Below are 72,089 nucleotides of genomic sequence, written 5' to 3'. Positions count from 1 at the left end.
GGAAAAATCTGGCTAGAAATCTGGCATGCCATGAGAAGGCAGCAAATCACCAGAGAGCATTCCATTAGGTGGAAAGAGCTTGAGATGAGACTAAGGTTAAAGGCCACCAGAGATGATCAGCATCAAGAGAAGATTGCATCAGAGTCTCTTTACTGGCAAAATGTTCTGAAAAGGCTCATTGCCATTGTGAGAATGCTTGCTACCCAGAACCTAGCACTGCATGGCACTTCAGATCAGCGGTATGTGCCAAACAATGGAAACTTCCTTAAAATTGTGGAGCTGATGGCTGAGTTTGATGCTGTACTCCAGGAGCATCTAAGAAGAGTCACCACCCAAGAAATGTACACACCCCACTACCTTGGAAAAACAATTCAAAATGAGATCATGCAGTTACTGGCAACAAAAGTCAAACAGAAGATTGTGGCAGATCTGAAGTCAGCAAGATATTACTCTGTTATTCTGGACTGCACACCTGACATCAGCCATACGGAGCAAATGACTTTAATGGTGCGTTCTGTAACAACAACAGAACCCAGTGAAAATGTCCCTGCAATGGTGACTGTCAGAGAGCATTTTCTAGACTTTAGTGACATTGATGATACTACAGGAGCTGGTATAACAAATGTGCTCCTTAAAAAGCTGGAAGATACGGGAATTGCGATAGCTGACATGAGAGGTCAGGGTTACGATAATGGTGCCAACATGAGAGGAAAGAACAGAGGAGTGCAGACATGGATCCGAGAGTTAAACCCTTGAGCTTTTTTTGTCCCATGCAGTTCTCATTCATTCAACTTGGTGGTCACTGATACAGCATCAGCTTCTAGTGAGGCTGCTGAATTTTTTAATATAATTCAAAGCATCTATCTATTTTTCTCTGCATCCACTCATTGATGGCAAAGTTTGAAGCAACATCTGGGAACATCCTCTCTGACACTGAAACCACTGAGTGCCACACAATGGGAAAGTCGAGTGGAGGTGATAAAGCCTATCAAACACCAAACTGGGAAGATAGATGATGCCATAGTTGCCATTATGGAGGATAATGCTATGACAGGAACTGTTCGTGAGAGAACAGTGGCAGTGGGAAATGGAATCACCAGAAACATACGTAACTTCGAATTTCTGCGTGGCTTAGTATTGTGGCATGACATACTGTTTGAAATAAATGTTGTAAGCGAGAGACTCCAAGGTGTTGACCTTGATATATCTGGAGCAATGGAACAACTGGACAAAGCAAAGTCATACCTACAGTCTTACCGGTCAGATGAGGGATTTCAAAATGTTCTGAAGAGTGCACAGAAGTTGGCAGAGGAACTTTACACTGAAGCTATTTTCCCATCCATTCAGGAATACAAGAGTCACCCAAGAAGAAAACATTTTGATTACGAGGCACAGGATAATCCCATAAGAGACCCCAAACAACAATTCAAAGTTGAATTCTTTAACCAGGTGCTAGATTGTGCGTTACAGTCAGTTGAAGGATGTTTCATGCAGCTCAAGGAACAAAGTAGTATATTTGGGATGTTGTATGATATTCCCAAACTCCTCACTATTCCTGAAGAAGACCTACACCAGCAATGCAGGAACTAGAGACAGTGTTGACACATGATGACATGCGCGATATTGATGCGAGTGAGTTAGGTGATGAACTGAAAGCCATTTCAAGATACATTTCAGCAGGATCAACTCCAAAGGCTGTTCTGGAATATATGTGCACAAATAAGATGACCACCCTCTTCCCAAATGCTTTTGTTGCTCTGCGTGTACTTCTAACACTTCTTGTAACAGTTGCCAGTGGAGAATGCAGATTCTCCAAGCTGAAGTAAATAAAAACACATCTACGCTCCACAATGACACAGGAGAGGCTGGTCAGCCTTGCAACCATCTCAATAGATGGCCCAGACTGTGGACCTTCAGCAGGAAGCAGTTCAAATCTTTGCAACCAAGAAGGCACGGAAAGCACCACTTTGATTATTCAAACAGATAAAAATGCCAGTGTTTACTATGCAGACAAGAAAAGTTACATTTGCTGTACAGGTGTTTGAAAGTTAAGTGTTACTTAAAATTTTTGAACAAGGCATTTTAAGTTGTTAGTTCTCCTTTATTGGGGTAGGTAGCAGAGCAGTACCATGAGAGGAGTAGAACAGGAAGAAGGCAGCATTGAGACCTTTCAGAGTTTTGTCCCAAGCGAGAGGGCCTGGGGGTGACATTTGAGCTTCCCACCTCAGGTGCCAAAATGTTGTGGGCCGGCCCTGTTCGCAGAGACTCTTGCTCTCTCTGCCCTAGCATGGAAGCAGCTTGCCTAGCATACTGTCTGTGACAGTGACATGAGAACAATAATTTAAGTTATTAACTTCCAAGTGCAGTTCCTCATTATTAATGCAGGCAGTTCTGAAGGCAAAAAGTAAACTGCATTTGGCAGCAAGACTTTTTAATGAGAATGTAATTAAGCAATTCAGTCTGCAAACCACAAAATGATTTGTAGTGCACCCGACTGATTTCTCTGTCTGTTTCTGCCCTGTGCATTAAACATAAAAATGTCATTTTGGATACATTTCCTAAATTATGGATCTTACTGATATCACACCCCAACTTTAGCAGAAGGCTGGTGTTGGCTTCTGGCCAACTGGCAGCAAGGAAAGAGGATCACTGTTCAAATGATGTGGAAGCACAGCAGAAATGGAGCAGACAAATGCAGGCTAGAAATACTGAGCTACTGTAGGTGGTTTCCAGGGTAGACTAGGGGAGGAGGTATATAAGAAGATGCAGCTCAGTTGGATTTGTGAGACAGTATTGGAGGACTAACAGCACACAGGCTTGATTAGCCTGTATTATCACTGCAAAGTAGGCAGGTTGCCAGTCTGGGCTTAAGTGAAACTTGAGCTCAAGCCTATGCCCTCAGCCACACCTCCTAGCCTGGATTTAAAGCACCCTGTGTGGATAGAAGAGGGGCGGAGAGTAACACACAGGCTAGAGCCCAGGCTAACCCTGCTGTGAAGACATACCCTTAATTGTCAGCCTTTGGGGTAATGCCCTATTTCCAGTGCACAGTGGTCTATTCTGTGCTGTTAATCAAGTTACAGAGATTGGAGGGGTGGGTGGGAAAGAGGGTAAATTTAAAGGGTAGGAATAGCTATAAACAATAGCTATAATATAATAGCTGAAAGACATAGAAAGCTGAAGAGTCCAAGAATCAAATTTCCTGATCCCCCCAAAGGTGTCCAGTATAGTTTTCACCACAAATTGGAAACTGTACATTTGTCTGTCTTATGACTCAGCTATACTGCTATCTATATGTGAATAATTTTTTGTTCCTTCAAGACAAAGTCTCTTGTAAGCCCTAAAGTGAAGTGAAAGGTATTAGCTATACTCAGAGAATGTACAGCATATGTCCACAACATTTGGAAGAATTGAGGATTATGTTTGTTTTCCCTCAGAATGAATGTTGCACCCTAGAAATGATATGAATTGCATGGAAGAAGAAGAAAAAGGATTATTGGAAGGTATGACATTGAAATATTAAATTAAATTGCTTACAAGGGGGAAATTCCAGTTATTAGTCTGGGTGAATATAGAAATACAATTGCTGAAATGAATAAAACATAAAAAGACCCTGATAAAAGGATAAAGAAATTTGTTATACACTGTTGCCATCTACTGGATATAGATGGACATAGCGGAGAAACTGAAGGCAAAAATGAGAGCCCATTGGCAAATATCAGAGGGGAATCCGTGTTAGTCTGTATCCACGAAAACAATGAGGAGTCTGGTGGCACCTTAAAGACTAACAGATTTATTTGGGCATGAGCTTTTGTGGGTAAAAAAACCCCACTTCTTCAGATGCATGGAGTGAATATTACAGATGTAGGCATAAATATACTGACATGTGAAGAGAAGGGAGTTACCTTACAAGTGGAGAACCAGTGTTAACAAGGCCAGTTCAGTCAGGGTGGATGTGGTCCATTCTGAATAATTGATGAGGAGGTGTCAATACCAAGAGAGGGAAAATTGCTTTTGTAGTGAGGCAGCCGCTCCTAGTCCCTATTCAAGCCCAAATTAATGGTATTAAATTTGCAAATGAATTGTAGCTCTGCAGTTTCTCTTTGAAGTCTGTTTTTGAAGTTTTTTTTGTTTAAGGATGGCTACTTTTAAATCTGTTATTGAATGTCCAGGGTGATTGAGGTGTTTTCCTACTGGCTTTTGTATGTTACCATTCCTGATGTCTGATTTGTGTCCATTTATTCTTTTACATAGAGACTGTCTGGTTTGGCCAATGTACCTGGCAGAGGGGCATTGCTGGCACATGATGGCATATACCACATTAGTAGATGTGCAGTTGAATGAGCCCCTGATGGTGTGACTGATATGGTTGGGTCCTGTGATGGTGTTGCTCTGATGGTGATACAGGGATTGGTTCCTGGGTTATGTTTCTGTGGTATGGTGTGTAGTTGCTAGTGAGTATTTGCTTCAGGTTGGGGGGGCTGTCTGTAAGCAAAGACTGGCCTGCCTCCCAAGGCCTGTGAGAGTGGGGATCATTTTCCAGGATAGGTTGTAGATCACTGATGATGTGCTGGAGAGGTTTTAGTTGGGGGCTGTACGTGATGGCCAGTGGTGTTCTGTTATTTTCCTTGTTGGGCCTGTCCTGTGGTAGGTGACTTCTGGGTACCCATCTCACTCTGTCAATTTATTTCCTCACTTCCCCAGGTGGGTATTGTAGTTTTAAGAATGCTTGATAAAGATCTTGTAGGTGTTTGTCTCTGTCTGAGGGATTGGAGCAAATGCGGTTGTATCTTAGAGCTTGGCTGTAGACAATGGATCATGTGAGGTGTCCTGGATGGGAACTGGAAGCATGTAGGTAGGCATAGCAGTCAGTAGGTTTCCAGTATAGGGTGGTGTTTAGGTGACCATCACTTATTTGCACTGTAGTGTCCAGGAAGTGGATCTCTTGTGTGGACTGGTCCAGGCTGAGGTTGATGGTGGGGTGGAAATTGTTGAAATCTAGATGGAATTATTCAAGGGCCTTCTTCCCTTGGGTCCATATGATGAAGTTGTCATCAATATAGTGCAAGTAGAGGAGGGGCACTAGAGGATGAAACCTGAGGAAGCGTTAGTCAGCCATAAAAATGTTGGCATACTGTGGGGCCATGTGGGTACCCATAGCAGTGCCGCTTACTTGAAGGTATAAGTTTTCCACAAATCTGAAATGGCTGTGGGTGAGGACAAAGTCACAAAGCTCAGCCAGCAGGTGTGCTGTGGACTCATCAGGGATACTGTTTCTGACAGCTTGTAGTCCATCCTCATGTGGAATATTGGTGTAAAGAGCTTCTACATCCATGGTGGCTAGTGGTGTTTTCAGGAAGATCACCAATGCATTATAGTTTCCTCAGAAAGTCAGTGGTGTCTCGAAGACAGCCAGGAGTGCAGGTAGCGTAGGGTCTGAGAAGAAAGTCCAAATAGCCAGATAATCCTGCTGTAAGAGATGCCTGAGATGATGGGGCGTCCAGGAAATCCAGGTTTATGGATCTTGGGTAGCAGATAGAATACCCCGGTCAGGGATCTAGGAGTGTGTCTGTGTAGATTTGTTCCTGTGCTGTAGCAGAGAGTTTCTTTAGCAGATGGTGTAGTTTCTTTTAGTACTCCTCAGTGGAATTGGAGGATAGTGGCCTGTAGAACGTGGTGTTGGAGAATTGTCTGGCAGCCTCCTGTTCATAATCTGACCTGTTCATGATGACTATAGCACCTCCTTTGTCAGCCCCTTTGATTAATAATGTCAGAGTTGTTTCTGAGGCTGTGGATGGTGTTGCGTTCTGTATGGCTGAGGTTATGGGGCAAGTGATGCTGTTTGTCCACAATTTCAGCCTGTGCACGTCTACGGACGCGCTCTATGTAGAAGTCCAGTCTGTCATTTCGACTGTCAGGAGGGAAAAAAAAAAGCAATTTTCCCTCTCTTGGTATTGACACCTCTGCATCAATTATTGGGAGTGGACCACATCCACCCTGAGTGAATGGGCCTTGTTAACACTGGTTCTCCACTTGTAAGGTAACTCCCTTCTTTTCATGTGTCAGTGTATTTATGCCTGTATCTGTAATTTTCACTCCATGAATCTGAAGAACTGGGTATTTTTACCCTTGAAAGCTTATGCCCAAATAAATCTGTTAGTCTTTAAGGTGCCACTAGCCCATTGGCAAGTATCTGATAAGAAATATGAGGATTGTCCTCTTCCAACAAATTCCTGAAACAAGGTATAAAACCCAAGGCCATCATGTGGAACCTCAGAGTTTGCCGAACCCACCAAAGAAGCTGCAGAACCCAGAAGTGTATCCGATGAAGTGAGCTGTAGCTCACGAAAGCTCATGCTCAAATAAATTGGTTAGTCTCTAAGGTGCCACAAGTCCTCCTTTTCTTTTTGCGAATACAGACTAACACGGCTGCTACTCTGAAACCAGATACATGAACCAGTGATGTGGACAGGCTGTCCCTTCACAGGATTACCAGAAGTCAGAAGAAGTGGTGAGACTTCATTGCCTCTCTCTTTGTGTTCTTTAATATAAGTACTGAATGTTACCTTCTTGAGTCTACACTCTTTCTAGTGAGACATCGAGGAACTGCATTTTTGGATTCTAACTAAGCAATGCTCTATGCTTGTATCTCATTTGCAAGTCCAAGTAAATTGATCTAAGAGAATCTAGTCCATTGCAGACCAAACACTAGACCTATCAGGATCACATTAAGATAAAGTACAACATTACATCTTAGAGAATTACTTGAAGTGTGATAAATGCATTAGAGATACTAAAGAACTGATTATATTCTTACATGATTCTTGGTGACTTAATACACTTATTGGTTAGTTAAGAATAACTAAGTATTCTAATCTGTGAAGTACTGCCCAATGTAAGAGTTGACCTGAGACGAACATAGCATAAAAATTGGTAATCTAATGATCCCTGGACTCAATAAAAAAGGGTTATTATTAAATTCAATTCAGATATTGGCTATAATTAAATTGAAATATCTAGTTTGTTACATTTCAGCTTTAAAAACTAACTGGTACCTCAACAAATTCATAAATTTAACCCCATTCACACTTACATAACCTACATTAACATTATTAATAAATGTAGTATCCAGTGCTTAATTTGTAATGAAAGAGGTGCTGGGGCTCAAGCAATTTTTTTACTTTCATAAGCGATTCAGCAAGCCCAGTGGTGCCGGGGCTCAGCCCTGGCACAAATTAAGCACTAGTAGTGTAGAACCCAGTGGGGTGGGAGGGTTCCAGATCTTGGGCTCCCACCTGAGCGTAGAAGTCTACACAGCAACGAAACAGTCCTGCGAGCCTGAGTTGGCTGGCACCAGCCGGCTATGGGTTTTTCTTTGCTCTGTAGACATATCCTTTGACTTTGAAATTCACTCAGCTCAGTCCAAAATGACCTGAATCCGTTGGCTTCTAGTGCATACAGCAAGACCCATCTGTTTCTCAGACCTTTGGAAGTTGATTAGGATAAAGCAAATGGGATGCTGAAGTTTGCTGAAGATTATTTGATCGTAGCTGGTTCTGAAAGTGCGAGAGGCTGATTGGAGATTTTATTGTATAATTTTGTAAGTGATTTTAAGGAATGGCAGGGCAGAGAGAGCTTTTAGGGTGTTCTATAAATGGAAACAAATGGTGGCTAATAAATTTTGCCTGCACCTCCCCAGTGTTCTCCTGAATACAGTGCCCCCTGACCTTCTGGCTATGGGCCTGGGTGGCTAGCCCAAACCACTTCATGTGCCACTATGGCAACACGGCTATTTTTAGGCACTAGCCTGAGCGGAGCTAGTGAGTGTACAGATACCTGAGTGCGAATTACACCTTCCAGGGGTTGTGTAGATATACCCTTAAAGGGCCAGCATGCTCTGTTAAACACATACCAAGTTATTTTTGTAATTGTAAGATTCCAAAAATTCACTGTCACATATGTTGTCAGATTATGTGAAGGAATGTGAAGAGCACAGGGCAATATTTGAAAAAAGGAGCTTTTTAAAATGTTCCTTCTGCAAAAATTGATAAATATGATTCAGCATGAGAAATGTCAAGGCAGTTAGTATCTTGTTAGGGGAGTACTTGTCTGTTGATTTTTTTTTTTTTACCTCAGGCTCATAATGGGAAACTAACTTTAAGCTTGATTAGGCAGCAGCTACCACTCCATAAAAATGTGTATACTCTCTCTTGTTCCAGTATCTTTTATTGAATGATATATGCCCCCTCTTTCAAATCTTCAGATAATGCATTATTCAAAATCTTACACAATCTTGGGAATCAGCATTGTCAATAGTTTTTCTCCATAGATAAGATGGTATTGATATTTGCACTTAGAGCTGGACTAAAATCCCATTGTGTCACTTATGCATGATTTAGTGTAATCTCCAAATTCAGCACAATAACTCTTCACAGGACAAGTGAATGTTGTGTGTAATTTCTTTAAAATATATTTTACTAAATTAAAATGACTAAAATTACATAGAAGACTCAATTGCTCTATGAAGAGTATTGTGCTAAATCTTGAAGATTTAATTAAATCACTATCACTAGAATGTGACACAGACGCATTTAGTTTGACCTTAAATGCAAATTTCAATGCAACTTAACTACGGACTCACTCCCGATGCTTCCGTAGTAACTTGGAATGAGAAAATAAATGTTGATTGCCAAAAGGGTGGCATATTTTAGATTTCTAAGAATCTAGGAAAGGGAAATACATATAATTATGTGAAAATACTGCAAAAAGAGCTAGGGTATTAGTTTCTTATGAAGGAGTAGTAGTAGCCACGTAATAATTAAGATTGAAGCTAGCTTCCCATTGTGGGCTAAATAAAAGAGTCTCTGATCTAGCTACATCCTGACTGTCCAGCAGCCTGAGGAAAGAGTGGCCTCTACTGACAGGCTGGAGACAAAACTGTTTATAATAATCACACACACACACACACACAATATTGTTAAGGTTGCAGAATCAAACACATTATTCAAACCTTGCTCTGAAGATAGAATTATTAATTTCCTCATGGGATTTTGTGTAGTGCTAATCACTAGAGTATCTGAGAGCTTCACAAAACTTAATGTATTTATTTTCACAATATCTCCTATTATATCCCCATTTGGCAGATGAGAACTGAGGCAGAGAGAGATTAGGGTCAAAAGTTTCCACTAATTTCAAGTGCCCAATTTGAGACATCTAGGACCTAATTTTTCAGAGTACTTGGCATTATATAGCACTGCATATGGTCAAAACATTTTACACTGAGTTGCAACTCTGGCTGCTCAGCACTTTTGCAAATCAGGCCATGGAGTTCAAGTCAAACATCCAGAAAACGAGGAACACACACTTAAGCACAGCAACCTTAATTCTGGTATATCTTGACTTGAGTGCTTGACTTTGCACCCTTAGTAGTGTTCTTTTAACAATGTTTTGGGTGTGTCAAAGATTTATTCCCTCTGTAGCACCTCATTGGGGTGTGACAGGATCTCATACTTGGGTTCCAATTATCCAGGTTGGGGTAGTTAACATCACCAGACTGAGGACAGAAACTTGGCCCTCTGGCTGACTTCCTCTGGAGTCTGCCCTTCTGAGATTCCAAGAAAACAAAAAGAAAGAAGTCAAGGGGTGGGGGAGGGGAAGGAAAAAAAAAAAAAGGGACAACCTACCAGCCCCAAACAAGCCATTGGCCACTCTGCCTTCAAGATGCTCTTGGGGCAAGCTGCAATCCAACTCAATACTCTCTGGTCAACCAGCAGAAAATGCCCTAAGACAAGTAATTGTCTATAGTCTGTCCCACCTTTCTCTCAAGGTACTCAGACATTCTATAGATATGGGAACAGGTACTGCTCTACATCGGGCTTCTCCCTGGGAGCTGTGTGGGCTGTAGAAGTCTATCCTCCTCCCAAAGCTGCCTCCTACTTAGCTGGGCTCCCCCCCACACTTCTGGGGGGAGAACTTTTCCTCCAGTCCTGACATGCCTTGCAGGCATAGGAATAGCTTCAGTTGCAGCCCAAAGCAACTCCTTAACGCATTCCTGTCTGGTGTGGACATCCATCACAGTATGTAATAATACACACACACACATACACGCTCACTCTAGTTATGTTAAGATAAACACTAGTTAACTGTATTTCTCTGGAAAATATATCAGCCACCATTAGCTATTGAAATCTCTCTTCCACAGTCACAAAGGTTCAAACGTTGTATTTAATCAAGGGAATAAATATGGTAACTAATTGCTGCCATCTATACTTTAAAGTATTTCTTGAATTGTAGTGTTTATGAAAAGTGCCAGAACACCATTAGAACTGAATGTTCAGTACTTTTGTGTTTTGTATAACTTGTACAGTAAGGCAAGTAGCAGTGTAAACTTTCCCATGCTGCCCCACTGGTATATTTCAAAACTTTTGGTCAAGAACCACTAGGGATGTGAGGGTAGGTTAGCTTCCATGCCCATTAAATCTTTACAGATAACCCCAGCTAAAAGAGTAATGGGGCTAATTGTGATACCCATTCACGAAGGAATGAAGGCAGAGAACACTAACTGAAATTTCATTGGCTGCAATGGAAGTTATGCTTGGTAGCTGAAGAGAGAGAATTTGCCCCTATCTAGTGACAGAATGAAGAAAGAACAGCTTGTACTAAAAATATTGATTAACATGGACAACTAGCAAGAAGAAATACAACATCTTGAAACATGTTAAGTGTCATGTAGAAAGCAACTTAACTACTGAAGTCAAAAACCTGAAATACTAAATCGTATTTCCACAAATTGTTACATGTGAATTTCAGTTTGCTGGTATTTGATATCTTCAATGCATTTGGTTCCAGTCTCTTCTCTTCTGACCTCTGAAATAATCTGGGTTGTTGAAGAGCCCAAGGTGCTGTGCAAGGAGGAATATCATGTTTGCAGATAGAAAGCTGAGGAGAACACACTGCATTTCTGGTTAGTTTTGAAAATTATAAAATCCTTTCACCACTAATTCTAATGAGCAACAATAGATAAATAATAAATGTGTACACACATAGTGCTTTATGTCTCCTAGTCTGTGTAATCTTCACAAGCAAATTTCCCATTCTCATTTTACAGATAAGGAAACTGAAGCAGAGGGGTTAAGAGTATGCCTGGAAGAGACATAATTGCACTAGCTGTCATTGACCTGGCATGCTAAAAACAGAATGTAGCCATAGTGGCATGAGTGGCGGGAAAGGCTGACTGCCACAACTATATGCCAATAGTCTCAGAAGGGTCTGTACTTGGGGGACTACCATGGCTAGATTCTATTATTAGTGCTCTAGCTCGATCGGAGCTAGTGCGAGTCTGCCTCCTCGAGCTGGGAATCATACTCCCAGTCGAAGTGCAGACATACTGTAAGTGACTTGGCCAAGAGTACAGAGTTAGTCAGTAGCAAAAGCAGGTTTAGAACTTATATAACATGTAAATATTTCCAGAAAGGTACCCAGTTTTGATTTGAAGACTTCAAGGTATGTCTACACTGCAATAAAAAAAACAGGGCACCGAATCTCAAAGCCCTGGTCAGCTGACTTGGGGTGGCGGGGCTTGGGCTTCGAGGTGTGAAAGTAGAATGAATTATATTGAAATTATAATTCATTAAAGAAATGCTACTTGAAGGGTTTGTTGAAATATAGTTGTCAGGAAGAGAAACGTTAAGGTGTGTGAGACAATGGGTCCTCAAACTAATGAACTTAGAGCTCCTACTGAGCTAGGAGATTGGCAAACGTTAGTATGCAAATAAGATATGTATGTATATTTGTCAGTTTCTGCTTCCTTTTGTCTCTTATGTTAAATTGGCTTTGGCTTAGCTGTATAAATAAGTTATCTTGAGCCGCAGAGAGGGGCTCACATCTGGGTGCATTGGCAAAGCGCTTTGCTAATAAACAGAGGGGTCTGACAAATTATGTGAGTCCTGAATCTGACTTTGACAATTTGGAGGTCCCACCGAGATGGCAACCGTCTTCACTGGGGCCGTATGACTCCTGACTGTTCTTACGACGGCCGTGTGACTCCTGACTGTTCTTAGGACGGCCGTGGCAAGCCGGCACCTGGGCATTTGGCCCGAGCGGTCCTCTGCCAGAACAGAAGGGTGCATGACCACAGTGAAGTCTACGCCATCGAACCTGTTGGTTCCCACTCTGTTCTGGTAGGGATCCTGGGATCTGACATCAGGAATCTGGTCAGGTAATTATTTCTGTGTTTTGTCCGGACTGTCTTGTCTCTGTGTCTATCCGTCCTCCCTGTGGTGTGTTTGAGTCTGGGCACCGTCTCCATCCGGGGATTGGCTGACCAAAGGGTTCCTGTCCCCACGGTCTGAGTGAGTGAAATCTGCACAATCGCAACCACACTGCGTCTTGGGTAAAACCTTTGGTGTGAAAGCAGGGGCGATTGAGGCAGTATCTTGTGGGCTCCTTTTGTGTGTTGCACCGGGCATCGCTCTGACGAACTCGACTTTCCTTCTTGTGTGATTGGTGTGTAAAGTCCTCCTGTATGGGTAACCAGACGTCTAAGTCGGGACAGTTCCCTAAAGGAACGCCAGCTCATTTTATGTATTTTAGGAAGAGTCCGGACTCCTGTAAATTTCTGGAAAAATGATGTAGACTAAGGGGATCAGGTAGAGTGGCTACTACCACCACTACGCTTCTGTCCCCAGAAGTTTTTACAGCTATTCTGAGGGAAAATGGGCCCTTTTCCCACAGAAATGGTCTATAAGGGACTGCTTCAGGCAGCAGGCGGAGAGAGAATCTGATCAAAATTATTTGACTATTGGGTAATGTAATCAAAATCACTAAAGGATGTAAGGGGTTTCTATTGGAACTTAACTTGGCTGCTCCTGGTTGTGTCTAGTTGTACAAGATGGAAGTGTAATCGGGGTACAGTTGTGTAAAAGAGTAATCACAGTGCAAGGGATGTTAGGCAAAAGAGAATTGTGTGTGTGTGTGTATAGTGATAAAATCTGAAGCTCTGTCTCAGCTATTACCTGAGAATAAACTTAAAGATTGGTACAGCAGAGAAACTATTGCAAACATGGTCTGTTGCACAAAAGGGGAAACTGAGGTACACCACCTCATGAATTTCATAAATGACCAGTGAGTGGGGTAATTCACTAACCTGACTATAGAACAGCCTGACTATAGAACAAAATAAGTACAGCCTGGAGGTAATTCTTCTGTTTTTCCTGCAATTAGCAAGGAAATTTGTAAAAGAAAGTGGTATTATTATTAAGCAATAATCTGTCCCCACCAGGGGGGTGGAAATTGTTTCTTTTGTTTTTAGACTCTACAAGCAAGCTGGCGCCAGCGGAAGAATAACTCAGAATACCATGGATCTATGTTTTGTGTTGTTTGTCTGTGGTGTTTGTCTTGTTGCTAGCATTGTTGTGTTTCAATGAACAGAAAACCTCATGACATGGGTGGGGGATGGCTTCAAAAGGCTGACCTTGGGGGAGTGGGGGGGAGATGTGTATGGGAATGCAAAAGACTAACTCAGGAGAATCCCAAAATTCAGTGGCCACTATTAGGATCTTGGGACAAAGACCGAGTAGGCGTCTTAAAAGACAAACTCGGCCAACCTAAAACTGAAGTGGCAAAAGGAGAGGCTAAAATTAGCAATGTAGATGTTCAGGTTTGGACTGGAGCCCAGGCTCTGCGACGCATCTATGTCGTGGGTTCTCAGTGCCCAGGCTGCAGCCCTAGCTGGACGGTCTACACTGAAATTTTATAGCCCCACAGCCCAAGCCCTGGGAGCACATGTCAGCTGGCCAATGCCAGCCACAGGGTCTTTTACTGCAGTGTAGATGTACTCCAAGACACTAAAAATCCAAAATTTCCCTTGCTAATTTGTTCCAATGGGTAATCATTCTCACTGCTTAAAAATTGTGCCTTATTTCTAATTTGAATTTGTCTGGCTTTAACATCCAAATATTGGTTCTTGTTTTTCTTGGGAACTCGGAATTCCTGACTCCCAGGCCTGAGTACATTCCTTCCGATCATGCTGCCTTATAATTCTTACAATTTATGTTCCTGATTAAAATTTTTAAGACAGTGATAAGATAAAAGCCAAAGTGAATATGTGCATTTCCTTTTATATTAAACCAGGATTTCAGGTAAGGGAACAAAATTACAAAAATCACAATCAAAATCATAAACAGAGCTAATTACAATTTTTGTAACAAATAGTTTTTTTCATAAAAAAATGGCCTTTTTTCAAAAATAAAATTTCACAAACCTATCTTCCCCCACGAAATAAAGCTTGCTTTTTTTCAATTTTGTTTGTTACAAAATTTTTCATAACATTTTTATTGACACATTACTAAGGACATTTAAAAAATGCTAGTGACATTTCAATCATCGTTTTGATACAGGTTTCAAGAAGAAAGGGTCATCCATTTGAAAAAAACGCATCCATTTTGAATCTTGTGAAATGGGTACATTTTATGAAATTTCTGAATTTTTCACAAGATGTTTTTGAACAGCTCTAGTCAAAAGTCCAATACATTCGGACATATGTTTTTGCAAGGAATGTTTGTGTTTCTTTGCAGATGGGATTGCTCAGATCTGAACAGAGCGCTGAAGGCTCTGGAGGAGTCAAAGGCAAAGTCTAATCTTCAGTTGCAGCAGGTGTCGCTTTCTCAGGTTAAGATGGCCTGGGAGCCACTTTGCTGTCTCCATGATTCCCTTGCTGGTGAAGACAAGTTAGGTGCGGGGCCCACTCCTGCTTGTTAATACCTCTCTTTGGGAGGACTAAGTGCTCGCTTCCTTTATGGAAACACTTGTTAGATTTCTGCTCAAGAATCTGTCTCTTGATGCAGACTTTTTATCTTTTAAAGCCAGCAAAGTAGACAATCCCTTATATTCCAACTCTTCCTGCTCTTCACAATTTAAGTGACTTATATATTTGATTAAAGCAAAACAGCTTTTTGCTGCAATTTCACTGCATCTTGTCCAAGAAATGCCTAGCGAGTCAAAGACTTCTCTTAAATTTTCATCCTTTAGTTGGTATAGCAGTCTTCTAATTCTTGTGTTAACCTATTTGTGGACGTGTGCGTGTCTACTCAAATTGGTCCCTGGCTCAAGTAAGCGCCCCATTATGGCAATGCAGTAAAACCACCTTTCTAAATGTCATAGAGCCATGGTCAACCTAGGGAGGTCAAACGAGGTGAATGTAGACGCTGCACGACCTGTGTTGACCCTAACAGTTCTCCAGCAGCTATCCCACAATGCCCCCTTCCTTATGGCACTGAACTCTGTGCTCACAATTGCCCAGACTGTCACAGAGACTGGAAGTCACTTCCCCCACTCTTTAAAACTCCCATTGTGTTTTTGAAATGTCTTTTCCTGATTGCCCACCTTGATGCGCACACCTAGCAACTCTCCCTAGTTGTTTGCAATTGCCCAACTGAGCATGCTGGCTTCATGCACTAAACACGCTCCTACTTGGAGTAGCCAGGAGGTATCGGATCTCCTGGGGCTGCGGGGAGAAGGAATGGTGTCAGCGCAGCTACGGACCAGCCATAGAAATGTTAACATCTTTGAGTAGATTGCATGGTGGATGCAGACAAAGGGGTACCACAGGGATCAGCAGCAGAGCCATATGAAAGTGAAAGAACTTCACCAAGGAAGCCACAAGGCCAGGGAGCGCAACAATAAATCTGATGCTGAGCCACAGACCTGCTATTTTTACAAGGAACTGCATACCATACTTGGAGGAGACCCCAACAGTACGCTGCAGACCGGAATGGATACCTTGGAGGTGCCCAAGACAAAGACCACGATATCCTGCACATTCATAGAATCATAGAATATCAGGGTTGGAAGGGACCCCAGAAGGTCATCTAGTCCAACCCCCTGCTCGAAGCAGGACCAATTCCCAGTTAAATCATCCCAGCCAGGGCTTTGTCAAGCCTGACCTTAAAAACCTCTAAGGAAGGAGATTCTACCACCTCCCTAGGTAGCGCATTCCAGTGTTTCACCACCCTCTTAGTGAAAAAGTTTTTCCTAATATCCAATCTAAACCTCCCCCACTGCAACTTGAGACCATTACTCCTCGTTCTGTCATCTGCTACCATTGAGAACAGTCTAGAGCCATCCTCTTTGGAACCTCCTTTCAGGTAGTTGAAAGCAGCTATCAAATCCCCCCTCATTCTTCTCTTCTGCAGGCTAAACAATCCCAGTTCCCTCAGCCTCTCCTCATAACTCATGTGTTCCAGACCCCTAATCATTTTTGTTGCCCTTCGCTGGACTCTCTCCAATTTATCCACATCCTTCTTGAAGTGTGGGGCCCAAAACTGGACACAGTACTCCAGATGAGGCCTCACCAATGTCGAATAGAGGGGAACGATCACGTCCCTCGATCTGCTCGCTATGCCCCTACTTATACATCCCAAAATGCCATTGGCCTTCTTGGCAACAAGGGCACACTGCTGACTCATATCCAGCTTCTCGTCCACTGTCACCCCTAGGTCCTTTTCCGCAGAACTGCTGCCTAGCCATTCGGTCCCTAGTCTGTAGCTGTGCACTGGGTTCTTCCGTCCTAAGTGCAGGACCCTGCACTTATCCTTATTGAACCTCATCAGATTTCTTTTGGCCCAGTCCTCCAATTTGTCTAGGTCCTTCTGTATCCTATCCCACCCCTCCAGCATATCTACCACTCCTCCCAATTTAGTATCATCCGCAAATTTGCTGAGAGTGCAATCCACACCATCCTCCAGATCATTTATGAAGATATTGAACAAAACCGGCCCCAGGACCGACCCTTGGGGCACTCCACTTGATACCGGCTGCCAACTAGACATGGAGCCATTGATCACTACCCGTTGAGCCCGACAATCTAGCCAGCTTTCTACCCACCTTATAGTGCATTCATCCAGCCCATACTTCCTTAACTTGCTGACAAGAATACTGTGGGAGACCGTGTCAAAAGCTTTGCTAAAGTCAAGAAACAATACATCCACTGCTTTCCCTTCATCCACAGAACCAGTAATCTCATCATAAAAGGCGATTAGATTAGTCAGGCATGACCTTCCCTTGGTGAATCCATGCTGGCTGTTCCTGATCACTTTCCTCTCATGCAAGTGCTTCAGGATTGATTCTTTGAGGACCTGTTCCATGATTTTTCCAGGGACTGAGGTGAGGCTGACTGGCCTGTAGTTCCCAGGATCCTCCTTCTTCCCTTTTTTAAAGATTGGCACTACATTAGCCTTTTTCCAGTCATCCGGGACTTCCCCGGTTCGCCACGAGTTTTCAAAGATAATGGCCAATGGCTCTGCAATCACAGCCGCCAATTCCTTCAGCACTCTCGGATGCAACACGTCCAGCCCCATGGACTTGTGCACGTCCAGCTTTTCTAAATAGTCCCTAACCACCTCTATCTCCACAGAGGGCTGGCCATCTCTTCCCCATTTTGTGATGCCCAACGCAGCAGTCTGGGAGCTGACCTTGTTAGTGAAAACAGAGGCAAAAAAAGCATTGAGTACATTAGCTTTTTCCACATCCTCTGTCACTAGGTTGCCTCCCTCATTCAGTAAGGGGCCCACATTGCTGAGTGTCACAGTTCTGTGCAGCAGGAGACGATAAATGGCCTGGCACACTTTCATGACTTTCCTACTCCACAATGATTTCTTGCTGACTAGTAGCAATCCAGTGTTGCAAGCTTCCACAGTGAGATTGCCATTCGCTACTCTACGGTCAGTGCAGCTCTCATTTTTGTGTCCCTGCCTAGGATGGCTGGGGTGAACTCAGCACTCAGATCTAGAAATGTGGCCTTTCCTATCCAAAAGTCCTGTAACCACTGCTCGTCATCCCAAACCTGCATTACAAACCAATCCTACTAGTCAGTGGTTGGGCCCAGAAGTGGCACTCCACCATCTGCAGCTGCTCTGGGAATGCCACCAACAACCTTGAATTGTTTTCGTTATGTCCCTTAACAAGCTGCCCTTGAAGAAATCATCATGTCCCCTGTTGTTGTGGTTCTTCTCGTGGGTCTGCAAATACTGGATGATTGTTCTATCTGTATTTGCAACATTCATGAGAATAGTGCAGACCCTGTGTGGGCTCTATGCTTCTGCAAGAGATGGCAACAGCAAAAGTGCTATGTGGGTTTGTGGGATTAAAAAAAAAAGACGCAAAGTTTATGGGATATGGATGGCATTATGAGATGGAAAATTGCACACTGAGAACTTGATCCCCCAGCTCTCAAAGGTCCCTGGGCAAGTCATTTCTATCCCAAAACACTTTGGAAAAAGCTTCAGAGAAGGCATTACACTAGATGGTAACAACACTGGAGGGTGGCAACCGGGGCATGTCTCCATTCTGTGTCCCCAGAAGTCAAACACATGCATCTCAAACAATACAAATATCAGAGAAGAAATAACGTGTTTGCTGCCCAGCTGGCATGGTCCAACATGGAATAGGCATGCAAAACATGGCTCCTCGACTAGCCACACTGACATAAGCACTCCACTTGCATCACATGTAAAAAACCACAACTCCTACAACAGACTCATCATTATCACAAAAGGAACCCTACAGTTCCATATTGTATCAACATTTTACAATCCTGCCCTCAGGCCACAACTGTTCCTTAAACCTAATGAATCTTCACCAGCAGTAGTTAGTCCAATAAAACATATCACCTCACGCACCTTGTCTCTCCAGTATCTTGGGACAGACATGCTACAACAAAACTGTATACAGAAGATACATGTCCACTCCCTCATTAGGCTGTGGCCATGCAATGAAGGGATCAGACATCTTCATCAAGAAGCGATCACACTTCATCAAAAGGCTATTTCATCCCTGAATGCCGGCATGCTGGCAGGACTCCCCAGGCCAGGCAATAAATCCATCCTCCTCAAGACTTCTGTGTCCCCGTGGTACATTCCAATCACAGCAGATTTCATTTTAACAGTGAGTCAAAGGAAAAGAGGCAAGACACAACCAAGCATGACAAATAGAAAGCATTGCCAATATCCGCAGACATGGCACAGTCCAGCTAGGAAGATCCTCACAAGACATTATCTGGTGTTCAGCTGCCTACTAAAATCAAAAGAGGGACAAGTATATATTCACATGGGCTGAACTAACACACCCAAAGATCTGTAGGAAGAACAGTGTCAGGTAATGGGATGTGCTTTCATGAAGGCAGAAAACTGTGTATGATGTAAGATGAAGTGTGACTTTCAACTGTTTGCTAAATCTACCAGAAATACACCAGACATATACTGCCAGTGAATACATGTTCTCTATCATTCCATAGAGCATAAACACCAAATGGTACCTTGGGGAAAATCTAACAAGCAGGTCAATAAGCAGCCAAAGAAATGTATGTGTGTGTAGTAACTGGAGATGGGTAGAGCCAGCTCTCTAGGGCACCGTGTTCATTTTTATAAATGGTGTAATTTAGATTTGACCAGAATGAGACTTTGTATTGCTGCAAAACCAGATAAGGATAGTGGGGATATTCTCCCAGAAAATTTTGAAATAACCAGAGCAATTCCTGCATCTTAGAAGATTTAAACATTTCAAAAGACAGATTTTGCATAGACTATCCGATACATTATTGGTCTGTCTTTCCTCCAGAGGGGAGAGGAGGTGGTGGCTAGCTTGTGGTGCCAAATCTCTTTCTTTTCTCTTCCCCCTTACAGTGAAAGAGAAGCAGGTGCGGGGATAGATATTTCTGTAGAGCTTGTAGATAGGTGATTTCTGGCTGGACACTGTCAGGTGCTGCTGCTGCTCCACCCACTAATGCCCAGAAACACCTCAGCCAGACATCAGGTTCTCATGGTTCTCCCACTTCAGATTTCCTAGCCTGCTGAGTCTTCACCTTTCTTGCCAAAGAGGAAGGGGAGCAGTGTTCCCTCAAGCAAAAGGAGAGTGAACTAAGATCCTCCACACTTGCTCTACAAAATAGCATCCTTCGCAGTGTGACCTCACACGCACCATACAGATGAGGTCACCCCTGCGGAGGATGGCATGCCCTGTGGAGCAAAATGGCATCCTCCATACAGTGTGAGCTCACATGTACAGTGCATGTGAGGTCATGCTGTCTGGGGTCCCAGGAGGAAATATTTCATCAAAATGGGATTGTGCCAGCAAAAAGTTTGAAACGCTTGGTCTAATGGTTGTAGGGACATGCGACTCGGGGTGACTCAAGAGGTATTTTGTCATTTACACATCCTCAATTTGAATAAATAACTCAGATTTAATAGGAAATGATATGACGGGCGCCTGGGGACTTGCTTGTACCTCTGTGAAGCATGTTCTCAAAAACACGCTTCTGTAGTGTTATAAAGTTCAGTCTCATTGAGTTGGAATTTCTAAAAATGTAAATTTACACAGATGCTTTTTTTTAAAAAAACTTCAGCTTGGAATAAGGAACTGGGAGCAACTTCAGGCTTGTCCCTTACACGAACCTCTCACCAGTCAGGCTCCTGCATCTGGATCATTAGTTCTACAGGAACTATCAATCATAGGTGGAAGCTACTCTAAACCTTCAGTGAGTCTAATTTGTCTGGATACCATCATATGGGGGAATGAGAAACAATCGTCACATGGTTGCTGAAGCTGAAGGCAGCTACTACTTTGGGGTGGGGAATGAAACTACATTTTAGAATTCCACAAGTTCTTTTCCGTTCCAGGGTAGAGGCAAGGAGGCCGGCTTGCTAGGTGTCATGATTATTGATTGCAGACATGCTACAGAGATCAGCAGTACTGGAAGTAGTAGGTACCTATTATGTCCTGCAAGGGAGACAGCATAGCATTACACTACGTTCAACAGCGTTTATTGCTGTTCACTCCCCTGTTCAGGTTACCTATTGCTCTTGCCCTTCGCTTGCAGTTTTTAATAATTGTACACCACAGTAGGCTATGGAGCCAGTGACCATGAAAACACTCCAGTTGGTTCAGAATGCAACAACTTTCCTACTCAGCACATGACTCCCCACCTCCTCTCTTCTCCTCGTTGGCTCTGAGTGGAATGCAGAGCTTCATAGTTCTAACCAGTGTTCTGTTTCACAGCCACTATGATCCGTCATGCCCAGATGCATTAACTGTTTGTTTTTCCCCATGTAAGCGTTATCCTGTCAACTGTTTAAATAGTAAAACTTGCTGCCCAGGGCCATTGAGAATAAAGATTTTCAGGTTTTTTTAAAAAATGGTGGTAGTGATGCTATTGTGAAGATATTTGTTATACTTGGCTCTCTACAATTCTTGCTGGTTGAAACGCTGTTCATTTAAACTGTTTAGTACCTCTGTAAACAGTGTCAGGATGAGCTCCACCCTGACATCTGGTGGTGAGGTGTGGCAAGTTGTGGAAAAGAACTTCAGGGGCTGATCTCATTTGCATAGGCACACCCACCCCGCCTAGAATGAGGCCATAGCTGCCCAAATGGTCACTTTGGCTGCTGTGGGTTCCTCAGTGTCTCTGTTATTGGGGCAGGAAGAATAAATTATTACCCTGATTTTGGGAACTGTGCTTGGAACTGTACTTGGCCTTTTGTTATGATGGAGGGACTCACCATCAACTAATGGCACTCGCTAGGCAAGGGTCATGGGTTCCAAAACTCTGTGAATTGAGAGAGGCTGGGGACAAGTATTAATACTTGGTGGCATGGGCCCCTTGGTGAGGGCCTTACATGCTACTTGCACTTCCTCCTCTCTCCACTGTGGAATATCAGAGCTAATTTTGATTTCATTAGAAGTCTAGTTACAGGCTGCTGAGCTCACTTTGGGCTAACAATGCACCAGCACTGAGGCTCGCCTACTAATTCACCAAAGAGCTGAACTGACTAAGAGCTGAAATCACTGAGCGTTGTGTTAAGTAGTGGGGGAGCCTGAAGATATATTGTGGAGCAGTTTGCAGGATGGCTGGAGTGCCTTGTGGACAAGCTGGTGGAGCAGTTCATAGGACGGCGGGAGCTGCTGGTGGGACACGGAGCAGTTTGTGGACTGGCTGGTGGAGCAGTTTGTGGGACAGCGGGAGCTGCTTGTGGGCCGTGGAGCGGAGCTGAGCGAAGGAGTTTGTGGGGTGGCTGGCAGAGCGGAGCGAGGGCCTATGGAGCTGTGGGGTGGTCAGCTTCAGATCATGTAAGGTGCCTCTTACCCCCGTCCCATTTCCACCCAGGTTGGGAGGTAAAGCCCCGTAGATAAACTTTCGAACTCTGGGGCTGCCCTGACCAGGGACAGAGACCTTTGGGTCATTGGACTTTTGGGACTTTGGGTGATTTGGGGTTGCTGGACTCAAGAACCAAAGGGAAAGGGGCATGCCTCAATTTGCTTGGGATGGGTTTTTTTTGCTCATGGGTTGTTTTATGAATCCTGTTGGTGGTGTTTCCCCAACATAATGACACATTGTTTCTCTGTGTTATTAAAAGGCTTTTGCTACACTCAGACTATGTGCTTGCGAGAGGGGAAGTATTGCCTCTTGGAGGCGCCCAGCGGGGGTGGTATATATTTGTCCCAGGTCACTGGGTGGGGGCTCGAGCTGGTTTGCATTGTGTTATTGGAATGGATCCCCTAGATATTGAACCCAGCCCTTGTTGCTGCCAACTCTGACGGGCAGAAGGGTTACACCTCTTTCCTTACAAGATTATGAAAAAATTAATGTAACATTGTTTGAAATTATACTAAAAGCCCCAGCAATTTAAAGAATCAAGATTACCACAACACCACAAATTCTGCCTTTTTATGCTTATACAAAATCACTAGGCTGTGTCATCGGCATACACAAGGGATCTACACTCTACACCTTGGATCAATATTTCCCAAACTTCTGAAAGGTAAGTTCCCCCTTCAGGAAATGAAACCAATTATGCCTTCCACAGCTACACCATGTGTTATTAAAGGCCTATTAGTTTTAATTGATGTGTCTTCTGCATGTCCCTCCTGAGCTAGCCCTTCATGCCCATTCCCCTACTTTGGGAAATACTTCACCCATCTTCACCCATGGTTCTCAACCAGGGGCATGTGTACCTCTAGGGCTTCGCAGAGGTCTTCCAGGGGGTACATACACTCATCTAAATATTGGCCTAGTTTTACAACAGGCTACATAAAAAGCACTAGCAAAGTCAATACAAACTAGAATTTCATACAGACTTGTTTATACTGCTCTATACACTATAGAGTATACACTGTACTATAAGTACAATATTTATATTCCAGCTGATTTATTTTATAATTATATGGTTAAAAAGCAATTTTTCAGTAATAGTGTGATGTGACACTTTTGTATTTTTATGTCTGATTTTGTAACCAAGTAGTTCTTAAATGAGATGAAACTTGGGAGTATGTAAGACAAATCAGACTCCTGAAAAGGGTTCAGTTGTCTGGAAAGGTTGAGAGCCACTGCCCTATGATACTTCCTCTCTTTTCATAAGTATTTTGACAAGCAGTGAGATAGTTAGTAACATTGACATTTAAAGCATTATTAGCGACATCTGAGTTAGCACCCATTGAAATGCATGGAGCAGTTCACACTTCAGTGCTATTGTTTCAAGGTCTCTGTAAGCTTGGACAGACATCTTTCCTTTGGTTGCACTCCAGATTTTAACAGTTTTCTTTTCAGTATAATAGCTAGAGACTTCATTTCGTTTTAAATGAAAGCACAGACTCTGAAGAACGTTTGAAAGGTCTGTATGAACCCCTCAAAACTAGTGCTTTACTGTCCTCCTTGGACATGTCCCTCACTTTGGGGAAACACTGCCTTAGATACAACCTTTCAAATTACTGCCTATGCATGGAAGTGAAATATTCTGCAGAACTAAGAAGTAAAGGCAGTGGCAATGCAACTTTTTCTATTCAGCCCCAATTATTGTCCTGGAGGAACTACCTTTAACAATATGAGATTATGTCAATCTCTCCATGTCCATTAAATCTCACAATCTCTTCGCTGTGAGAGCCCATAAAGGTAACAGCTATGTTAATTTGTGACCTCGATACCCATTACCTATGGTACTGAGACAGGTCACTACATTAACTTTTATTTGCTTTAATGAATTACATACATATGTTGAGGGGAGAATATGCCTGTACTGATGGAAAGAAGAGAGAACAGTTGAGGATAAAAAATACTGAGTAACAGACAGCTATCAGAACAAGTATGACATCTTTAAACACCTAAAGTATCATATAGAAGAGAATTGATCTAAGGAAGAAATAAACCTGAAGAAATAACCCATTATGTCCATTAACTGTTAAACATGAATTTTGATTAGCTGGTATCTGACATCTTCAGAGCAGTGTGGTTTTGGTCCCTTCTCTTCCGGTCTCTGACACCGTCCAGATTGTTGAAAATACCAGCATACTCTACAGCAAGGAGTAGCACTTTCTTAGGTACAAAGCTGAGGAGACAAACAGCATTTCTAGTTAGTCTTGATGGTATTTTTTAACTATCCACCCACTAATTCTAACTAACAAGGAAATAATAAATTAATACTACATATAAACATAAAATCAAATATCTGTCAGGGATGGTCTAGGTATACTTGGTCCTGCCTCAGCATGGGTGGATGGTATAGATGACCTCTTGAGGTCCCTTCCAGCCCTATGTTTCCATGATATAATACTTTACATTTCCAACATTAGTCTTCACACCACATTTAACAATCCAAGTTTACAGATGAGGAAACAGAAGAGAGAGATTAAGCCATTTGACCAAGAGCACAGAGCTAGTCAGAGGCAATTTTAGAACTTGGGAGTTCCTGACTTATGGCCCCAAGTGCCTTCCTGCAGATCACACTGTCTTATAATTTGTGAAAATCCTTGAAATAACTTTTACTTGTGTATACATTTACCTGAGAAGTGTGTTGGAGGCAGTAGTTGAAACCACCCTTTCTTCATAGTTCTGTAGGTAACTAGTCTGAAAATTGATAGCCCAGCATCATATCTTATTGCACATTTTTACTAGCTTTGCATTCTGTTTAGCTACCAGGTATTTGGTGGGGGGGGAGGGGAAAGAAGTCCCATTCTTACTTTTTCAAAGAAGAAAGGCAATTGGTCAGAGGCATGAACACATAAAACTTCTCCTCTCGAATTGCATCCACGATCTTCCTGCCTGCATACTCTACATCCAAAATAGGAAGTAAAAGTGGCCTCCTGGTAAAATAGGACATGTAATTATTATAAAACTGTAAAACTTTACTCCTGGAATCACTTACTTCAAAACTGATAATTTCCCTTCTTCCTCCCACTTCAAATGGAAAGTTTTGCTTCTTGCAAAAAAGTAAAGATCCTCCATTCTTAGGCCAGGTTTTCACTTAACATTTTTGACCTAGTTACATCACTCAGGAGTGCGAAAGATTCACACTCCTGAGCAACACAGGTAAGCTGGCCTAACCCCCAGTGTAGATGATCTATACGGATCTTCCATAGGGCTTGCATTGACCTAGTTACTGCTTCTCAGAGCGGTGGATTAACTGGTGATGGAAAACCCCTTTCCATTGCTGTAGGAAGCACCTACACTAAGGAGCTAAAGCCGCACAGCTGCAGCACCATAGCTCTGCTGCTGTAGCACCTGTAGTGCAGATCTAGCTTTCGAGTCCCCCCGTAAGTAAAATAATTAGTAAAAACTGTCGAAAACTGTGAAATTTTACCTAATAAATAGCATTCATACAGGGCCCGTGCTGGAGCCCACTGAAGTCAATGGGAGTCTTACCCATAGTTTATTTGGTAAACATTTAACATGTAATGCTCTTTTGTGGCTAAGTTGTCAGATCTCTGTATGTGCAAATGCACCCATAAACTCTGGGCAGCTGTGTGGGCAATTTATGCACTCACATGCACACAAAGAGGTGACAAAATTTGGCCCTACATCAGACTGGTTGCCTTTTATGATCTGATTTTCATTTGGTCTTATCTAAGTACTATCTGTAGCATAACTTCCTCAGCACCTCATCTGCCAACAACGCTTCTTGCCTGCCTGAGTGAGGGCAGTTTGTAATGCCAGCAGGTGTCCACTACAGGCTGATTCAAGAGGAAAATTTTATTTCAAGTAGGCCACTGAATTGATGTGGGTCACTTTGAGATGGAATCTGAAACAGTGACCTATAAGGCAAGGCTCCCTGTCTTGCTACCAAATCCAAGCTAGTCATCCGCGTTTGAGTGCACACAGTGCATGGAGTCCACACACAGGATTACAAGGTTTGTGAATTGTACCTACCCCACAGTGTCTGGTATTATTAGACTATGTCTACATTATGGATCGTATGCCAGCATAGCTATGTCGGCATAGCCCTCTAGCATAGACACAGCCAACACCGAGAGAAGGAGTTTTTCAGTCAGTGTAGGAACACCACCTCCATAAACAACAGTAGCTACATTGACAGAAGCACTCTGCTGTTGACATAGCTGCATCTACTCTGGTGGTTTTGTTGGCATAGCTGTGTCAGTCCGGGGTGTATTTTTTTCCCCCCACAGCTGTGACTGATGTAGCTACGCTGATATAGTTTAAGTGTAGACCAAGTCTTAGGCACTTACATAATTATATCTATCTATTGCATATACCATACATTCGGACCTGTACATTTTTCATGTGTTCCAGTGGATGATTTCAAGTTATCTGCTTCATCAGAGGCAGGGACTAAACCCTGCTGAGCCGTCACTCTTGAAAATATGATGGGGAAGCTCCCCACCTCGGCTCTTGCTGGAATGTTTGTGTGTCTGACATGGCAGGGCTTTCCCCTAGTTTCCAAGCATAAGCTGCCATGCCCAGTCTCCTTGAAGTATGAAGTATTGTCCAAACGTAAGCAAGTAAAACAAACAAAAACAAGTCAAACTGCTCACCTTATCCCCTACGGTTTCATGGGCTCCCCTCCCAGGGTCTTTGGTAATCCCCCTCCTTGCAGCTTCCCAGTCCCAGCCAGCTCCCTTCTCAGCCACTCCTTGTTCACTAGCATTGCTCTCAGCCAGCTCTTCTGTTCTTCTGGAACAGCAGCTCGGCTCCAGGGCATCCTTTCTGGGCAGCTGGCCGCTACCACAGGAGTTAGCTTCACTCCACTGTGGTTCCTCTCTCCTAGTTACTCCCCCTCCTCCTGTCCTCTGACAGGCCTTTAGAGGCCCAGGTGTAGCCGCACCCCCTTTTTTTTGGCTTTACTGGCCACAGCTGCTCTGACACAGGGAAGCTGGACCAACAGCCTGCAGGGGTCAGTTACCCTGTGACAGCATCCTTCTTTACTCTGGGGGCTGGGAAGAGAGCCCTGGAGGGGAAACTGGGCAGAGCCCCAGACCTGCCAAGTACTACTTCAGCTGCTTAGGTCTGCATGCAGACAGCACACTGAACTGTCCGAATGGTTACTGACTGATGAGCAGAGCCATTGTGGTAGTGCACAGAAAAACCAAGAACAATTGCATTGCTTGAAGCTGCTAGACCAGTGCTTTTGTGTACATTGGCACTGCAATGGTGCAGTGCCATTAGGGTGGATGACATAGTTGTCAGTCTTGCTCAGAGGAAGAGCAATCACAATGACAGTGTGAGCACCTGTGCACCATTGGTAGCGATTGTATGTGGCCATATGATGTGTTACAGGTGGCTAGGGGGCTGGAAAAGTGATTGCAAGGCCAATATTCTCTAGTGTAGGAACATCATAAACCAGTACATGTTTGACTTCAGTGACCATTACAGATGTTTTAAGGGGTGACTCAAATAAATTTGACTAAGTTCTGTGTTTCGCCTTCCAGAGAAGCAGCACTAAGGCATAGCTCAGGAGGACGGGAGGCAAAGCTGGCTTTAAACCACTTGTGTATTTCTCACATTTTGAGCTGTTCTGAGGGCTGGAATGGCCTCTGATGTAAATTAGAACAGCTCCAGGACTGCTCTGACTTATGGCAGTCTTCCCAGAGCCATCTATGGGTTACTCCATATCCTAGAACAGACTCAGCTTCCCCTTCTATATGCAACATTCCCCCTTCGTCTTCCTGCATACTCCTATATAAGTTTGGGCATGAGTTCAGGCACTAAGGCTTTGTTTATGCTAAAGAGCCTATGCCAGCATAACCCCCTAGTGTAGACACAACGTACATTGACAGGAATTTTTCTGTCAGCATTGGAAAACTTCCTCCCTGAACTTCATTAGCTTTGTCAACAGAATCACTCTTCTGTTGGCATAGCTGTGTTTACACTGTGGGTTTTATTGGCAGACCTACGTTGCCAGAGGTGTCTTTTTCACACCTCTCACTAACATGGCTAGGCCAGTACCAGTTTTAAGTGTAGACCGAGGTTTAGTGTTCTGCATTTCTCAGGCACATGCAAAAGTGAAATAAGCTGAAATGAACAAAGGCCACTTTACTTCTTAATTAGAGCATCCACCTAGGGGTATAATTCACTTTAACTAATGCACTTTAAATTCAGCTTAACTTCTTGTGTAGACAAGCCTTCAGTTATCAACACACTACCTTGCCTAATTTTTACCTGCCTGAAAGAAGTGTCCAGTTCAGGCATTATCCAAAGCCAGTTTAAGTCACTGGGCTTTGGTTCATGCACTTAGTGCTGCACCTCAATGTCCCTCTTCTTTACAGGTAAGTCGGCTGGACCACACACATGCTGAAGAAATGCATTTCTGAGTAAGAGTCCACAGCCAGTAAGACTTTTGTGCCGTCTGTGCTTGTGTCAGTTACTGGTCATGTGTGCTTAAGTGGATTCATTATTCATGGCTTTGTGCACTTATAAGCCATACAAATGGTATTAAAAAACAAAGCCAACTTTAAAATGGCTGGAGACTGAAAAAATGATTTCTACTGTTTACTAATTATATTTTCATACACGCTGTGACAGACTGACAATTTCCTGCAATGTCCTGAATGAATTTCATTGAATTAATTTAAATCATATTGAATTACGTTAATACTTTTGGGGTCCATTATATTAAAAATGCAATTGTGTATGTGTTATTGTAGCGTTGTATGTATTTCCATAGGAAGAGTAAATAGGAGAACAGCATGGGCTGATAAGGCAAATGCACTCAGGCTATAACATTTTCAGAGAAGCCACTCCCCTTGAGAGGCTCACATATACTAGTTCAAAATGGATTATCCAGGGACCAACAGACAAAGAAAAGGTTTTTGGATAAATAACTTGGTTTTCAACTGGCTCGGGCCTGAGCCAACAAATTGACAGAACCTCTGGTCCACGAAGGCCCCCAATCTTTAGGGTGGGGTTGGAAGGACTGGGCAAACTGAGGCCCCATAAAACTGCTTGTTCTGAACTCAAGCTGTGATGAACTTGTGATCACAAAGGAAACCTCTGGATGTGGTGTTGAAGGACTGCTGCTGCCAGAGCCCATGTTAGGATTGGGGAGCAGGGGGGATTATTTGGTAAGCTTATTAGCATGCGTCTAGGTTCTGTATTGATTTTAATGTGTTTTCTCTGTAGTGTTTTTACCTTAAGAATAAAGTAGGCATGCACAGGAAGTGTTGTGTGGTACCTTATTACTGTAGCAATTATACCTGTTAACTGTCTCTGAAGAGAAAACGAACAGGTGTCCTCGGGCAACTTGTCTGTGCTGGGAATAACAGAGTGAAGGCAGGGAACTGTGCTGCTTGGAAATACCTTGGTCAGAAGAGAGAGCTACGTGGATCTCCACACAAGAAATACAACAGCTGGGGAGCTGGAAGCATGAGAGTGGGTGCCCTTGGCTGGACCACTGAGGGAGAATTAGACCACTGAGAGGGCAGTTGCCCTGAATGGTGACAAATGCTAGATCTAAAGCCAACCATTTTTAGTATTCCACATGCAATTGCTTAATATGCAAAATATAAAAAGTTTTACTTACGAGACACGAATACCCGTGGATAATTCTGTATTTACGAAAGAAGGACAGACGATGGTGGTTTTAATGCCTTTCTTTCCTGCAGCCTGTAACTCAAAAGCTAATGACTCCAGAAAGCCAATTATTGCAAATTTACTTGCACTATAATCTGTAAAGAGAAGAAAAAAGGAATATTCAAAACACATCATTAGCATCATAGCAAGTGTTACTGCCTGAATTTAAATTTTTAGAATAAAATACTTAAACTTTGATGATAATGAGTTATGTTACGCTACTTTCTATTTTGTCAAAGGGCCCAGTTGTGCAACCCTTACTCATGTTGGTGAGCATTTATTGATGTGAGTTCAATGGATCTATTCATAAAAGAAAGAGCTCACTAGCATGAATAAGGTTTTCACAACTGGATCATTAGTTTTTCACAGCATAAGACTTATAATCTGACAACATACTCTGACAAGAGTCGCTGAGATATTGAAACATTTCAGTTTGTTACTGGAGCTCAGGTACAGCACTGGTATGCATGGAAAGAGCATCCTGGATATTTACATGCAAATAACAGACCAAACATCCTATTAGTTTCAGAACACCTGGATCCAGTACTACCCCAAGAAGCTTACACTGGAACAGAAACTATTTCCTTTGCTAAACTCTAAAGGCACTACCTTCTCAATGCTGCCTTTAAAAAAGAGGATTCCCTTCAGACTCTTCATCCAACAAACCACACTTTTTCTCTTCCAAGTTCTCATTAGTGTATTCTTCCCCTAGCTCACCCATTACTCCCTCAGAATCTCCTTTGGTGTCTCTTCATCCTCAGTTCTTTCATGTCCAATTCCTTCTCTTCCCTGGATATATCCTCAGCAAACTCATCTGCTCCCAAGACTCCCATTATTATTAACCTCTGGTAGCAAGAACTCTCAAATCTAACTAACTCTTGTCCAGTCTTGTGGCTCTAGTTGTCTTAGACATCTTCTCTTGGATGTCCTTCTGCATGTCAAACTTGATCTTTCCAAAACTGAAATTCTCATCTTTCCTACTAATCCCTCCCCATGTCATCTTCCTCCATTACCAATGGCAGCTCCATCATCCTTCTATTGCCCAGGCTTGCAATGTGGATGTCATTAAGGTTCCACAAACATCCTTAATACAGGCTTTTCCTAACTTTTGGTGTTTGTCTTTTCAACTTTAACAACATTCTTTTAACAAGTTTTTTTTTAAAGAATAAAAAGGAGAAATATTATATTATACACAAGTGTAATATTCCTTTCCCTCCACTTGTGCTAGAAGACTAATTTTAATAAATGACAGCGGGTGTAGTCTTATTCTTTGAAACAGTGTGTTACATGTGCAGGAGTAGCCCCATTTTATAGACAGAAAGATTCTGCCAAATCTAACTACTCAGATATGCTGACAGGAAGTGTAATTAAGTGGCTGAGAGTTAGGACTGTCATGTTAAAGACATGATTACATTCTCAGATTCTCAGTGGAGTATGTGGTCTTGCCTAATAGAAGTTGGGAAGAATACAGAATTATTAACACCAATTAGTAGAAGAAGCAAGACATGCTCCTAATATCCTGGCTGCTAGCACAATGGTATTTTGAGAGGAAGTATGAGAAGCTGGATGATCCATTTTGTCTGTGTGGAATGCAGAAGTGAGAGGTTGGGAAGCATACAACATGTGGATGGTTTGTTCAGAAATTTTAATAGCAAGCTCTACTGAGAAAAACACAAAAGGAAAATGGAGAATTTTAACAGCTTATAACTCATTGAATCAGAATGGATTTTCATGGGGATCATAAAAGGCACCTGTATGACACCAGGACCATCCCCCTACTAAATATAAAGTTCTAGCTGCAAACCATGAAGGCAACAGAGCTCTTTGCAAAATGTCAGAAAAAATGATAATGGGAAATATTAGGCAATGTTCCTGAAGGGATCACTGCTGTGTCCTCTGTGATAATTGAATTATCTGTTTGCTATGGTGCATACTGCTCTTTCCAGTCCGTGACGCCTGCAGGGGGCTTGTCTATGCTAAACAGGTATAATCATCATAGTTCTCTCCTTCAGTCTGCTCATAATTTTTACAAATACTTGCAGGTTTTTCATGAGTTTATACTATCTTTGCATAATAGATTAAGACAACGTTCCTTTAAAAAGCTGGATGAGATTTCAGAAGTAAAATGGTTAACTCTGAGTATACATTTACATTAATTCAGAATAGCTCTACAGCACACTAACCTGTCAGTTTATTGGCACCAATAAGTCCAGTTCCACTTGAGATACTAACCAAGTGTCCACGGTTACAGGCAATCATAGCTGGAAGGAAGGCTTTGCAAGTCTATGGAACACATAAGAAACCACACAATTAGGTATCAGTTAAAATTAGTTCATTCTATAATTAGGTTTTACAACTTCAATTACTTTTCAAAGCTTCATTTTTGAAACTAGGAGATATAAGATAAGGACTTTTCAAGGAGTAAGCTTTCCCCTAAAATCATGGAGATTTGTCAGCGCAGAGATTATTCTTATTTCATCTGCTTAGTGTTTCCTTCCGGTTTGACTTTGCAAGACTCACTGAGTGTTTTAAATTAGGTTTCTCCAGTCATAGTGATCCACTAGGGGGAGCTAGAAGCCAACTTGTCATGCAGACGGAGGCAAAAGGATGGTAATCGCAGGCAGAGAAGGCCTGTTAGCCATGCGGCAATTCTCAAAAAGGGCCATATTTTTGGAGTTTAATGTATCTACCTTAAACAGGCCCACATTACACATCATTTGAAAACTTATTTTATGTACTATGGCAAGACACCTTTCACTTCAGCTAGCTTGGTGTTTCTCCCTCTGGCTGTGGGGGCCTGGTGTAAATCAGTGCCACTCTGGCAGGTTTTTAATTCCTCACTTTGGATTTTTTTTCAGTATTTACAAGGTGGACTTCAGGGTAGGCCAGAGGAGCTCTCCTGAGCAAAACAAAAAACCAAATTCACAATGCAAAAAGAAATACCTTTCCCTGCCCCCTCTCCATGGCATTGCCTTACTACGCTGACTTCTCGTTGATAGTTCTTCCCCAAACAGAAGTTAACTTGGGTCTTTCACCTATGGGGAGGGGAGCAGTCTTCCACCCAGGAGAAGCCTTGCCTCCCTGCTGCAACTAGTCCTCCTGCAGCTTGCTTCTCATCCCTCCCTCACACTAGAAGAGGTTTTTTTTAAGGATCACCAGAGGCCCTTAATTGGTTCAGGCATCTCTAGCTAAGCTAAGAACTTCTTTTCAGATCAGAGGGAAAAGGGCCTTCACCATTCTAGGGCTGATATATCTGCCTTCCACCCTTTCTCGTGCAGGCAAGCCATGCTCGCCTTATTGCTGAAGAAGCGGGACCTCCGTGACTTACGGAATTGGTGTCCTGTCTCGCTACTCAGCATGGACTACAAAGTCGTAGCCAAAGCCATCTCGCTGCGGCTGGGGTCCGTGCTGACGGATGTGATCCACCCAGACCAGACCTACACCGACCCGGGTTGTACCATCTTTGATAACCTCTATCTGGTCCGGGATCTTCTGGAGCTTGGGTGTAGGGATGGTCTGTCGTTCGCCCTCCTGTCCTTAGATCAGGAGAATGCGTTCGACAGGGTGGATCATGGATATCTTCTGGGCACTCTGTGAGTGTTAGGCTTTGGATCCTGGTTTGTGGGCTTTCTCCAGGTGCTGTATGCCTCTGCGGAGCGTCTGGTCAGGCTCAACTGGACCCTGACCGACCCGGTCAGCTTTGGGCACGGAGTACGGCAGGGGTGCTCCCTCTCTGGCCAGCTGTACGCTCTGGTGATCGAGCCCTTCCTTGGTCTCCTCCGTCGGAGACTGATGGGGTTGGTGCTGTGAGAACCGGAGCTGCGGCTGGTCCTGTCAGCGTACACCGACGACATCCTCCTCATGGTCCAAGACCCGGGCGACTTGGTGCGGGTGGAGACTTGCCAGGGCATCTACTCAGCAGCTTCCTCCGCTCGGGTCAAGTGGGTCAAGAGCTCTGGCCTGGTGGTTGGGGATGGGTGGCAGGCGAGCTCCTTCCCACCCGTGCTTCAGGCCATCCAGTGGAGCGCAGGTCCTCTGCTCGATCTTGGCATTTACCTTTCTACCACGCATCTGGCCAGCCGCTGGAGAACTGGCATGGTTTAGAAGGCAGGGTGACAAAGTGGCTCTGGAAATGGACAGGACTACTCCGGTGCCTCTCCCTTCGAGGGAGGGCACTGGTGCTCAATCAGTTGGTCCTGTTCATGTTCTGGCACTGGCTCAACACCCTGGCCCTGGCCCCGGATTTCCTGGCCAACCACCGGACGGCGATTCTGGAGTTCTTTTGGCCAGGAGTGCACTGGGTCTCTGTAGAGGTCCTCCACCTGCCCCTGGAGGAGGGAGGGCAGGGCCTGAAGTGCCTACGCACTCAGGTCCATGTCTTCTGCCTCCAGGCCCTGCAGAGGCTCCTTTATGGTGCAGGCAGGCCGGCATGGAGAGTGCTGGTGCACGCCTTCCTGCGCCGCTTCTGAGGGCTCTGATATGACTGACAGCTCCTTTATCTCCATCCTCTCTTGGCTGCTGTTCTTCTACCAGGATCTGCTCCGGACCTGGAAACTGTTCTCGGCGACCAGGTCCATGGCGGCCACCGAGGGAGCAGATCTCCTGGTGGAGCCCCTGCTACACAACTCCCAGCTCCCTGTGCAGGTGGCGGAGTCCCCCTCGGTGCGCCAGAGGTTGGTCCTGGCAGAAGTCACCAGAGTCGGAGACCTCCTGGACCACAACCATGGAGACTGGCTGGATCCCCTGATGCTTGCTCAGCGCATGGGGCTCTCCAGACCTCATACTCCCGGGTGCATACTTCAGGAGGTGAGGGCCGCTTTACCACCTGCTGCTTGGGTTTACCTCAACCGGGTTCTGCGAGAGGGCACGCCCCACCCACCCTCCACCCCGGGCCCTCTGGACCTTTTCATCGGGCCCCTACCCCATGGACCCAACTGGCCCCTCTGTACCTTCAACATGAGCTGGCTGCATGATTTGCAGCAGGTTCTTTTCCAGACCACGCCAAGAAAACATCTATACATGCTCGCACTCCACACCCTTCACTTCGTCACCCTTGTGTCCCACCCTGACACAAAGTGGCGGGACTTCCTGCCACCTTTCGAGGGTGAGGAGCCCTGGTGGGTCAGCCTATATTCCACCCTGGTTCCGAAGCCCGCCGGGGATATCAGTTGGCGGCTCCTTCATGGGGCCGTGAACACAGGCGTGTACTTGGTGCGGTTTACCCCTGTCCCGGACACCTGTCCCTTCTGCGGCGTGAGGGAGACCCTGGCGCACGTTTACTTGGAGTGCGCCAGGTTGCAGCCCCTATTCCGGCTCCTCAAAAATATTTTGTTATGTTTCTGGTTGCACTTTTCCCCTCACCTCCTTATCTATGCACTCCCTATCCGTGGCCCCACAAAGCCACGGGACCCCCTGGTCAGCCTCCTCCTAGCCCTGGCTAAAATGGCCATCTGTAAAACCAGAGAGAGAAGGTTGGTCGATGGGGTCTCCTATGACTGTAGGGCCTATTTCCGATCCTCTGTTCTTTCACACATCTGGGCAGAGTTCCTCTGGGCGGCGTCTGCTGGCTCCCTTGATGCCTTCGAGGAGCAGTGGGTGCTGTGCGAGGTTTTCTGCTCGGTGTCCCCGTCCGGTTCCCTTCGTTTGACCCTTTGATCTCAGTTCTGTCCCTGTTTTTTCATTAGTTGTCCCCCAGAATCATTTGGTTTCCAGGTCCTGTGGAACTTCCCCTTAGGCTGGGGGGAGGTGCTTTAGCAGTGGGCGGGCTTCCGACCGCCCATCTCCTGCATCCCAATAGGACCACTCTTTTATAGCTGTGAGGTCTGACTTTGCCACAGTACGTTTAGATGAGGTATGATCTGAAGCTGTTAGTGGTGCCGTAAGCCTGCAGGCCAGGTGAAACAATGGTACCCAGAATGAGAAAGTGTCATTTTTTTGCACTGTTCCAGAAACACTGCAACATGACTACTGTTTAAGTTAATTTCAACACCTTACTGTGGTGTTTATTGGTCAAACCTACTAAACGACAGTTTAATAAAAGACTTTTATTGGTTTTGCATGGGCAAATTTTTTTTTCAGAAGTGATGAAGCTGTTTAGCATGTGGCAAAAATGGTGAATATCAACACTTTGCAATTTGCAAACATGAAATACTTTGACAATTAAGAATATGTGATGTGAAAACATCTCACCAGTGATTATAAAGCTTCTATGCAGTATTTTTGATTAAAATTTGCTGGCCAGGTTATTCTCACATTGAAGATATTGCACCAGTATCAGTAGACTGTGTGTCCATAGCCTGCACTGCATAATGGATAGATAGAAATGTACGCAAATTCCTAATGCTTCACCATTAGTAAGCTTTTGTACATACAGCATAGCTCCTAGTCTGCCTTGTAGAAGGTTTTAATTTGTAATTGTCTATGTATGTAGTACTAGCCTTTGAAATATTCTAGAAACTAGCCTTTTAATTGACTTATGCATAGGTCAGTATTAGAGATGACAATACATAGCTTCATATTATGAATATACAAAAACTATGAGAGAAAGAAGTGGCATAACAAAAGTAGTAAAAACAAAGTCCACCAACAAGTCCTTGCTCTGCATTGAAGAGGGGTGAAGAGCATGTTACAACTTTACCACCTGTCACGGGGTAACTCACCACACTGTCACCTCCTGCTGGGCGTTTCAGGAATTTACTCAGTCCCAGCGGGTGCATCCTCGGGTGGTGGTGGCTCTCCCATCCTTGCATCCATCTACAGACCCATTCTCTCCTTTCTCTCAGCGTCTGCTTCATGGCACAGCCCTCTGGTCATGTGTCCATCCGGTTTCCCCCCCTTCCGGGGGCCTCTTCTAATAATAGTCCAGCTGCTCCTCGCAGCGGCTTGGCAGTCCACCGCTGGGCTGCTCCTTCATCATCTAGTGGGGAGGCCCTGGCCCAGGAACCCTGCAAACAGCAGCTTCCTGCTGCCTCTTCCTTCCAGCTCACTGTCTCTATTCCTTGGACCATTTCCCCACAGCCCCAGTTCCTTCCGCTCCTGCCTCTGGCTCCAATTCCTTTGCTCTTTTCCCAGGGCCTCAAGCCTATAAGTCCTGGCAGCCTGCCAGGAGCCCTCTAGGAAGCCAGTTGTCTCCCTAGGGCTCCCTGCAGCAGACTCCCTCACTCTGGGCTGCAGCTTCCTTTCATATGGGCCAGCTGGGCCCTGATCCGCTAGTCCAGCTGTCGCCCTTATTGTCCACAGTCGCCATCCTAATTAGCTGTTTCCCCTGCAGCCACTCCTTTGGCTGCCTTGCACTTAGCCTCCCTAGGCTGGTTTTAACCCTCCCAGGGCCAGTGCGGGGCAAGCACTCCATCACACCACCATATCCACAACAATATGACAAACCCATTTGACCCTGAATCACATCCAGAGGCCCTTATCAACATACCCAGTGGAGTATATGTAACATCAGATGTATACGACTCTACTGAAAACAGCAGATGTTGGTGAAGAACAAATGGAGAGATTTGTGAGAGGGGCACTTGATTCTGATGGGACATGCTGCTTCTTTAGCCCAGTCAAGAAATCTAGCATCAAAACATTTTCTGCCATGACCAAGAAAACCAAATTTAAGTCTGGTAAGGGAAGGACAATCACAGCAACTATCAGTCCAGAAATTTTCTGCAGAGCCCTGTCCTTAGCAAGATGCAGAGATGATATTTCAATGGCAACTGTTCTTAGTCCCTCAGTGGGACCTGTGCCTAAGACCCTCTTGCATGCTGACAGACCACTGAGAATAATATACAAAACTGAATTAGGACATCAGCTGAAAGCTCAGGCTGAAAAAATCCATGACCTAAGATCATGCAACAGAGAAACTACAGTGTACAGAGATGCTATGGCTGTCATACAAAATGATGGCTGGAGACAAATTCCACACATGTGATGAACTGGCTGCTGAGTACTTGAGGCAGATCCTAAAAGGATTTGACAAAGCCAGTTCTGCAATCAAAGTCTGACCAATATGACAACAGTAACCCTGCGAAAATTGCAGAAAAACAGCACCAGGCAGGATCTAAGGTTGGCTGCAAGAAATATCAGGTGATTGGTGGATGCCCTGTACATCCATGGAAAAAGTTTCTAAACCTGGCATCCAGTAAGCAGTCACTTGTAAAATTCCTCTGTGAATGTATGGTTCAAAATGCAGCTGAGAGTGTAGAGACATATACAACACAAACACTCCTTCTTGCTGGCGGCTTTTCCAATGGTGAAGTAGCAAAGTAGAGGTATCAAAGAAGCCCCAAGGTTTGTACAGTACTCAAGAGGAAGCGGACACAAGGATGCTCTTCATGCTGTATGTGTTAATACAGCTTTTGGATCTCTTAGGGTCAAAGGAACCATAGTAATGATGTCACCTGATACAGATGTTTTGGACCTTTCTGTTCACTACTTTCCAAAAATGGAACACATGGATAATATGTGGATTGAAACAGGCACCATTACCAGTACATCGGACAAATGTAACTTCATACCTGCGCATGCAGTTTGTGATGCACACACTCCTGACTTCTGCAACATACTTCCTGCTTTACATGCATTAACAGGAGGTGACTGTCATTCCTAACGGGTATTTGGGAGGTGGGGGGCGGAATCTGTGTTTAATGCTGTGAAAACAAAGGAAGCTGACATCTTCAGAGATCATGCCAAATATGGAGAGTGTGATGGACAATTTCTTCATTAAAGAACTTGGTAGCAGTGCTATATGATTGGAGTGAGAAAGGATAGAAGACTCACAGAGACCTGAATTGCTTGCACCTCAATCTAGCCATCAAAAAAGTACAAGTCACAGGCCAAACTCCTCACCATTTGAGGACAGTTTTGAAGAGCATCTCAAAAGAGCATCTTGGCAAAATAAAGATTTGGATGTCTTCACACACAGGTAAATAGAATATCAGATCAACATTGCAACATGGATGGAAAAATGTGGATGATTAACTACTTTCTGTATTCTTCATGGGCTCAAAGGCACCTGAGCTTCTACAAGACCTTATTTGTGCCTGTACCAGTAGGGTTTGGTGCACAATCAACTGTCTCTGTAGTCAGAAAATCTTGCTTGCACAGAACTGTATACTTGCCAAGGCAATGAAAACTGTGGTAACCCACTTATTCTTGACAGATATCATGATGATAATGATGACTAGAAATGTCAAATTATATCTGTACAAAGCTAACAGAAATGAATGCAAATATTTCAAACTGGTCAATTTACTGCATTTATGGTGTCATTGTGTATCCTTGTTGCTATGGTACCAGCACCACTTGACAGAGCCACATCATACTTCATATTTAAGTAGACATAATAAGCTTTTAAATTATGTACAATGTGGATGTGTGTAGATAGGATACGTTAAGTTGACCAAATCGGTGGTGCCTGCCATTAACCTATATGAGGCTATAATTTTCCTACCCATGAAGAGCTCAGTCGCAGCAACCTTCTGAGTAAAAGCTTTTAAGTGTAATAAAGCTGTTTTCCATTTTGCCCTTAAATATCAATCAAATAGAGGAACCTGGTAGTCACAGATGATTTTCCACAATCACTAATAGATTCAGTTCGCTCTGGCCTGTTTCATTTCTCCATTTTCCAGCAGGTGGAGACAAAGCAGAACACTTTGCATGACTCCTCTCCAGAACTTTGAAACATGAAAGTTAGCTTCCAACACAGGAAGATGCAGGTTGGATTACCTATTACCAAAATAAAAAGTGCTCTGTCAGAGCAAGCATGCCAAAGTTAAATAGGTACAGAGTGCTTTGAAACTTGCAATGACTAATTATTACTCATTCTTCTTTGTAAAGTAAGCACTCTTTGGCAAATCCTCTCCTTCAGCTTCTCCAGGGCCATGAAGGTCAGTGACAGCTGCAAAATCAGTGTGGACCCTCTGTATATATTGGGAGAAGTAGTATTATAGGACCCAGCACAGAACATCCACGAGTCCTACATGCTGGGAAGCTGTGATCTGTTGAGGCTTATTGAAGTCCAGCACAAAGGGGTGGAGGAAAAGAGGCACAGAGTAAGGAGTTTGCATGGTCTGAGGAGGAGGCAACCCTTGATGGTCTCATAGAATCTTTAAAGTAATCTTTGCTTCTTCTCCTATTACTCAGGCTTTGTACAGTGACCAGGATTTTTCCCTGTGGAAGAAAATCTTGTGAATATTAATCTGCCAAATCCCAGTGCCCCAATTGGCCAAATTCTCCAGATATTTTCTTCCCCACCTGGTACCTGCAGAAACATTCTGCGAAGGAATTGTTTGCAATAAGGCTCTGTAGAGAACTGGATCTTTCATTACTGGAAACCAAGCACTGAAGGTGGATAAGTGAGTGTTTTGCTTTGTTTCTACAGGCAGAAGAATGCTGTGAGATGAGAGAGTTCTCTACTGAAAACAATATTAGCACATCTGTGAAGTTGCTTGGTGTCTCTTTCCTTTCTATATGCACATAGAGCCACTACAATTACCTTCTCTATCAAAGGCATTCACTGTCCACATTATTTCAGCTACTGCTGTCACAACAGTTTATCTCTGGAGGGCTAAAAGCTTGGAACTATAGAGCATGCTTTCCCCCAGAGGCAGCTTCTCGCTGAGCTGGAAGTGTAAATTCCACCTTGAGACATACTCATGCTAGCTCTCATTGAGCCAGTGTGCTAAAAATAGAGCGTAGCCATGGCGGTGTGAGACGTGGGAGGGGAGAGCTGCCTGGAGCACGTTTAGCATCTCAGACAGGTACATGCGTGAGTCTGCTTGCCCATCCTGCTCCTCACACCACCACAGCACACTCTATTTTTAGGATGTTAGCTTCATCAGAGCTAGCAAGGGTATGTCTCCTCGAGCTGGAATTTACACCTTCCAGCTCTAATGCAGACAAAGTCATAATTATCATTGGCCTAGAATGAGAGAAAACTCTTGGATGGGAAGTGCAAATGGCTTCAGTTCTAGTGAACTCGGAAGTAAAGTTACTGATGGACCTCATTCATTCCCAGAGGGCTCAGTTAGGGTGTGCATCAGGGCAGGAATGGGTTGCTGTAGGAGCAGTTACACCAATTCTAAGCCATTGGAGGATCCCCTGTGCTGGGGTGATTGGCTTGTGGCCCCAAAGCCACCATAGCAGTGTATTTTGTGTAGGTTTTCACATTACAATGTGTCTCCAATGTAAGGGAAGATCTGAGCCTATGTCTTCTAAAGGTGTTTTCTAATTTTAAGGAGGCAGGGATGCACTGGGAATAAGATAGTTAATTAAATCTTATTTGCAAGTGAATTAAATATAGAGAACGGGAAGTTAGAGAAGTAATGGAAAAATATGAATTGCGTATTATTACTTTATTATTAATCACTTTTATTACAATAGCACCTACAGGTCCCAGTCAAGACCAAGGCCCATTGTGCTAGGTACTGTTCAAACTCATAGTGAGAGACAGTCCCTGCCCAAAGAACTTGGGACTAGATTTTCAGAGGTATTTAGGCGTCTAAAGGTGCAAATAGATGACTACTGGAATTTTCAAAAGTGGCTAAGTGCCCACTAGGAGCATATGTAACTTGCTTAGCTATTTTGGAAAATTTCACTAGGCACTTATTGTTCCTAAAATCTTTGAAAATCTGTCTCTTACAATCTAAATAGGTAAGATACAAAAGCAAGGGGGAAATGAAGTATTACTATCCCTATTTTATTATTGGGAACTGATGTATAAAGAAGTTAAGAAACTTCCCATTATAGGGAAAATAGGGTATTATTTTAAGTAATTAAAATATAGGAGGGGCTCAGGAATAACATTTAATTATTTTTACCTCTATATAGGTTACTCTGGATTGAAGCTGTGAGAAATAAACCAGTTTGGTGCACCTTTTATAAATTTATTAAAAGACTAAGCAAGCAGTTATAGAACAAATATGAATTTAAGCAACACAAGCTAATTTAAGTTAAAGTTTTCCTAACTTAACTTACTATGGTATAATGCAACAGTCAAATTAAGGGTATAATTAAAACATAATCAGTAATTCAATGGTTCAATTTATCTGCTTTGCCAGTGAACAAGTTAAGGAAAACAATTCTGTTAAGATTTAGCAGGAAGGTTAATGGGAGAAGCTATTCCCTTTTATTTAAACCCTTTAGCGAAGGGTCCGTTAAAGGCAGAGGCTATTTCTTGCCTTGATTTTGAGGAAGTACAGCTCTTAAAATGATTTTTTAGTGCCTTCTCTCTCTGGTTGCTTTCTCCTGCTTAGCTTCGTGTTCACAGAAATCACATCAAGCGTCTGTTCATTTACTCTATTTCCTCTCCCCACTTGAACACAATACCTGCATTTTTCTGGCAGTCATACACAGATATAGAAAGTTTTCTAGAGACCCATACTTAAACCAGTGTCATCCTAAAACTGCCATGACCCAGGATCTCCTTATGTTTAGATAACACTTAGGGGTTTAGTGTCTACTTTGAGAGGCAGTTGCGACACACATGTGCGTGTGTGCGTGCATTGGAGCGATTTGAGTGTCCTTGAATTGCTCTACAGAAGGATTTTCATACCTTCTTCTCAAAGTCTTTAGCTCATAAGAGTGGTCTTAGTTTGGAACTATGTAACCTGGAGTTCTTTTGCATGTGGTGAGGAAAGTTTGGTCTCATATTTCTTAGCTGTAGATTTCAGGCTTGGCTTAGCTGGCGGTCAGAGTCTTTCACCTCTTCTTCTTTGGATGTCTGGTCCAGGGAACAAAGCATGATACAACTTTGGGTGTTGGGTTGATGTGAGAGAGCCTCTCCCTTCTTTCTGCATGGTTAGCATCTTTTGGATCAGTGACTCCTCTACTCAGCCCTAGGGACACTCTTGTCCAATTAGGGGTTCCAGCATGTCGGCTGTAGTTCATTGTGCATCAGTGACTTGGCACCTTGATCTGGAAGTCATCTAGAAGACGCCAGTTCGGTATGTATGTGTCTTGCACCAATTTGTTGATAATCACAAAGAGATATTCTCAAAGACAAGATGCAAGAAGGTGCCATGTGATAAGGAACTGGTAGGCAAACTTCTGCTTATGACCAAGACATGTGTCCTATTTGTTTAAATATAATTAATAGCTATTCAGCATTCACATATCCACTCATTCCCACACATCTTTGTGACCATGAATTAATTATGACAGGGGGAATGTAACTCTGAGAAGTGGGGCAGATCCTAGGGCAAGTGAATGACTGTACCCTAATAACCTGTTGCCTACAAGACAGAATGCTGCTTCAAACATCTCTTAGTAATGCTAACTTTCATTAAGCATTGAACATTAAACTATCATTAAATATTTCACACAGGACATCTGTAAAAGAGCCAGGAATTTAACCCAGACTGTCCGAAGTCTCAGTCCAGTGTCTTAGCCCAAGCTCATCATCCTTGTTCACAGTTAAGCCACTTATGTTTTCAGTCTTTTTTTTAAAAAAATGGGATGACTACAGCTACAAGACTGTATGGGGTCAATTGTGGCTAATGATTTCCTGTCCAACAAAAGTCAAGTCACTTCAGGCTAACTTGTTCAATTCTGTTTCATTATGTGTGCCTCAGTTTTTGGGTGCTCAGCTTGACACACTATGGCCTGATTCTGGAAAACTCAGAAACTCCAGCTGAAGTCAATGGAAATTGTGAGCACTCAGCAACTCAGAAGATCAGGCATTAGGGGTCAGATTTTCAAAACAGATCAGCTCCCATTCAAACACCAAAATAAGTGGCCAGATTTTAAAAAAATCTTTCAGCACAATGGATAACAATCCAGCCATAAATGTCACAGTGGGAATTACTGGCTGCTGAGCTGTTTTGCAAGTCATGTCCAGAGTTCTAAAAATATGCACCAGAGTTAGACGACACTTTTCAAAAGCTGACTTTACCACTTTGTGCCTTTCTCTGACTTCACAAATCTCTAAAATGGGACAATTCTCTATTAACCATTGAAAAGTGCTTTCAGACCCTAAGAATAAATGATCTGTACAAATACTGGCTGTTGAGGACAGATGGTACCAGAAAATAAATACCCCAGAATTTTATTTGAAATCTATGGAAAGCAAAGGAAAATACCAGTTACAGATGTGCAGTCCTGCATACTGGTGTAGGAAGTGTAGTTTAAATATATCACGGCTTGTGTTTTATGAAAGGTGAGAATAGGAAAAGAGACCAAAAAAAAAAATAGAATTCTATCATCACTAACTGCAGTCACAGCTATTATAGAGAGATTCTGTTTCTTGACTTAGCAATACAAAGCCTTTAGATGTACACCAAAGAGCACTGTCAGATTTTGCTTTTAACGTCAGTGCACATCATTTTTTGTGAGGACAGTTTGGGTGCCTGTTCCTAGTCAATTCATACCTCATAGAGGAGCAGAGCTTGCAAGCTAGTACTTTTTCAGCCTGGCATTTGTCACAAGTTGAACCAAAACCAAATATTGCTCCATTTCTAACGGGAATTTCTGAATACTAGACAACCTAAGTTGAACACATTTTGCTCACTTCTGAAGAAGTTGGGTGCTAGCGCCCTTTCACAGTTATCCATGGAAAAAATATATTACCCAGAACTGGGCCATGATGTTCACCCTTATAGTTTTCTCCATATCAGCATCTGGAAGGTCAAGAAACGTCTTCACATTTGCTATGCCTGCATCATTGATTAGGATATTAACATCCCCAACTTCTTTTCTAACCTGAAAGGAAAGAAGGGAAAACCAAGCTATTATATGATATTCATGCTTTATGTTTATAAAAACATATAGTGATCTGTTCTATGTACTTCCTGAATATTTGCCATTATTATTTATTACCAATACTGTGGAAGCAGACCACATTTGATAGGTGTTTTACAAACACGGAGAAAGACAGTCCCCTTGTCTTGAAGAGTTTACACTCTCAGAGGATTACTGTCAGATTCACACATGACTTTTCAATTAGTGTACATGCCTAGAAAGGAGTTAATGGAATTGAGGATATTTTATCAACCAACTTCTAACACTTGAGTATGAAAAAACTCTTCAAGGAACAGATTTCTGCCTGTAGTTTAAGGGTGTGATTTCTAAAGTGTTGCACACTAACTGGCCCATGTAAACCCTGCTGGTGAGAACTAAGCACTACATTAATGTGCAGTAGGGAATGTATAATTTGTTTCAGCAGGGTCTACATGGGCCAGTTAGTGCATAACATGTTAGTACACTTTAGAAATTACACCCCTTTAGCACACATTGTTGCACATGTAGACAAGCCCTAAGTCTGTGCTTTTAAGAATAATCCATACTCATAGGAACACAGAATATTCAAGGTGCTTGATCCCGTAATGTTTAGCTGGTAGAGTCAATGTGTTGGAAATTTCATATGGACCTGGAATAATTTCAGTATATTAGTTTACCTGGTAATGTGTACTATGCGCATATGATTATTCTTATATTCCATTTTAAAAAACGACAAAACAAACAACATCGTTACTAGCATTGGATGAAATTTTTCAGATGAGTAGTTTATTCATAAAAAAATGCAGTTTTGGGTGGACCCAAACTATTTCCAAATGTGTGTCAAGTTCACCAAATAGTTTCAACTGAGCTGAAAGAGTCTCAATGTTTTGATAATGTTGAAACAAAATGTTTAGTTTTGACCTGGAAAAAATGCTTTTGATTTTTCAGCATTTTGACAAAAGCAAAGCATGGACAAATTAGCTAGAAAAGGAGGTGTTTCCCTTATAAGCTTTAGCCTAGCAGTTAGGCCACTCACCTAGGATGTGGGAAATCTGGCTGCAATTCCACACCCTGCGTGATGTGTTGAAGGGATCTGCACTTGGGTCTCCCACATTGCATAATCATTGGGCGATGGGGCTTTCTTAATCTCACCTGTTGAAGCTGTTCCACTTTGGCCATGTCTAGACTACAGACCTATATAACTATGTCGCTCAGGGGTCTGAAAAATCCACACCTTTGAGAAATGTTATACTGACCTAACCCCCCATGTAGACAGTGCTATATTGATAGGAGTGCTTCTCCCCTTGACATACCTACTGCCTAGGGTGACCAGACAGCAAATGTGAAAAATCGGGACAGGGTATGGGGGGTAATAGGAGCCTATATAAAAAAAAGACCCAAAAATCGGGACTGTCCCTATAAAATCGGACATCTGGTCACCCTACTACTGCCTCTCAGGGAGGGGGATTAACTATTCTGGCAGGAGTAGCTCTCTTGTCAGTGTAGTAGCATCTCCACTAAAGTGCTACAGTGGTGCAGCTACACTTGAAGGAAAGCCCTTAGTATCAATAATTAAATAGTCATGGAGCACTGACTTCAACTTGGGTCTCCCACATCTTAGGTGACTGTCCTAAGTACCAGGCTATAGAGTCATACTCACTCACTTTCCCTGGCCCAATGACTATCCATTGTCATTCACAGTATCGAGTGTCATTCATAGTCATATAAAAGTGTTTGGGCCAGGGAATGAGACTGAGAATGACTCTATAGCATGGTAGTTACGGCACTTATGTAGGATATGGGAGACCCAAATTGAAGTCCTTGCTCAATGACTATTTAGTGGAAAAGTGGAAAAGCTTCAACAGAAGAGACTGAGAAAGCCCCACACCAGAAAAGTCCAGTGGCTAGGCACTCTCCTGTAGTGCTGGAAACCCAAGTTCAAATCTCTTCTCCACATCAGAAGCAGGGAAACAAACACAGGTCTTCCGTGTGAGTGCTTTAACCACAGGTCTAAAACTTATAAAGGGAGACACCACTATCACCTCCTCATCCAGCTTTGAATACTTTGCTTTTGTCAAAATGCCTGCAAATCATAATGGATTTTTTGGGTCAAAATGAAACAAAACATTTCAATGTGACATTACCCAAATATGTCAACTCTTTTTAATGTTTTGATTTGCTGAAAAGTGTCATTTGACAAAAACATTTTTTTTTCAGAATTGCCAGCAAACCAAAAAATACATTATTCACTCAACTCCACTCACTACATTCAGGAGTCAGTTAGAAAATGCGAATGTTAAGATTGCGTATACCAGCTTAATTGCCACTTTTGTATATGCTTTCTCAAGAGAAATAGAGTATATGGAAATTCAGACTTTATATTAGTTTTTAAATTGTATTCTTAAATGGTTGATCTTGATAGGTTTTAAAGTAACTTCAAGATGAAGATTCCAGAAGATAAGTTGTCTGACGTACAGCCCAGTTTCAAAATAGAAAGATTACTGTAAATTGTCTTGTTTGCAAGAAGAATGACGCCACTGATCCTTAGTTGTTTAACCTTATTTTTAATTTTGTGAAGGATGAATGTTAAGTGACTGATTGAAATAGATTGTAGCAACAATCAGCTAATTTTATAGGACTTTTGTTGAACTTTTCATAACCTGGTGATTCCATATCATCATAAGACCTTTTCACCTAAATAAGACCATATCAGCTTCCTCAAAAGTAGTCTTGTGTTCTGGGTTTTTTTGGAGGAGTGGGGGAAGCATGGGGGAAGCATGGGGGAAGGACACAGTCTAACTAGTCTTTCCCCAATATAGATGCTAGCTCAGGCTAACCTAATTTAAACCTGATTGAACCAAGTTTCATGGCTCTAAGGTAGGTCTCACACTCTATGTTTATGACAGCCTTAGAGACAGGCATTGCAAGGCAAAGTAAGCAAAGTTTGCAAATCATAAGAATCAAGGGTAAGGCTGAGAAGCCTTTACCTTTTGGGTCAACAAGCCACCTGAGGGAAGACTGATGTTCCTGAATCCTCAAGACCCAGCCACCTTGGGGAGAAGAAGTCAAGACATCAACGAACAGGCCATGCCAGCCTTTGACCAGTCTCGCTACAAGAAGGTTTGCTAGCAAGAAGCGCTGTGCCAGTAACATCATCATCTGGTTCCTTGACGGCATACTCTATGAGAGAGACAGAGTGGATGAGGTAGTGTTTTTAAATGGACCAACGTCTGTGGGTGGAAGAGACAAGCTTTTGAGCTGCACAGAGATCTTCACCAGAAAAAGAGCCTTGTGCAGTTCAAAAGCTTGTCTTTTCCACCAACAGAAGTTGGTCCATTAAAAGACATGATCTTACCCACCTCGTCGCTCTCATATCCTGGGACCAACATGGCTACAACAATGCTGCATACTCTATGAAAGTCCAGAAGACTACAAAGGTTTAAGAGCTCACAACACCTTTGTTATCTTAAGTATCTTAGTTTTCCTTTTTTCCTGTTTTTGTCTTTTGCATTTATTAGCTGGTAGAGATCCCAGCTTTTTTTTTTTTTAAACATTCTTTCATTTTAGAGTGTGAAAGTGTGGCTGCGTGCATGCACCTGGTGTATAAATACCCCAAAAGTCTAAACAGAGACGACACCAGAAAGTAAGTTCTTCAGGTCTAAACAGCCCTAAAAGTTGTCTCATAAAACCATTCATTGAAGTGTGTTCTGTGTTTTAATGTCCTGGCTTACATTGGCTTGAAATTGTATTCTGTAATTTCTGGTAAGCGAGTGTTCTCAAACTTCTGCTTATGAAGAGTGTTCTGTTAAAGTCTGTACTATAATGTCTCTTTTGGGGCGTGGAAGGAGGAAAGCGTTAGCCACCCCATAGCAACAGAATTCTAAAAAGAAATCTTTACAATTGGCTTTGAGGATGTGGTTCAGACAAATAAAAAATTAGTTTCAGTATTAAGATTCCAACAGGTACCAAGTTGTAAATTTGACTAAAGTTGGTAAAATTCTTTAGTTGGGATTTATAACCAAATAGACAGCCACATTCTTAATCAATCCTTAGAAATTCTAGAAAGTTTTTATTTGTACTTAGTTAAATCCTCTGATTAATTGATTATTTCATTTTATTCCAAGGATCTTCTTATTGTACGTGGAGCTTGCCAAACCAATTTGCAGCAGCCCTCATCAGTGAAGTGCAGAACCGTCAGACCACCATCAAATCCAGTCATCAGTGATGTGTGACGTTGTCTGTCTTTAGACACAGCCACATGTGGGATCCTCTCATTGGCCTCAGGTGTGAAGGCTGGCTGCACATTGACCCTGGCTTATTGAAAATTGGTTCAGAAGGCCCCATGAGCAGAATGGCAAATCAAAGCCAGATACACACATAGTTAAGTCAGTTGTAAGAGACTGGTTTCTGACATCAATGGCAGACCATTCTTCATTCCACATTGACATCACAGAGAAAGTAGTGTCAAGTAGGCCCACAACAGGTGTCTCAACAATATGCACACTCTTGGGAGGTTGAAGAGGTCTGCGTAAAGTGATTGGTTGTGAAGATCAGTGCAAACCCAAGCCTTTCTGTATTTAGCATCCTCACAATGGATGCGAGGAGGAGGATGTTACTTAACACAGTAAGCCATGGTACTGGGGCTGGTCAAATTGTCCCAGTTACGATGTGCATGGTTGAGAGTAGTTGTGTATCAACCAACTTGATGTGAGACGAATGGAGCCGACTGCGTTTCATGGCATTTCTCGGTCTGAAAGGATGAACCCCGCACTGCTCTCTACTATTGTGATCACTGTTATGAACACACTGTGGATGGTCATGCAGTATATCAGGAGCTCCCACTCTGAACAGGAATCAGAGTTGCCTGACTTGCTGTGTGCCATGGAAAGAAACACCAGATTACTTCTGGCATTCACGGAGCAGCAGAACATGGTGGACCGTCGCTTCTGGGCTCGGGAAACAAGCACTGAGTGGTGGGACTGCATCATTGTGCATGTCTGGGATAACGAGTAGTGGCTGCAGAACTTTTGGATGCGGAAAGCCACCTTCCAGGAACTGAATGTGGAGCTTGCCCCAGCACTGCGGTGCAAGGACACCAAAACGAGAGCTGCCCTCTTGCTAGAGAAGTGCATGACGATCATTTTGTGGAAGCTGGCAACTCCAGACTACTACTGGTCAGTCACAAATCAGTTTGGAGTCAGGAAGTCGACCGTTGGGGCTGTGTTAACGTAAATGTGTGGGGCCATTAATTGCATCTGGCTATGAATGACTGCAACTCTTGGCAATGTGCGTGAAATAGTGGATGGCTTTGCGGCAATGGGATTCCCTAACTGCGAAGGGGCGATAGATGGCACACACATTCCAATTCCAGCCCTGGACCATCTTGCAACGGAATACATCAATAGAAAGGGGTACTTGTCTATGGTGTGGCAGGCAATTGTGGATCACCATTGGCGTTTCACTGACATTAACGCGGGGTGGTCCGAGAAGGAGCATGACGCAAGAATCTTCAAGAACACTGGCCTGTACAGAAAGCTCCAAGCAGGGACTTTCTTTCCAGACCAGAAGATTCCAGTGGGAGATGCTGAAAGGACATAGTGATCCCAGGAGACCCAACGTACCCCTTACTTCCATGGCTCATGAAGCCTTACACAGGAAAACTGGACAGCAGCAAGGAGCACTTCAACAATAGGCTGAACAGGTGCAGAATGACTGTGGAACGTGCCTTTGGCAGATTAAAAGTGCGCTGCCGCTGCCTTTATGGCAGGTTAGGGCTAAATGAGGAAAACATTTCTATGGTCATAGCAACCTTCTGCATGCTCCATAATAGTTGTGAGGCTAAGGGTGAAAAGTTCCCCCAGGGGTGGAGCGCAGAGGTGGATTGCCTTGCTGCTGAATTGAGCAGCCAGATACCAGGGCTACCAGAAGGGCACAATCGGGGCTATTCAAATCAGGCTGGTATTGGAGGCAACATTTTGATAAGGTGCCACAAGTACTCCTTTTCTTTTTGCGAATACAGACTAACACGGCTGCTACTCTGAAACCTGTCATTTTGATAATGAACACCAGTAATGTGTCTTTCTATACAGCACTCTGCCATGCTCTGTTAACTTGCAGCCTTGCATGAAATTGTGATGATTCCTAACTGGGATTTGTAGTCAGCAAATGATCAAACAGCCACTATGTATTACGACCACTAGCAACCACACGTGTAGAAGACAAATAAAGATTGGTTATCTTTCAGAGAGTTTGTTTTTATTAAATACCAATTAACACCACACACAAAAGGCTTGGTTGGAAGGGAGATGACAATTCAGGGCAGTGTAGGCTCTCATAGCTGTGTGTAAGTCCGCTGTCACTTTGGAAGCTGTCCGAAGGGGTGGAGTGAATGGGGTACCGAGACGTTCCGGGAAGTTGCAAAGAATATGTGGGAGGAGTTTGGAGAGCATGGGAAGCAGTTCTGTATTGGCTGCAGGTGGGGTGAGCACACATGTGTTTGGCCTGGAGCTTGATTAGGGACTTCTCTGTTTGATCCTCTATCACTTTTATCATCCACTCCTGGCCCTTTATGATGCGCTCCTCACTCTCCTTTCTGTCCTGCCTTTCTATTTTAAATTTTTCCTTCAGGGTCTCTCTCTACTCCCTGCATTCTCCTTTTTCGGCCTCTGAGGATTGGAGCACTTCTTGGAACATGTCCTCCTTGCTCCGCCTTGGTTGCTTCCTTATCTGGCAGAGGTGAACTCTGCCAGTGTACAGTGGGTTCCCCTGAAGTCCACATCTGCAGAAGCACAAGAAACAATATACAGAAGCATGACGGTTAGTTCATGCACAACATTGAATCATTACAGTAAAATACACCTCTTAACATACGAATCACTTTCCCACTGTCCCTTGGCAAGCACACATCTTGGCAAACACCTTACACATGGTGAGTTCGGCCTGGGTGGGAGTTGGGCATTCAAGATGAAGCAAAGGGTCTACATGTTTTTTTAAGGGGATCAGTGCATGCAATTAGGGACAATATTGTAAATTCCGCATGAGAGCAACTTCAGACCCAGGCCCTACGCTGCTTGCCTGCGTGCCACTTTGGTACCTGCACAAGAGATTGCCGATTGGCGTAGGAAAATTTCCTACAATGGGGGAAGGAACAAAGCAGTTCTGCCAAGGAACCTTCGGCAGAGGATTGTCAAGTGCCTCCAGGAAAGTTTCCAAGAGATCTCTCTGGAAGATTCCTGTGAAATCTCAGTGTGCATTAACACATTGTTCCGCCACGCTGCTTAGCTGCACAGGGGAATGTGGAGCACACTCAAACACAGCTAGTCTTGTATGTTTCTATCCTTTCACCCACTTCTAGATTATACAGAGCAAAGGACAGCTCTACCACACATAACTGAGCAGCATCAACTCAAAAACATCACTTACCAGGGCTCTCCTCTCCTGCATCATGCACGCCAGAGATGGACTGCTGGGACTGGCTAGATCCCTCTGGAATGGAAAAGAGGTCCTGACTTGCCATGCCACTGGACGACCCTGTCGTGTTCTCCACGTTGTCCTCCAACTCAACCTCCTCATCCACAACTTCATCCTTGGGGTTGAGTCCACTGTCCACTGCCTCCAGCCCATCCTAAGTATCCATGGGGCTCTTGGTGGTGGAGGTGTGGTCGCCACCAGGGATAGCATCCAGCTCCTTATAGAAGTGGCAGGTCTTTGGTGCAGCATCAGAGTGATGGTTTGCCTCCCTGGCCTTCTGGTACACCTGCCTCAGCTCCTTTATCTTCGCACAGCACTGCTGCATAGCCCTTATCCAACAAGCCATGAGAAATCTGATTGTAGGTACCGAAGTTCCTATGGCTAGAGTGGAGCTGGCACTGCACAGCCTCCTCTTCCCACAGTGCCAGCAGATCCAACAACTCAGATGTGGTCCAAGAGTGAGAGCATTTACTGCATGGAGCTCTCATGGTCAGCTGGGCAGATGCAATGTGAGCTCTCCACACTGAGCAAACAGGAAGTGGAATTTCAAAAATTCCTGGGACTTTGAAAGGGGCAGGGCAGAAACCTGTATACCTGGGTGCAGGGCAGCCGAGTTCAAACTCTGGACCAGAGTTTCAGGATGGGCATTGTGGGACACCTCCTGGAGGCCATTTACAGTGACATAACCAAGGAGCCCTCTCAATATAACTTAGCCACAGAAAGCTCTACGCCTCTCATCGAGGTAGTTTTATTTTGTTGGCAAAGCAGGAGAGTTACATTGGAAGAAGGAACATTGCAGTGTGTACACCTCCACTGTTTTGTCAATGAAACCTGACTTTTGTCGACAAAACTGTGTAGTGTAGATAAAGCTTTAGTTTACTTAAGATAGGGCAGCAGAGCAGCAAAAGTTAAGTTTGTAGTGAGGTTCTATTATGTCTTATTTTCCAGCTTAGGCTGAGTGAAGAATAAGTCAAACTGTACATCAGGAAAACTAGGATGAGACCCTCCTAGTTGCTTTTTTGAAATGGTTAGATCCCAAGACATCCTTATTTAACTATAATTCACTGATCACATGGACAAATAGCAGAAAAATCTCTTTACTCTGTTTTACTGTTTCTCAGTAACATTTGCAAATTTTGAGTCTCAGCAATGAACATGTGAAGTCAACTACTATCATATGCTTTACCATGGTTTTGATCTGAAGCAACTAATTTCCTTTAGAGGGAAAACTCACAGTATTTCAGTCTCCACAGTACATTAGATCAAACCCAATTATTTTATTACAAAAAATAGATTAAGCTCCATTTAAAATACCTTCAATTTTTTTGTTAAATTGCAATAAATGGACATAAGTGGTAAGTCCTCTTTATCAAACATTACTGCTTCTAAAACTAATTATTTGAAAGAGATATCTTTTAATCAGATACAATATTATACTGGAAACAAAAACAACGTAAAATATTACCTGATCTGCCACTCTGTAGACTTCTTCCCTATTGCTGCAGTCACACCTGTAGGCATAAACTCCTTTGGCTCCATTTTCTTTGGCCAGTTTAGTCGTCTCTTTGTTACCTTCTTCATCAATGTCCCAGAAAACCAGGGTAGCCCCAAGACGAGCAAAATTTAAGGCAATCTGCCTTCCAATCCCATTTGCAGCTCCTGTAATAAGCACTATTTCACCAGCAACATTCTTTTTACATGGAGGACAAATTAACAGAACGAAAGCCTCAAAGTAGTAATATCCTAATAAAATCAGGAATTCAAGGGTCTCCAAGATGCTGTTTAACTTGCACATGATTTTTCAGATACGAAGGATAATTTTTCTGATTAAAAAGATAAAACAAAAATGCTGCATTGAAACTTCAGAGATATTAGGGTTAAAAAAAAAAAGAATTAGCTTGTACCCTAAGGATCTAGTTAGTTAATAGGTCACAATTCTTTTATGCAAAAATGCATTTTATCGCTAGATATATTTATTGTATTTTCCTAGGGAGTCATGGAATAGTGCCAGCTGTTAAAGACTGCTTAGGCCAGAGGAGCAAGATCCCACAAGTCTCCTATTCACTTCGTTTTAACACTGCATTTTCCATTGGCTGTAATATCATTTTATATACATATGTGGGCTTTTGTATACACACATTTTGTGTAATTGTTCACATTTCTGCCAAAAAATAGATTGTTTTCGTAGTAGTTTGTTTAAAAGGAGTAGTTTGTTTAAATGGAGTGAAAACCACCAAAACACTCAGACTGCATTAACCTCAGAAGATAGACTGCTAAAAAAGTTTCCTTCTCCCAAGAGAAAATGTGAATCACAGTTTCAAAGCACAGGAGATAATGATTTGTTCAAACACTGCAAATTTTCCATTGATATTACTATTTGTATTTTCATGGTACCCAGGAGCCCTAGATTTAAAAATCACACCCAGTGTTTTATATTATGGTAAAGTGCACCAATGCTCCTAAGCAGCATAGAATTACAATCTTACAATTTTATTATGACAGCACATCATTTTGTTTCCTTTACATTGTTCTCTACTGTACATATCTATTGTGTCTTTAAATTTTAGGCTCTTAATTCTAGGGACCTGTTATAAATTTGGTACATTTCACTTCTGAAGTTGCTGTATGTAAAAAGCCAGTTCTATGTAGTTAGTTTGTGATAAAACTATCTTGGATTTTTGTAGTTACTTTGAACAAATGGGTGAAATCTCATCCTCTCCAGCATCACTCAAGATGTGATGAAAAATAATGTTTGTCAAGTGGAACAAAGCAGCAAATAAGTTTTTTTCCCCCCATAGATGACAAGGCCAGAAAGGATCATCATAATATCATGATCTTCTAATTTGACCTGCATAAGACAAGCCCTATCTTACCCAGCAATTACTGCACCCAGCAGATAATTTCTGTTTGAATGATAGCATATGTTTTTTTAAAAAATATCCCATCAAGATTTAAAGACTCAGTGATCAAGAATCCACCCAGTCCCTAGGTAAATTATTCCAATAGTTAATTACCCTTACTGTAAAAACCTGTGCATTATTTTAATGGGAATTATGAACTAAGAAAAAATCACTTGTCTCTGTCCTTTTAAATCCAGTTAAAAAGCTCAGTATAGCAAGCTATGAGATATTGTGACATTATAAAAAGGAGTACTAACAATACTTTTTTAAAACCATCAAGACCTAAACAGTGACAACATATATAAGAAAAGTGCAGTATTGAGTCTCCTCTTTCTTCTATCTGTTGCAGTGGCCGTTAAATACTACAACAGTTTTTTGTGAATAATTTTCAACCCTCCAAGGTTTATGCGGATTTTGTTACCAATGTTGTAATGACAGGCAGAGGATCTATATCAAAAATAAAGGAGTACTTGTGGCACCTTAGAGACTAACCAATTTATTTGAGCATGAGCTTTCCTGAGCTACAGAAGTGAGCTGTTTTCAGAGTAACAGCCGTGTTAGTCTGTATTCGCAAAAAGAAAAGGAATACTTGTGGCACCTTAGAGACTAACCAATTTATTTGAGCATGAGCTTTCATGAGCTACAGCTCACTTCATCGGATCATGCTCACTTCATCGGAGCTCACGAAAGCTCATGCTCAAATAAATTGGTTAGTCTCTAAGGTGCCACAAGTTCTCCTTTTCTTTTTGGGAATACAGACTAACACGGCTGCTACTCTGAAACATATCAAAAATAGTAGTCCAAAGCTAGATCTAAGGGGACTGCCCGCTATTATACCTAAGGCTAAACTCACTTTTCAGATTTTGCCTTTCTAAGGCCTGTACTTTATGGGGTGGGAGAGGGGGACGGAAGATCTCCCTTGTACAAGGCAGCGCTGCACACCATTCTAAGGTACCACTGAAAGGTACACTGTGTTTATTAGTACCCTGCACACTTTTAACTGTCTTCTGACAGAATCGCAGCTGAGGTAGCTATTGTACTTCCCAGAGCCTGCAGCCGATTTTCCTCCCAGCCCAGGAGATCCCACAAAGCACACGTTTGCGGGCACGCGCCCATTGGGCACCAACAGCATGCACAACTGTAAAGCACTGGAAAGATCAAGTTTTCCTGCCCCCTCCTTTAAGATCCGCTGCGGACAAGTCCCCAGAGCCCGCTCCTCCGTCCACCCCCCTGACAGACGGGAGGGGCTGATTTCCCCCCGCCCGCGTTTAGTCTCCCCTCCGCGGGCGCGCTCAGCAGCGGCAGCAGCCCCGGCGGGCGGCTCCCCCCCCCGTGCCCTGCCCTGCGCGCGGCGACCCGGGCTCCCGCCATCCCGGGAGGCGCAGCGAGCGGCGCGGCGGCGAGCGGGGGGAGACGCCTGCCCCGAAGCGGCGGCGCAGCGCCACTGGGGGAGCCGCCGCCGCCGCCTGGCTCCGGACGGCTCGAGGGGACCCGGCACCGCCCCGCCCCGCTCCCCACTCACCGCGCGGACAGCTCCCTGCGGCGCGCGGGCTCCGTCTAGTGCCGGGCGCCGCGCGCGCCAGCGGGGTAAATAGCTCCCCGGCCCCCGCCACGCCGCCCTCAAGCGGCCGCCCCGCCCGGGCCCGCTGCCCGCCAGCAGCCGTGACCCAGCGGGGCCGCCTGGCCAGGGGTTGCAGCCCGCAGCGGCCGGGGGGCACCCAGGGGCCCGCGGCAGAGAGCAGGGGCGGGTGGGGGCTGGAAGGGGGGGGCAGTTTCCCCTGTGCTCCCCTTCCCCCAACTATCTCCCGCAGCGGGGGTGGGGGTGGTTTTAAAGCCAGGCGGGCGAGTCAGTGGCCACTTTGGGTGAGTCTGCACCGCAGTTTAAGCGCAGGGTTAGTGGGACTTGAGTCAGCGCTGACTTGTGTTAGGGAGCCCTGGTCTTAGGGTGACCAAAGATCTCAGTATTAGAGGCTTTGTCTTATATAGGCAATTATTATTCCCTTCCCCTGCCCTGAAAAAAAAGTCTATACACTTGCTGTCTGGTCACCCTACCTGGGCTTAAGCATCTACATTGTATTTTAACCTACCTTAACACTTTTCCAACTTGTGCTCAAACCTAAGGCTCTGGTGTCCATACTGCAATGCCCAGATGTGAGTCAAAGTAACCATATCCCAGTGTCTCTAGTGCCTCCTCCCCCGAATATGGCTGCTCTAGCCCTAGGTGTGCAGTGAACTGTAGAAACAGCTCACTGCTTGCCCTGCACATTACCAGGAAGTAGCTTGCTTTGCAAAAGGCTTGTTCGGTTCGTTCGGGCAGCAGACCAAGGAGACTCTCTGACAGTGAGCTTGCATATCAGTGATCAGAAGCGTCTGGGTTAATGCTGACCTGAGCTGCTGCTGTTTGCAAAGGGGGGTGTGGGTGGGTGGGTGGGAGGCGAAGGGTGGCATCTGTTTTAAATAGAGTGGATTGAATATTGTTGGGATAAAGAGGACTAAGAAACTTGTCCCATGGAATTTTGGGATACTTCTGACTGACTGCTGGGGCCTGAGTCAGGTGCGGCTGCATCTACAGTGCAAAGCAATAAGGCTTGGACCCTGCATCATGGCTTACCTTGAGCTCGGAGCCTCAGCCCTGCAGGGTTCTGGGACCTTGGGTTCGAGTTCTGGGTGAGTGTAATTGCAGTGTAGACAGAAGGGGGGTTAGGCTTGAGCCTGGAATCAAGCATGGGCTTATGTTGCAGTGTAGACATACTCTGAGGAGGCAGCTGTGTGCCTGGCCATTGTCGCAGGTGGCTGCATAGTGCCTGAAAAGAGTAGCAATGAGAGGGCTCCTCAGCAAGGGGCCGGAGCCCTAGGGTCATCAGCGTCTTGCTGCCATTAGAAAGTTACAGCGGGCTAGACGGTGGCTCTGAGGAGTTGTATTAGCCAACACTGTGCTACCCCCAGCGGTGCACTTAAGGCAGACAGGACCAAGGCATTGCCCCTACCCTCATCCCATCCTCCACACTGCTCTGCAAAGAGGCATCCCTGAGCTGAGGTGCGGAGTCCTCCTATGCTATCTTGCTGCATCAGGGCTCCCATGGGAGCGGTATGGTGCACAGACATCTTACTGGGGTGGACGAAGCCTCCTGAGTCAATAGATTCACTCTACTAAACTGCAGAGGGGGCTCTGCCCTTAATCCCCGGATGGAGAGGAGGCCTTGGGGTGAGTGGAGTAGGGCTGGAGAACAAGTATGCCTCACACTCACTGCACAGTAAGAGCTCCTGTGCTGTGGGTCTGGGCCAGGCTGTCCTCTCGAGGTGCTGCGACCTGGTGCATGGGGCTGCAGTGCCATTCACATGTGGCTCAGTGATGCTGGAGGGCCTTCTGGGCCAAACCTGAGTGGTGCTGTGACCCTGTGTGCCTGGTCCCAATGCTTAGAGAGGGGAGCCCTGCCCATCCCCACAGGACAGGAGTCACTGCTGCAGGTTGAGCGTGTCACAGGCTTTCTCTCCTGACCAGGTTATTGGCAAAGGGTATAGTTTTGTAGTGGGGCAGTGAGCAAATCTGGCATCCTTTGCCAGTGCACCCAGTTATTACTTTTCCACATGAATCTGCCAACAAGGTTGTTATACTTAATCCGATGAGAAGGATGCCATTGTTCATTACATGGAGTGGCTGCCTGCAATAAGTTGTGAACCCTGAGTTTGCTTAATTTCTTCAGCATTTGTGATGACCTATGCCTTGCAGTTGCATTATATAATATTGTCTGGAGACTTCCTGTGTCCTTTCAGAGTGAGTCTGGCTGCTGGAGCTACGAGTGAGCACTTTGGAGCCCTCTCTAATGCAGTGTGAGCTCTGGTGTACTGGTTACCGGCCTGTCCATCTTGGTACATGATAGGAGGCCCAACTTTCTGTAACAAGGCTGCCTGCTGCCACAATGAGTGAGTACAGTGTACCTACATATCACCCAGCTCTGAGTCAAGTCAGAATAGAGAGTAGCCGCTTGCAAATGTATTTATTTGTTGATTTGTATTACTATAGCACCTAGGGGCCCTACCATGGTTCAGGATGCTACCGCATTACGCTCTGTACAAGCACAGAACAAAAACGTGGTTCCTGTTTTAAGGGGCCTACAATTTAAATATAAAACAAGAAACATAGATACAGACAGACCAGGGAGAACACGGAAACAATGAGGTGATATTGGTCAGCATGTCAGGCAGTGGTACCAGCACACCCGCAGCTTAACCAATGCCAATTTTTTATAGGCATCACAGCAACGGAGAGTTTTCAGGAGGGTTTTGAAGGAGTGTAATGAGTTAGTTTTGTGGATGTTTATGGGCAGCACTTCCCAAGCACGTGGGGCAGCATGGGAGAAAGTATGAAGATGTTGGTTTGAAAATTTAACAAGTGGGCAGTGGAAGCTGGCATCATGTGCTGATTGGAGGTGAGAATCGACAGTTTGGTAGTGAATGAGAGACGATAGGTAAGGTGGAGACTATGAAGGGACCTGAAAGTCATTATAAGGAGTTTGTATTAGATGTATTAGAGAAGGAGGAGCCAATGGAGGGATTCAAAGGGAAGGTTGATATGGTCAAAGTGATGGGCTAGGAAAATGATCTTTGCAGCAGCATTCTGAATGGATATGAGTAGGGCAAGACTACATTTGTTAAAGCTAGAGAGAAGGATATTGCACTAATTGAGACTGGAGAAGATGAGAGCTTGGATGATAATTTTAGCTGTGTGGATGGATCGCAAAGGCTGTATTTTAGAGGGATTATTCAGAAAGAATTAGCAAGTTTTAAAAAGAGCCTGGCTGTGAGGCCATCGAGAGAGGTCCAAGTCAAAGATGACACCCTGGTTGCACCTTGGGGAAGCCAAGACTGAGGTGCCCAGGAGAGCTTGGAAAGTACATGTTTGTATTCTGAACACCATAGCAGTGAGAGTAGAGTCTCATTTTTGCATCACAGGAGGACAGAACTTGGAAGAATACCACTATCATCCTCTCCCCCACTTTGATTCCTGTCGTACAGCTTGTCCCCATGCAACAGAACTAAATTGCTTCCCCTGCATTCAGATCTGCAGGGGAGAGGGAACCATATATTTTTAAAAAAGGAGGGAAAATGCCTGTCACAATTGACACAGTGTGGTTCAAGGTCAATCATGGAGAGATCTGTAAAGTAACAATTACCCTTTATTGTGTTTAGCAAGTTCAACTGTATGTTAATGGTTTTGCAACACTGAAAAATACATCTAAAGCAAAGCAACTAGCTTACCCTTGTTTCAGGTCTTTAAGGAGACACCCATAGCAGTCAGTTTTCCTTCTATCCTAATTAAAACTATTCCTTTTTGCTTAGTAATTATGTGAATGCTTCTATGACATTTAATTTAATCTAGCATTTTGCATACCTTGCCTTAGACAGCAGTCCTTTTAAAACTAGTTTCATTCACTTTAATTAATATTTGTATGCAAGAAGATCAAACATATGATGGATAGACCCACCTAAACGTCTCCCATTTTACTGTGTATAACATTAGTCACTTCTGTCCATACATGTACTTCCTGCCTATTTACCTCATGATCATTTTAACAGCTTCCATGGTATAAATTAATGTTTACACCTTTTGTGTTTATTTAAAGAGGTAAGTAAGGTTATTGTGATGTTGCACTCCATGTGTTTTATGGAGATATGCTTATGAGTGTAAATATGATGTAAATGGAATATGCTTTATGCAAAAGGTCTCTTGTAAGGTATCATAACGAAGATTATAACCTACTGAATATATTCCTCCTATTTGTATGCATGTATCTTTCTTGTATCTGAAGCTAGAAAGATGAAGTATAACTCTGAGGTCCTATTGTAATTATGCAAAGTGTGGGCCATAAATGGTGGTTTAGAATCTTGATGGCTCCCATTGACTAGGACGAATGGTTGTAAATGGCTCTGTTTACCTGCAAGCCATCCCGTGTATGTGTAGGCCAGCCCGTGGGTAATGAAGAATGAGGTCTGATATGACCTGATATACCATGTCACCTGATACTGGAATCAATCTTAAACCTGGTGCTTTTCCAATTAGAAGGAGGGGTGAGGACCCAAGAGACAAAGGTTTCCCTCCTTGTGCCAAAGCTATAAAAGGGGGTGAGCAGGACAAGGGGGGGTTCCAGTCATGTGAAAGCCCCTGCTTAACACCTAAGACGTCTGCTGGAACTAACAAGGACTGTACCAGGGGGAAAGGATTGGGCCCAGACTAGGAAGGCATCTAGTCTGTGAAAGAAGCTTATTGGAACATCTCTGAGGGTGAGATATTACCTGTAATGAATTTCTTAATGTATTAGGCTTAGACTTGTGTGTTTTGTTTTATTTTGCTTGGTGGCTTACTTGGTTCTGTCTGTTATTACTTGAAACCACTTAAATCCTACTTTTTATACTTAATAAAATCACTTTTGTTTGTTATTAAACCCAGAGTAAGTGATTAATACCTGGGGGAGAAAACAGCTGTGCATATCTCTGTATCAGTGTTATAGAGGGCAGACAATTTATGAGTTTACACTGTATAAGCTTTATACAGAGTAAAACGGATTTATTTGGGGTTTGGATCCCATTGGGAGCTGGGTGTCTGGGTGCTGGAGATAAGTAACTGGTTGACCTGTTTTCAGTTAAGTCTGCAGCTTCAGGGGCATGGACCAGACCCTGGGTCTGGGTTGTACCAGGCTACCGTGTCTGGCTCGGCAAGACAGGGTTCTGGAGTCCCAAGCTGGCAGGGAAAACAGGCTCAGAGGTGGTTTCAGCATGTCAGGTGACAGTCCCAAGGGGATCTCTGTGACCGAATCCGTCACAGTTATTTCGATCTCTAGATTTCCATTTTTGAATAAAAGTGTTCTGGTCCCCTACACAGTCATGAGGAAGGCCACAGAGGGAGTGGGTTTTTTAAAAAGTGCTAAAATTAAGTTGAATTCCATAATATGCTTTTTCTGTGCAGTATCATTAGATATTTTTCATTTCAAACATTTAAATAAAATAGGTTTTAATGTAATTGAAGTTTGAAAATGTAAGGGCAAATTCTGCTCTGTAAGCACTGATAGCATATTTGCATAGGGGGTATTTAATTAGATTTATAAGTAACTACAGTACATTCCACCTACATCCTGTCTGCTTATTGTGGCAGAAGGCAGGCATGTCTTTTGTATTCTAGTCAGGTTCCTTATACTTTGCTCATCACAATAGCATCTCAGCACCTTCCAGCAGTGCACTAAGCAATGTTACTGCACATCTATCACATGTTGTGTCATCTCTTAACCTCTCCACAGAGAATGAAGTATGTGCAGTGGAGGTTTCTTTTAATGTAAATATACCTGTTGCTGTGTATTTATGTAAGAGAAGGCACGGTCAAAGAAATGCACCTTATATTTGGAGTGGAAAGTGGTGAGGTTTGTGATGGTCCTTAATTCCTGGGGGAGTTTATTCCACAGTCTTGGATCATCTCCGGAGAAAGTCTGTCTCCCATACAGCCAAGCTTTACTCTTATAGTTGAGAGTTCTGTTAATGTTCCTGTGGCAGGAAAAACACCACAGCAGCCCAACGCTGTAGCATTTAATTTCAGAAAGGGGATCTACACAAAAATGAGGAGGTTAGTTAAACAGAAATTAAAGGCTACAGTGCCAAAAGTGAAATCTCTGCAAGCTGCATGGAAACTTTTTAAAGACACCATAATAGAGGCTCAACTTAAATGTATACCCCAAATTAAAAAACACAGTAAGAGAACCAAAAAAGAGCCACCGTGGCTAAATAACAAAGTAAAAGAAGCAGTGAGAGGCAAAAAGGCATCCTTTAAAAAGTGGAAGTTAAATCCTAGTGAGAAAAATAGAAAGGAGCATAAACACTGGCAAATGAAATGTAAAATTACAATTAGGAAGGCCAAAAAAGAATTTGAGGAACAGTTAACCAAAGACTCAAAAAGTAATAGCAATTTTTTTTAAGTACATCAGAAGCAGGAAGCCTGCTAAACAACCAGTGGGGCCATGGGACGATTGAGGTGCTAAAGGAGCATTCAAGGACGATAAGGCCATTGTGGAGAAACTAAATGAATTCTTTGTGTCGGTCTTCATGGCTGAGGATGTGAGGGAGATTCCCAAACCTGAGCCATTCTTTTTAGGTGACAGATCTGAGGAACTGTCCCAGATTGAGGTATCATTAGAGGAGGTTTTGGAACAAATTGATAAATTGAACAGCAACAAGTCACCAGGACCAGATGGTATTCACCCAAGAGTTCTGAAGGAACTCAAATGTGAAATTGCAAAATTACTAACTGTAGTCTGTAACCTATCATTTAAATCAGCTTCTGTACCAGATGACTGGAGGATAGATAATGTGACGCCAATTTTTAAAAAGGGCTCCAGAGGGGATCCCAGCAATTACAGGCCTGTAAGCTGGACTTCAGTACCAGGCAAACTTGTTGAAACTATAATAAAGAACAATATTGTCAGATGTAGATGAAGATAATTTGTTGAGGAAGAGTCAACATGGTTTTAATAAAGGGAAACCATGTCTCACTAATCTACTAGAATTCTTTGAGTGGGTCAACAAGCATGTGGACCAAGGGGATGCAGTGGATATAGTGTACTTAGATTTTCAGAAAGCCTTTGACAGGGTTCCTCACCAAGGGCTCTTATGCAAAGTAAGCTGCCACAGGATAAGAGGGAAGGTACTGTCATGGATTGGTAATTGGTTAAAAGATAGGAAACAAAGGGTAGGTATAAATCAGTGGTTCCCAAACTAGGGGTGCTGCTTGTTCAGGGAAAGCCCCTGGCAGGCCGGGCTGGTTTGTTTACCTGCTGAGTCCGCAGGTTCGACCGATCGCGGCTCCCACTGGCCATGGTTCGCTGTTCTCGGCCAATGGGGGCTGCGGAAAGCGGCAGAGGCCTAAGGACGTGTTGGCTGTCCTTCCCGCAGCCCCCCTTGGCCTGGAGTAGCGAACTGTGGCCAGTGGGAGCCGCGAGTGTGATAGTGGAGGGAAATGCAGTTTCCCATGACCATATGTTGCAACCCTCCAGAAAGGACTCAAACCATTTTAGCGCATAACCTTGGACCTTTGCCATCTCTCTCAAGTGAGCAGCAGAATATCATGATCCACAGTGTCAAATGTTGCAGAGAGGTCCAGGAGGATGAGTGGATGAAAGTCAGGCCCCATTGAACTATCTCAGGGTGGGAGTCAAAAAAAAAAAAAATCAAGGCACCCAAACTCGCTTGTTACTCTTGAAAATCTGGGCTAATGGATATGAAAATGTAAATGCTGTGGTGCAGCAGGAGGAGCCAGTGCAATGGTTAGGTAGAAGGAAGCACAGGACATGGCACAAACGTATGAGAAAATTAATGCTAAACTCGAATGTAACATGGTACCTTGCAGGAAAGAAAATCATCCGTAAGCACCATGCTCCCTACCCAATGGACTATAGAATCGTATTCTCTCTCGCTGTGGCCTAATGACTATTTAAGTATTTATCCATAGTGAAACAGTCATTGTTAGAGAGAGAGATAGAGAACGACTTTGTAATGTAGTGGTTTGGGCACTTATGTGGGAGCTGAGAGACCCAGGGTCCAGTTCCCCTGCTCCAATCACTCTTTCATTACTTATCCAGAGTGCAACATCTTCAGCAAGTGAGATTGAGGGAGCCCCCACAACAGAATATCCCATAGCTCAGTGGTTAGAGCATGCTCGTGGGAGGCCCCTGTTTAAATCCTTTCTCCTGCTTCTAGCAGAGTGGGGGGAATTAAATGTGGATCTCTGTAACAGGAAGATCTGCCCCTTTAATAGCCTGAGGTGGGGGAGGGGGAAGAGGGAGCAGTCGACCCTGCCCCGGAGAGAATTGTAGCAGGCAGGTGCTGGGAGTCAGGTGACCCAGCTGATCATATGATTGGGCTACACTCTCAGCTGGACAGTGTAAAGGGTGAAAACCAAGAGAGAGGAGTGGTAACTATAGCAGGTGTCTGCAGGCACTCTGGCCCTCCCTGTGGTGCCCACTGCAAGGTCAGAGAGGGCCCTATCCAGTAGATACCAGAGGTCCCCAATGTGAACCCCTAACCAAAGTGTTGTTTGTACAAACAACAAACACACTTTTCTTTCTTGTTTGTGGAGACAATAAGCACAACCCTGAAGAAAGGGACTAACCTGGGTGTGGCTGATGGTCTATTCCCAGCTGGCGGCGGCTCCACCACCACCTCCTCCTCCTCTCCCCTGCTCCCATTTTGTGTGGTGTACCTAACTAAGTCCCACAAGATATGCCTTAGGTACTGTGACAGAGCTTCCTCTCCGCCTTCCCTTCCATTTAGCGGTGGGCTGGGGTATTCCTCTCTTCCCTCAGGATTTTCCCCACACCCCTGGGTTTACTATCCACACCCTGTCGGAGCAGGGTTCCTCCTGGCCTCCCTTACAAGGGTTGGGGATGGGGGGCAGCCTCTCAATCTCTGGTAGCCCTTCTGGGTGTGGTGGCAACAGACCACACACCCAGTTCAGTCTCTCCTCTCTGGCAGGGTCTCTTCCCTCAGACATCCGGGGCCTGGAAGGGCCATCCGCCCTTTGCCTTCTGTACCTGTGTGGCTTCTCTCCTAATGTTTGTCTGTGTCTGCACTGCCCAGCTCGCCAGTAACTCGCCTTCCTCCCTCAGCTCCTATCGCGCACCCCTATCTGGCTGGAGGGGAGGCTTTTAACAGGTTCTGGCAGGCCCTTTGGATAGCCTCCAGCTTATTTAGTTGGAGCTTTACTACACCTCTTCCTATGATGTATCTAAGGTATTTAGCCTCTGCTAGCCCTATGGCGCACTTGGCTGGATTGGCTGTGAGGCTGGACTGCCTTAGGTTGTTCAGCACTTCTTCCACCTTTCCCAGGTGGGTCTCCCAGTCTGGGGTATGGATAATCACATCGTCCAGATATGCAGCAGCATAACTGGCATGGGGTGCAACAGCTTGTCCATGAGGCGCTGGAAGGTGGCTGGGGCCACATGCAGTCCGAAGGGGAGAACAGTATACTGAAATAGCCCCTCTAGTGTGGAGAAAGCAGTCTTTTCTTTTGCTTCTTTGGCTAGGGGGATCTGCTGATACCCCTTTGTCAAATCCAGGGGGGTCAGGAACCGCGTGTTGCCCAGTCGGTCAATTAACTCGTCTATGTGGGCTATAGGGTATGTGTTATACCAATAAAATAAAAACCAGCAGGATCTTATTAAAGGGAATAAGGCAAAATGCCACATTTACTGTGAATCCGGAAAGAATCATAGTAGGCAGTTAGTTATAGCTATAACATTCCATTCAATTTCATATTTATTCGCACATTCATTCACACACACAAGTTCTGCAAGGTTATTATCATAGTTACCAGCCTTAGTGTTGCTCGTGCCAAGCCACTGGCCAGGTGGCCTGGACATGAGGAGAGAGCAGGGCCTTGTCAGATGCTCATCTGATGCTCCTGGAAGTTGGTTTGCAGTATCAGACCCCAAAGTTCTCACTTTCTAGAGTCCATTTTTATATGAATTTCTTCCTATGCCAGTCTATGGGAATTGCTTCATTATGCTGTTGCTGAATCAGTCAGCAGATGGCACATTCCTGAAGGCTCTGTGCTACCAGATGTTATCTTGTTCTTTGGTTCTCCCATCCTTGAGGCTGTTGGGTGGATTCCAGTCTGCCCTCCGGGGGTTCTCTGGTTGTTTCCACTTGACGCCTTCTTCGGCCGATCAACACTGGATTCTTAGGCTGGCACCTCCCTGATCATTCATTTATTATACACACCAAGCATCCATCCACATACATCCTCTATCTCTATTTTAATCACAATTGTTAACAAAGCAAGATAAATACAACAAAAGGACGGGGAGTCTCTGTGTGCTGTTTCTGTCGTTACAAAGTGTCGCTCTGAGTCTCTCTCTGTGTGAGTAGTTGTTGTTACAAAATATTGCTTTGAGAATAGACTCTGTTTTAGGATGTACTAACACAATTAGCAGCTTGCAAGTTTCACACAGAGAGGGAGAGAAACAGTAAAAATAAGAGACCAAAAACCAAGAGACCTCTTAATTAGTAATACCCTGGAATTTAAACTATGGGGAATCAAACTCATTTGTGATTTTAATACAGAACTTCTTTAATATGATCCAACACATGCATCAAACTGGGATACCTCATTCAGTTGGTGAAAGTCATTGCAGATCTTGTAGTGCCATCAGGTTTGGGCACCAGCATGATTGGGCTGGACCACTGATTATGGGATTCCTTGATGACCCCTAATTCCAACATTCTCTTCACTTCCGCCTTGATTTCCTCCCTTTTGGCCCCTGGGACCATTGTGGGGCCTTAGCATCACCTTGGCCCTGAGGTTCATGAAGATATGGTGATATGCCTCGGTCGTCCAGCCCGGGTCTCATTGAGAACACATCCTGGTTCCGACTGACCATCTTGGACACCTCGGTCTTTTGATCTGATGTCAAGTTGGGGGATAGTCTCACCTGCTTGGGCCAGTTGCTTTCCTAGGGCAGGGCCTCTTGGGTGGCTACACATGCCTCTTGATTGTGCCAAGACTTCAGGAGGTTGACATGGTAGATCTGCTCTTGCTTCCGGCATCCCAGCTGTCAGACCTTGTAGTTCACCTCCTACAATGGGTTCGATCACTTTGTAGGGCCCTTGCCACTGGGCCAAGAGCTTACTCTCTGCCATGGGTACCAATACCATCTCCCGGTCTCCAGGTTGGAACCGCTGAACCTTTGCTTGGTGGTTGTAGTGAGCTCGTTGGGTCTCCTGCGCTGTGTCCAAGTGCTCCCGTACAATGGGTGTGACTCGGGTTATCCAAACTCTCATCTGTAGCATGTGCTCAGTTATGTTTCTCCGCACATTGGGTTCTTCCTCCCAGATTTCCTTGGCTATGTCTAATATGCCACAGGGGTGGTGCCTGTATAATAGCTCAAAGGGGGAAAACCTGGTGGAAGACTGAGGAACCTCCCGAATGGTGAACATGAGGTAAGGCAGTAGTTTGTCCCAGTCTTCCTGTCCCTACTTACCACTTTCCTTATTATGGCTTTGAGGGTCCTGTTGAACCTTTCCTGCAGACCAGTGGTCTTGTGGTAGTAGACAGAAGTCCACAGGGCCTGTACATGGAGTAGAGCGCATAGGTCCTTCATCAGTTTTGACATGAAAGGGGTCCCTTGGTTGGTCAGTATGTCCTTTGGTAGCCCTACATGGGCAAAGATCTCCACTATTTCCTTGGCTGTTGACTTGGAGGCTGTGTTCCGCAGGGGAATGGCCTCTAGGTTCTGGGTGGCATAGTCCAGGATGATGAGCACATGCTGGTGGCCTCGGGTTGTCTTCTCCAGGGGGCCCATCAGGTCCATGGCTATCCACTCAAATGGGATCTCTATGGTTGGCAGAGACACTAAAGGTACCCTCAAATGGGGATGGGGACTATGTAGCTGACACTCAGGGCAGGGGGCGCAATACTGCCAGACTGCTTCGTGAACTCCTGGCCAGAAGAACCTTCATAGGATCCGTGCCAGGGTCTTCTCCACCCCTAGGTGCCCTCCAAAAAGGTGACTGTGGGTAAGGTGTAACACCCCCTCTGATGCTTTCGTGGCACCAGGAGTTGTTGTACCTCCTGTTCCTGCATCTGTACGACTCAGTACAGGAGATCCTTCTTGATCATGAAGTAGGGACCTGGTCCCTGAGCTTTTCCATCTGTAGATACCTCATCTATCTCAGCCACCTCCTTCCTGATGTTATCATATCTCGGGTCTTCCGCATGGTCCTGCCTGAAATTCTCCCTCCCGGGACTAACCTGCCTGAGCTCCAGGGGGCCTGGCTCTGCCCCCTCTGCCAGTTAGGTGGCATCATGGTTGGGACCAGCCTTGGGTTCGTCTCCCGCTGTAGCAGCCTCCCTATCCGCTGCCCATGTCTGCATGCCTACAAGGGCAGCCTTCTGGCCCTGAGTCAGGATCTAGGTTCCCAAGGCCTTAGCTTCCCTTTCCCGCTTGATGTTCCTGACCCTCCCAGGAATGGGGAACAGATCCTGAGATATCTCAGAGAAAATCGGGGGGTGGCATTCTGCTGTGGAAGACTCATTAACTTCAGGATCCTCTCCTTCCTCCAAACCCTCTGGTGGGAGCAAGCTTCCAGACCCTGGGAAATCTCTCCCTATGAGTATGGGGTACGGGAGTTTAGGGACCACTCTCACTGTTATTCTGATGATGTTCCCCTGGATCTCAATCTTTACCGGGATGGTGGGGTAATGACTAACCACCTCAAGGACGCATGTTACCACCTGCATTAGCTGGCTATGTTTCACAAGCTTCCCCGAGATGAGTGTGATAACACTCCTGGAGTCCACAAGCACCATGGTCTCTATCCCATTCAGTCTCACCGGCCTTGTATATTTATGTAGGGTTACTGCGATCCCCACGAGGTAGATTAGGATGCATGGGTCTGTCCAGTTCCCCAGGTTACACTGCATGGGCTCCTCAGTGTTGGGCCACTGGGCCACTATGTGCCCCCACTCCCCACACACATAACACCTATATATGACCCTAGCCCTCCCCCCCGCCCCGTCCTTTGGGCTAGGGGTACAGGTCCCACAGTCCTCTTTGCCCAGGTCGCTCCATCCCTTCGTGGCCCCTGGCTGGTCCTTGGCTCCCCTCTTCCCCCACCTAGACCTTCCCAGGTGCTTGGTCATCCAAACTCCCGGGATCGGAGCTGATCATATGATTTGGAGTGGATCTTCCCCGGGTGATTGGGAAAGTGCCCTGGCCATCATCTGTCTCTCCACCTGGTCTACCCATTTGCAGAGGTCTGGCGACAGTCCCCTCATGTATCAGTCTATGACCAGAATTTCCTCTGGACTATGGGCCTCAGGTCTCCGCCACTTCTGTGTGAGGTGGGTGAGGTCAAATAGTTGGGAGCTTGGAGGCTTGCTGTGTTGGTACCTCCACTCATGATTTGATTTAGTTGGGGATTGGTCCTGCTTTGAGCAGAGGGTTGGACTAGATGACTTCCTGAGGTCCCTTCCAACCCTGATATTCTATGATTCTGTGATACCTCTGGGCCTGCACCACTGCCATCACCCCTGATCGGGCAAGGATCTCCACTTTCAACTGGGGGCAGCTTCTGCAGGCATGTCATGGTAAGCCAAAACAAAAAGTGGGTGAGGATGCTGGCCCACTGGTCCTGAGGCCAGGCCTCACACAATATGGTCCTTTCAAAAGGACCTTCACATAGTGCCCCCACATCGTCTTCTGCAGTCATCTTTGGTAGATAACTGGTGGCCCTCATGGCTCGCGTCCCTTTGGGCCAATGGGCTAGGGTGGTCAGGGGTTTCAGCTGGTCCATCACTTCTTGTAGGAGGGCTCAGTCTTGGGTCACCTGACTCATCAGTAATTGGTTGGTCTTGTGCTGCAACTGAATCGATTCCTGCTGGGCTGTCATCTGAGCCTGGGTGACCTCCTGCTGGGCCGCCGTGGACTTTACTAGTGCCCTCACCATGACAAGAAAATCCCCCTCTCTCCCCATTCACCATATAAGAATCCTAGATGCCTAACTTGGCTTTGTGGGTTGCAGTGTTCCTGTGATTTTCTAGGTGCTTAAAAGTTATTGTTAGCATCACAGCACCTAAGAGTCTTCATGGACCTCACCCTTATTTTTTGGCCTCCTGAAAATTGCACCCACTAACTTTTAGACTTGACATGAATGGCGAATCTATGTTGATTTTGGGGGAGGGGAGAGTCAAAAATGGGGGGCGGGATCTGGAATTTCTTCCCTGGAAAATTTTGAAATACCTATAGCAAATCCTTGCATTTTGCAAGATGAAAACATTTCAAAAGACAGACTGGGGTGGGAACACACAACAGTATCTGTGCAATCCCTGGTTTCTAACGTTTGTGTTTTGTGTGGGTCAGTGTTTCCTGGTCCTCAGTGGCTGCTGTTTCTGGCTGTCCACTTTCATGTTCTGGAGGGGTATGAGGCAGTGCTAAGCAACCTTAGCTCCCACTGAACAAAGCTTTGTTAGTGATTTTTCTTGTCTTTTGAGAAACTGGTTGTAAGAAGTGGATCATATTGAGAAGCACCTGGGGGAGGGGGGTATCCTGAGCACATTTTGTTGCCCCTCAACTGTCATCTCCCTTCTCCTCCTAGCCTCTACACCTTCAGCAGGGAGGATCCTTGTGGATGAGTAAAGAAAGTAGTCAATGGGCTGCAAACAGTGCAGTGGGAGGCAGCCAGTCCTTACTCCATATCAAAGTTCAGTGCAGAGACAAGGGACTTTACATATCATTTGCCCCCAGAAGTAGGAGATAAAAAATCCCAGAGTCACTTTCCCACAGGGAAGGATCTCAGGGCTACACTTTCCCACAGAAACTGGGGCAAGGGCAACTCCACAGTGCCTTACCTTCCTCAGACATTGTTCTTCACTAGGAAGATGGTATCCTGGTAACTTTGAGACTGAATAGTTGGAGACTTGCAAGTAGGAGGGGCAGAGCTTTTTTGGCAGCTGACCCGTGACTGTAGAGCTCACACCCTAAATATGTTAAAATCATCATGACTCACTGCCCTCAGAACAAAACAAATGTATCTGAATTACTTTCCCATGATGATGGTAATAAAAATTCCTGTGTGGTGGGAGGGAACAAGAGAAAAACAAACTCTAAGACATTTGTAAAACTTGTTAAACATCTTGTTAGCTTTCTAAGGTTTGAAGATGCAGTGGCAGAAAGTGCAATGTGAAAACCTAGATATCGATTTTATAGAACAGTTCTGCAACACGTGAGGGGTGAGGAAACAGTATCATCATCACTGAAGATCCCAGTGTAAACTAAGATGGAGCCACTCTCTGAACATAGTTTCTTTAGTTAAGAAATCGAGAATGTGGGAATAATCAGACTGCCAGTGGTTGGCAATAATCAGAGTTTCTCATCCTTTTCCACACGAGAACCCCCTTACCAGAATCTTAGCCTCTTCAAAACTTCCAATTTAGCAACGCGGGAAGGGCAAGATGGTCACAGCCCCCTCGCAACTCTTCATGATCCCCTGGCAGCTCTAAAGCAAACACACCACAGAGTGAGATAGGAAAGAGCTGTCCTTAACCAAAAAGAATCAAATAAAGGTCCATACCACAAACTGAGTATAGCCTCAAGGTCAATTCCAGAGGGAGAAAAGACCCTTTCCTACTC

The 72,089-nt window shown here is 44.2% G+C and overlaps 1 protein-coding gene across 3 annotated transcripts; it reads right to left on the bottom strand.

Moving 5' to 3' along the window:
* Positions 1–24,020: 24,020 nt before the first annotated feature.
* SDR16C5 (short chain dehydrogenase/reductase family 16C member 5) lies at positions 24,021–57,105 on the bottom strand. 3 transcript variants are annotated; one of them, XM_073329405.1, is made up of 7 exons: positions 57,009–57,105; positions 53,487–53,844; positions 44,402–44,533; positions 32,026–32,125; positions 29,793–29,937; positions 25,000–25,122; positions 24,021–24,368 (listed from the first exon to the last, which is right to left on the bottom strand). In XM_073329405.1, the coding sequence occupies exons 2-7, from the start codon at positions 53,814–53,816 to the stop codon at positions 24,239–24,241; spliced, it is 960 nt and encodes a 319-aa protein (XP_073185506.1). In that variant the 5' UTR covers positions 53,817–53,844; positions 57,009–57,105; the 3' UTR covers positions 24,021–24,238. The 3 variants fall into 3 exon arrangements, with proteins under 3 accessions (XP_073185506.1, XP_073185507.1, XP_073185508.1); XM_073329406.1 differs by lacking the exon at positions 57,009–57,105 and adding an exon at positions 56,444–56,529; XM_073329407.1 differs by lacking the exon at positions 44,402–44,533.
* Positions 57,106–72,089: the final 14,984 nt, after the last annotated feature.

This window comes from Lepidochelys kempii, chromosome 2 (genome assembly GCF_965140265.1).
Source record: "Lepidochelys kempii isolate rLepKem1 chromosome 2, rLepKem1.hap2, whole genome shotgun sequence".
NCBI classification, from domain to species: Eukaryota; Metazoa; Chordata; order Testudines; family Cheloniidae; genus Lepidochelys; species Lepidochelys kempii.
The sequence above is the reverse complement of the archived record's forward strand: the minus strand, read 5'-3'. Positions and strand labels throughout refer to the sequence as shown.

What these genes read in the sequence shown, in the direction of transcription:
- SDR16C5 (XM_073329405.1), bottom strand. Translation starts at nt 53,816, where the DNA reads ATGTGCAAGTTAAACAGCATCTTGGAGACCCTTGAATTCCTGATTTTA. An exon ending in ACATCATGGCCCAGTTCTGG is followed by an intron (nt 32,126 to 44,401) that starts GTAATATATTTT and finishes TGTGTTCCATAG; the next exon opens with ACTTGCAAAGCCTTCCTTCC. An exon ending in TCCACGGGTATTCGTGTCTC is followed by an intron (nt 25,123 to 29,792) that starts GTAAGTAAAACT and finishes CTATTTTACCAG; the next exon opens with GAGGCCACTTTTACTTCCTA.